Consider the following 72,089-nt stretch of genomic DNA (forward strand, 5'->3'; position numbering starts at 1 on the left):
TGTTTGGATTGTGTATTTTGTTGAATTATTGCATGGCTTGTATGCTGATATATATTTCCCTGGATGCTTAGTTGGTTTTGATGAATGGATGCTGACTGATGTGTGTTGTATATAAATAAATTCCCTTAAAGGTGTAAGTTGGTTGGTGAATCATATATATGTATATGTCTAGGTTGGTTGGTATGTAGATATACTCTATGGGGATTAGTTGCATTAACATAACAGTGGGAGAGCTTCGGCTCTGGAATGCTTAGTCGTTCAAAGTGGTGGAGTACTAGTTACTCAAAGTGGTGTAGTGGTGAGGACTTATGTCCTGTTGAGAATGCTTTAACCATTCGACAGCGGTGTGGGTCACGGCCCTGATTTATGGTACCACATGCATGGGAGTTTAGAGGAGTCTTAGTGGAGTGGTGATAAGTTGCATATGTTGTTGAGAGGTGTATGAATTAATATTATTAATAATATGCGAAAATGATGTTATGAAATTATAAATAATGTGGATGAATTATGATAGGGTGTTAGATTCAATCGATGTATTCTTTATCTATATTTTGTTGTGAATCTCACCCCTTCTGCTTGAAAATGTTGCCCTTCCTATGGGTAACTTGCAGGTGATCCTGAGTAGTTGGTGGTGGCTCAATGTGTCTAGGACTCTGATGCGTGGGATGGGATTTATAGTTTAAATTTCTATCTATGTATCAAATTTTGGAACAAGTTAACGTAGTCCATGTTTATCGTTGATTTTTATGTTGCGGCTTAATGCCAAGATTATTTTGGATATGGAGTTTAATTTAAAGAATTTTCCGCTGCAGTTTAATGAAGGATGTTGTTAAATAGTTTTAATCTATTTAAGAGTTTATATTTTGTAGTGTGACATGCCGTTTAATGTGGAACTCTGATTTTATAATTATAATTAAATTGATTTTGGGAAACGGGGTGTTACAATTGGTATCAGAGCAGGTTGGTCCGTCCGGCCAAGTAGTAGAGTCGTGTTGAGCCACCTAGGATAGAGTGTCAACTCTAACATTGTTGTGTTGTTGTGTTGTTGTTATTGTTGTTCTGAACTGTTGTTCATTATGTAGAATCTTAAGATGGCTGGTAGGAACGATGCTGCTATTGCTGCTGCACTTGAGGCCGTAGCTCAAGCTGTTCAACAGCAACCGCAAGCTGGTAATGGAGAAGTGAGGATGCTGGAGACCTTTTTGAGAAATCATCCCCCAGCATTCAAAGGAAGGTATGATCCAGATGGTGCCCAGTCATGGTTGAAGGAAGTGGAAAGGATTTTCAGAGTCATGCAATGCTCTGAAGTGCAAAAGGTGCGGTTCGGGACGCACATGTTGGCTGAGGAGGCAGATGACTGGTGGGTAAGTTTGCTACCGGTGTTGGAACAGAATGGAGCTGTAGTGACCTGGGCAGTGTTCAGAAGGGAATTTCTGAATAGGTATTTCCCGGAAGATGTTCGAGGTAGGAAGGAGATTGAATTCCTGGAGTTGAAGCAGGGTGATATGTCTGTTGTTGAGTATGCTGCAAAATTTGTGGAGCTTGCAAAGTTCTACCCCCATTATGCTCCGGAGACAGCTGAATTCTCCAAGTGCATAAAGTTTGAGAATGGCTTGAGGGCTGACATCAAGAGAGCCATAGGTTACCAGCAGATTAGAATTTTCTCTGATTTGGTGAGTCGCTGTAGGATCTACGAGGAGGACACCAAAGCTCATTATAAAGTGATGAGTGAGCGAAGAGGTAAGGGACATCAGAATCGTCCTAAACCGTATAGCGCCCCGACTGATAAGGGTAAGCAGAGACTTAATGATGAGAGGAGGCCGAGTAAGAGGGATGCTCCTGCTGAGATAGTGTGCTTTAAGTGTGGCGAGAAAGGTCACAAGAGTAACGTTTGTACCAAGGATGAGAAGAAGTGTTTCAGATGTGGACAGAAGGGTCACATGCTAGCCGATTGCAAGCGCGGTGATGTTGTATGCTATAATTGTAATGAAGAGGGCCACATCAGTACTCAGTGCACACAGCCGAAGAAGGTTAGAGTTGGTGGAAAAGTTTTTGCTTTGACTGGTACACAGACTGCTAATGAGGACCGTCTCATCAGAGGTACTTGTTTCTTTAATAGTACTCCTTTAATTGCTATTATAGACACTGGTGCTACTCATTGTTTCATTGCTTTAGAATGTGCTTATAAACTGGGTTTGATTGTGTCTGATATGAAAGGAGAAATGGTTGTTGAAACTCCAGCTAAGGGTTCAGTGACTACTTCTCTTGTTTGCTTGAGGTGTCCAATTTCTATGTTTGGTAGAGATTTTGAAGTAGACTTAGTTTGTTTGCCGCTGACGGGAATGGATGTTATTTTTGGGATGAATTGGTTAGAGTATAACCGAGTTCATATCAATTGCTTTAACAAGACTGTGCATTTTTCTTCTGCTGAAGAAGAGAGTGGAGTTGAAATTTTATCTACAAAGCAGATGAAGCAGTTAGAACGTGATGGAATTCTGATGTTTTCTCTAATGGCATATCTGTCGTTAGAAAACCAAGCTGTGATTGACAAGCTAGCAGTGGTGAATGAGTTTCCGGAGGTGTTCCCTGATGAGATTCCTGATGTGCCGCCAGAAAGGGAAGTGGAGTTTTCAATTGACCTTGTTCCCGGAACAAAGCCGGTGTCGATGGCACCGTACCGTATGTCAGCTTCTGAGTTAGCTGAAATTGAAGAAACAGTTGGAAGATTTACTTGATAAGAAGTTTGTAAGACCCAGTGTTTCGCCGTGGGGAGCACCTGTGTTGTTGGTGAAGAAAAAGGATGGTAGTATGAGGTTGTGCATTGACTATCGTCAATTGAACAAAGTTACAATTAAGAATAGATATCCGCTTCCGAGGATTGATGACTTGATGGACCAGCTAGTGGGTGCAAAGGTGTTCAGTAAGATTGACTTGAGGTCAGGTTACCATCAAATTAAGGTGAAGGATGAGGATATGCAGAAGACGGCCTTTAGGACACGATACGGTCATTACGAGTACAAAGTGATGCCTTTCGGTGTTACTAACGCACCCGGTGTGTTCATGGAGTATATGAATCGAATTTTTCATGCTTTTCTGGATAAATTCGTGGTGGTATTTATTGATGATATTCTGATATATTCGAAGACTGAAGAAGAGCATGCAGAACATCTGAGAATTGTGCTGCAAGTTTTGAAAGAGAAGAAGTTGTATGCCAAATTGTCGAAATGTGAGTTTTGGCTAAGTGAAGTGAGTTTCCTTGGTCATATTATTTCTGGTGATGGTATAGCGGTTGATCCATCAAAAGTTGATGCAGTATCACAATGGGAGACTCCGAAGTCGGTGACTGAAATCAGAAGCTTCTTGGGTTTGGCTGGTTATTACCGCAGATTTATAGAAGGATTTTCAAAGTTAGCATTGCCGTTGACTCAGTTAACCTGTAAGGGTAAGTCCTTTGTGTGGGATGCTCGGTGTGAGAGTAGTTTCAATGAATTAAAGAAAAGATTGACAACTGCTCCTATTTTGATCTTACCTAAGCCGGAAGAGCCATTCGTTGTTTACTGTGATACGTCTAAGCTGGGTTTAGGAGGTGTTTTGATGCAAGATGGCAAGGTGGTAGCATATGCTTCTAGGCAACTGAGGGTGCACGAAAAGAATTATCCCACTCATGATTTGGAGTTAGCTGCGGTGGTTTTTGTTTTGAAAATTTGGAGACACTACTTGTATGGTTCCAGATTTGAAGTGTTCAGTGACCACAAGAGCTTGAAATATTTGTTTGACCAGAAGGAATTGAATATGAGGCAGAGGAGATGGCTTGAGCTGTTAAAAGATTATGATTTTGGTTTGAATTACCATCCGGGAAAAGCTAATGTAGTCGCGGATGCGTTGAGTAGGAAGACACTCCATATGTCTGCTATGATGATGAAAGAATTTGATTTATTGGAACAGTTTAGAGACATGAGTTTGGTTTGTGAGTTGTCGCCTCAAAGCATACAGTTGGGGATGCTAAAGATTAACAGCGATTTCCTGAATAGTATTCGAGAAGCACAGCAAGTGGATGTCAAGTTGGTTGATCTAATGGTTACTGGTAATAGTATTGAAGATAGTGACTTCAAGGTTGATGAACAGGGTGTGTTGAGATTCAGAGGTAGAATTTGTATTCCTGATAATGAAGAAATGAAAAAGTTAATCCTAGAGGAAAGTCATAAGAGTAGCTTAAGCATTCATCCGGGAGCTACGAAGATGTATCATGATTTGAAAAAGCTGTTTTGGTGGTCTGGGTTGAAGCGAGATGTTGCTCATTTTGTGTATGCATGTTTAACTTGTCAGAAGTCTAAGGTTGAACACCAGAAACCTGCAGGATTGTTGACACCATTGGATGTACCGGAGTGGAAATGGGATAGCATTTCTATGGATTTTGTGACGAGTTTACCAAACACTCCGAGGGGACATGATTCGATTTGGGTTGTGGTTGATAGGTTGACGAAGTCGGCACATTTTATTCCTATCAACATTAGCTATCCGGTAGCTCAGTTGGCTGAGATTTATATACAAAGTGTTGTGAAGCTACATGGAGTTCCTTCGAGTATTGTGTCGGATAGGGATCCGAGGTTCACTTCTAGGTTCTGGAAGAGTTTACAGGACGCTTTGGGTTCGAAGTTGAGGCTGAGTTCGGCTTATCATCCTCAGACAGATGGTCAGTCGGAGAGGACAATCCAATCATTGGAGGACTTGTTGAGAGTGTGTGTGCTTGAACAGGGTGGAGCTTGGGATAGTCACCTACCATTGATAGAGTTCACCTACAACAACAGTTATCATTCGAGTATAGGAATGGCACCATTCGAAGCTTTGTATGGTCGAAGGTGCAGGACTCCGTTGTGTTGGTTTGAGTCAGGAGAAAGTGTTGTGCTGGGACCGGATTTGGTTCAGGAGACTACAGAAAAAGTCAAGATGATCAGAGAGAAGATGAAAGCGTCACAGAGTCGACAGAAGAGTTACCATGACAAGCGGAGAAAGGCCCTTGAGTTTCAAGAGGGTGATCATGTATTTCTAAGAGTGACTCCGATGACGGGTGTAGGACGTGCTTTAAAATCGAGAAAGTTGACTCCGAAGTTCATTGGTCCGTATCAGATTTCAGAGAGAATCGGAACGGTGGCATATAGAGTTGGCTTGCCACCACATCTATCGAACTTGCATGATGTGTTTCACGTGTCACAACTTCGGAAGTATGTAGCAGATCCTTCACATGTTATTCCGAGAGATGATGTGCAGGTTCGGGACAATCTCACAGTTGAGACTTTGCCGTTGAGGATCGATGATTGGAAAGTAAAGGCATTGAGGGGCAAGGAAATACCCTTGGTGAGAGTCGTTTGGGGCGGAGCAACTGGTGAAAGTTTGACTTGGGAGCTGGAAAGTAAGATGAGGGACTCTTATCCTGAGTTGTTTGTTTGAGGTAAGATTTCGAGGACGAAATTCAGTAATTTGGGGAGAGTTGTAACACTCTAATTTTTATTTAATTATTTTTAATTGTGTGGTGTCATTTATGTGATTTTTGGTGATTTATGTAGTGTATATTTATTTATTATATGATTATTTTATTAAATAATTAAAATAATATAAGAATAGGATTAATTATTATTTTGGGGGTTATGAAATAATTAACATAATTAGTAGGGAGTTAATTTCTAATTAGGGAGTGGGAGGTTACATTTTGGGAGTTGAGAAAAGGAAAGAAAAATAGAGAAAACAGTTTTACGTGAAAACAGTCTAGTTTTGGGAGAAAAGCTAGTGCAAGGGAGAGAAGCTTAGGAACCATTTGCTGCTGTATTTTTTCTGCAAATCTAAGGTAAGGGTGAGGTTTACCGCAATTTTATAGATTCTGAATGTTGATTGTGTTCTAACAGGTTTATGTGAGGATTTGGGAGAAATTGGGTTTTTGTTGATTAAGGAGTTTTGGGTGTAGGAATCATAGAATTGAGGGTAGAAATGGGTTCTGGGTGCATAAAACCTTTCATTTCATATCTGTAAACTAATTTGGGGAGTGATTTGAGGAAAAATGGGATTTTTGGGAAAAACCTGCATTCTGCCCGTACAGAAGTTCATCGCTCGCCTCGCGAGTAGCCATTACTCGCCATAGCGAGTGAACAACTTCATCGCTCGCCTCGCGAGTGATACAGCTCGCCATGGCGAGTAGCCTTGTGAAAATCTGGATTTTGAAAAAGTTGTTATAAGCCGTATTTTGGGTAGTTTCGTGTACCTAGATGATTCTTAAGAGGACTAGAGCAAGTTTTAAGTGTAAAAGATGATTAGGGAGCTTAGAATTGAGGTTTGAGTGAGAAAAATGTCATTTTTCCCGAGAGCACCATATTTCTGTTCGCCTCGAGTTCGCCTCCAACTCGCCATGGCGAGTACCTGTTTTTCTGAGCTCGCCATAGCGAGTAGATGAGCTCGCGAGGCGAGCTGCCCAGTATTTGGTTGGTTAATTTCTGTTGTTGTTTGGATTGTGTATTTTGTTGAATTATTGCATGGCTTGTATGCTGATATATATTTCCCTGGATGCTTAGTTGGTTTTGATGAATGGATGCTGACTGATGTGTGTTGTATATAAATAAATTCCCTTAAAGGTGTAAGTTGGTTGGTGAATCATATATATGTATATGTCTAGGTTGGTTGGTATGTAGATATACTCTATGGGGATTAGTTGCATTAACATAACAGTGGGAGAGCTTCGGCTCTGGAATGCTTAGTCGTTCAAAGTGGTGGAGTACTAGTTACTCAAAGTGGTGTAGTGGTGAGGACTTATGTCCTGTTGAGAATGCTTTAACCATTCGACAGCGGTGTGGGTCACGGCCCTGATTTATGGTACCACATGCATGGGAGTTTAGAGGAGTCTTAGTGGAGTGGTGATAAGTTGCATATGTTGTTGAGAGGTGTATGAATTAATATTATTAATAATATGCGAAAATGATGTTATGAAATTATAAATAATGTGGATGAATTATGATAGGGTGTTAGATTCAATCGATGTATTCTTTATCTATATTTTGTTGTGAATCTCACCCCTTCTGCTTGAAAATGTTGCCCTTCCTATGGGTAACTTGCAGGTGATCCTGAGTAGTTGGTGGTGGCTCAATGTGTCTAGGACTCTGATGCGTGGGATGGGATTTATAGTTTAAATTTCTATCTATGTATCAAATTTTGGAACAAGTTAACGTAGTCCATGTTTATCGTTGATTTTTATGTTGCGGCTTAATGCCAAGATTATTTTGGATAATGGAGTTTAATTTAAAGAATTTTCCGCTGCAGTTTAATGAAGGATGTTGTTAAATAGTTTTAATCTATTTAAGAGTTTATATTTTGTAGTGTGACATGCCGTTTAATGTGGAACTCTGATTTTATAATTATAATTAAATTGATTTTGGGAAACGGGGTGTTACACTGCCCGTGCTTCTGTTCATCGCTCGCCACGGCGAGTGATGATCCTCGCCTCGCGAGTGATGAACTTCATCGCTCGCCACGCGAGCCCCTTTCCTTCGCCTCGCGAGTTGTTTGGTTCAACTCGCCATGGCGAGCAACCCTTTCTCGCCTCGCGAGCTCAGGCAGAGAGCATGTCATGTTTCGTGTTTCGACCTTTTTAGTTGAACCTTGTATGCCTATGAGTGCCTGAACATACCTAGTATTGATTAGGAATGAATGTAGGATCAGAGGGAACCCAGAACAAGCTTAGTTTGGGAGTTGAGTGGTACTCGCCACGGCGAGCAAGAACTCTCGCCTCGCGAGTACAACCAGAATGTAGTTTCCTGAGTGTTTGTGCGATCTGTGTCGCACTTGTCGATCAAGAGTGAACCCCTAACTGGTAATGAGACCTAGTGATGTCGTTTAATGCAGACTGTAGAGTTGTTTAAGTCATATTAATAATAATTGAATATGAACTATTGTATTGTATATTCATGCAAAATAAGAAGATGTGATAATGATACAAATTATGTGCTTTGATATAATGATATCATCTTGTTACGTGACCTGTTTATGCTGCTTCCGTTATTTAACTAAGTGCATAATTATATGATGAAGTTTAGCTCCAAATTATTGGATGCATATTGATAAGTGATTACGATGTTTTGTTCATATGTGTCCATGCATAGCATATCATTGAGCTTAGTCCTCACCACGAAAATTAGGAGCTTTGTCCTCCGCACGTTTTATAGGAGCTTTGTCCTCCGCACGATTAAAGTATATTAATACTTATGATGACGATTAGTACCACATGCATATAAGGAGTCTAGGAGCATTGTCACATTGTCATGATTAAGATGCCTTGTTGATGATGAATGGATATGTGATTACGTGATAAGTGTTCATTGATTATGTTATGTTGTTTATAATGATTGGATATATGATTACGTGATAACTGTTTAGCATTTATGCAAAGTTAATAATGGAATGATTATGATGTTAATTTATGATTCGCAATTACATTGATTAATGTTATTTTATTATGAAATCTCACCCCTTCTGCTTGAAAATGTTGCCCTTCGTATGGGTAACTTGCAGGTGATCGTGCTTAGTGTGCAGTTGCTTCGTGAGTTGGCCTTGCCTTCACTGTGTCGTCTAGGTCGCTCTGATACGTAACGGGATGGGGTTATATGCTATAACATGCTTCATTCTTTTACGTGAACTGCTTATGTTTTGATAAACTCTTTTGAGATACTTATTGGGCCTGCGTGCCAAAATCGTTTTACGAATTATGATTATGATTTTCCGCTGCTATGTTAAAGATAATTTGTGAAGGTTAAATCATTATTTAACTGTTTTTGGATTACGTTTCTATGTGATATCCCGTTTATGGTTTTTACTCTGATAATTGTTTATGAAATTAGTATATTGGGAAAACGGGGTGTTACAACAAATCACAAACAGAAACATACCTCAAAGGTTTATGATGGTCCAACACTAACTCCACTCACTTTTTCAACTGATACACGAGATTATCACACTGTAACAACACCATAACATAATCCTCAAAGGATTATGTTGATCTAGCACAATAACCACTTCCAATTCCACCCGATACGCGACTACTCGACACCAATAACACACCAAAATCTGATCCTAGAAGCAGAACAATATAGAAACGAACTGCTATGAAGCTACAGGTCACCAAAAAAACTCGCATACACGCCCTCATATCTATGCACCATTGATCGATGCGAGATGCAAAGTTCTTTGATTTAAAACACCACCAATTCCATGAAAATAACTTTGTGTCGTCCACCATTTTATCGATGCTCACTCCTTTATTATGAAAACATTTATCATTTCTTGCCTTCCAAATACTCCAAATGCCAGCAAACCAAACCACTCTTACACATGATGAAATCACATTTTTGTTACACGACAAGCCTCCAAACTGCTCAAGATGTAAATGTCCTTCCTTTGTAAAGTTGATGATATCCCAAGCCATTTACATATTGATAATTATTTGGCAAGTGTACCAAAAGCTATCGAAGTAATAATAAAGTTCGTATCCACGAGGACCGTCGTTAATTTCTACTTAGCAAGTTCGTTAATATAAAGGATGTAGTAAATTTATGGGTTGCCCTAGGCAGTTGGATTTGGTTGCAATAAAAAGTAAATAACAGAAAATAAAATGGTTTGATAATTGGATTAAAACAGATGATCAAGCCTTTCGAATCCTCTATTGCTCACTGTGAGTAATTTACCTCTCTTCTTTCTCAAAGAAATTAACCTAGTTTTACGACGGGTTAACTAAGTGGTTTTGATCAATCTCTTAACTCAAAACCCTTTCCTAAGTTATAACCTTTTAATCTCTTAAACTGATTGAATAACTGCGGAAGCATGGTGAAAACGTTAATTCATAAGTCATAATCCTCAATTTCCTATCTCTAGGTTCCTATGTTGAATTAAACAGAATTACTATTTCAAGATTAAAAGCTAGGGTTAGTAGTCATTCAATTCCTAAGATCAATTTATGTGATTGAAAGAAGTTAGGGTTAGTAGTCATACAAACAATCATAAGAAAAGCAATGAAAATAAGTCTAAATAAAGACTAGGTTTCATTGAAATCAAAGAGAGTTCTTAACAAATTACATGGTTCACAGATCACAAAGATTCATCTCATGGCTTAATCAATCTAAGAGTTTAGCTACTCATAACTAAACAATCAAATACATAGAAAATAACGAACATACATAAACCAGAACCAACTATGAGTTTGGTTAGATCCAATGCGTGTTCTTCGGCTTCCTGGTGTCGTCTATGCTCTGTTTAGGTCTCCAAAAATCGCCCCCTAAGCTTCTGATCGCATCTGGCTTTTATAGACAAAGAATTAGGATTTCAGAAAAGCCCACCATTGTGCCACGTTTCGAGACCATCGTGGCACAATTTTCTCATTAATCCTACGTGGCAGCAAATTTACTCAACCATCGTGGCACGTTACACGTCCATCGTGCCACGATTTTTCCAGCATCTTCAGGTAAATTCCACGCTTCAAACGTGCCACGATTCAGGTCCATCGTGCACGATTTCTCCAGTAGCTAAATCTTGCATTCTTCTCCCATTTGTGCAAAACTTCTCTTTTATGAATCTTGAGATGATTTAACCATGTATACAAGCAATTGACTCTCTAAATGCCATAAAAATATCATAAAAAGACCATAAAAATAACGTAATGACGACTGTCATCACATATACCGAACCAAACACTAGAAAACGCAGGACACTTGAAAAACAAATGAGTTATCGATTCTTCACACTCGCACCCTCCCATGCATTGCAATGAGTTTTGGTCCATAATACCTCTTCTATGTAGGTTATCCCTTATTGCTAATCTATTATGAAATAGTCTCCAAACAAGACAATAAAATTTTAACGGGATCGATTTATGCTAAACTTTCGACCATATAGAATTTGAATAGCTTGACACATTAGACATCAATCCTTTATAAGTCTCTTTAACAGAATACAAATTACGATGCTCCACACCCCCTATGTTACGAATGTCTTTCCACCAAACTTAACTCAGTTGTTAGGACATTGCATTATATATGCAAGGATCGGAACCCCGAACACCCTATTTTTTGACATTTAATATGTGTGAGCTCCAACAATTAGGTTACTTGACACAAAAAAAAAAAAAACAAAACATTTTTTTTTATAAATAGTCTTATAATGAAATCCGGAGAGAGTATTTATCAGACTTTGACACAATCAAATTTCAAAAAATAATTATTCAAAGTTACAATTTTGAGGTGATTCATCATTGGCTTAAATATGCAAATAGTCCCTTCAAATATAACCTGTTTTGGTCCTTGTAAAAATAAATTAAAAACACCATTACAAAATATTATCTTTTAAAAAAATCCCTGACCCCACTTAACAGCTGATTTGACATGATTTTGGTCAAATGACGATTAAGTGGCATGGCACATAACTAAAAACTTAAAAATTATTTTTTAAAATAACAAAAATCATAAAATAAATTTTCAAATTTTTTTTATTATATAATTTTTATTTTATTTTAAATTTGAAAATTAGTTTTTTTAAAATCTGGAAATAAAGTTTGAAAATTAAAATACAAAAAGAAATTTTTAAAAATTATATAATCTCAAAATTTATAATTGTTGGTATTTTCGAAAAAAAAAATATAATCTTAAACAATTTTTTTTTGAAATTTTTTTTTTCAGATTTTTTTTTTATGATTTTAAATTTTATTTTCAGATTTTATTTAATTTCAAAAAATAATTTTCTTATTTTTTAATTACATGGACTGACACGTGGCAAAAGTTGCACATTCAACAACTGTCACATATGCATAAACATGCAAACTCAACGAAAAAATGGCGTCAAAGACTTTTTTAAATGACATAATATTTTGCAAGGAAGTTTTTTTTAAAAAAAAAAATACAAGACGCATAACTAAAATTGACTACATTTGCAATGACAAATTTCATATTTAAACCTTTACCATGTACTTAAGAAAAAGATAAATGTTAACGAGTACCTCCATAACACTCTTTAAAGATTTAAATAATAAATTTTTATTAAAATTTGTGTAATAATACATTAGAAATTAAAATATTTGACTTCCTTAATAAATAATTTCTTGTTTTGAAATGTTAATCGTTAAGAAAAAATACAATCCGCATGCATCATTGACCGAGTGACGACTAACAGTTTCCATTCCTTTCGGAATTTATGACACTCACTGTCAATTCCTGTTTTTTCGTTTCCACTCATTCTTGATTCTCTCACCCAATCAAACACGAAACTTCAGTGGCAAACCCGTAATTAAATTCCAAATCCAAGGTCAATCTTCTCCGCCACTTCACTTTTTTATCACTCTTTCTTTCCTTTTCTCATTTCACTTCTCAGCCATTCAGACACAACACTCAACAACACTTTCTCTCTCTAAAACAGATTTTCTCTCTCTACTGTAACAACTTCAGAATCAGATCAGATTTTGTTTCCTCGTAGATTTTCTCGTTCCATTTTCCCGCAATCGCTAACTTTTTCTTCTCCGCTGCAAAATCCCGAGCTCACCGATCCATCAATCGCCGGAATCTGTTGAGCATTTTCCTTCGTTCATTGATTGTGTTTTTCCTCACTGAATCGTGACCTAGAAGCTTTTTCTGTTGTTGAACAGTGCCGGAACTCACTTCGGATCTCGCCGGAGGTGTAATTGTGCGGATTGGAGTTTGATTATGATAGTGGAGGCTTTGAATTTGAGGAATTTGAGTTTGTGTGAAGAATTTAGCGCAGTGATTTGGGTTTTGGAAGGGTTTTCGGGGGGTGAATGGAAGGGTTTGGGTATGAGAATGGGTGAATGAGTTGAAGATATTGGTGTTTGAATTTTTCGTAATAGTTGAGAAGTGATTTCTTGTTCTTAGATTGAGGGATGTCACGGTCTGATACGGTTATGATGACGACAACTACTTCAACTACTTCGGATCTGAATAGAATTGGTACCGTTGAAAGAGACATTGAACAGGTATATTCGTTAATTTATATGGTTAATTGTATATTCTTCATAAATTCAAGTTCATGTTGTTTATATTTTTTAGGATTTTAATTTAGTTTATTGTTTTAATATTGTCGATAAATGTTTGATAAATAATCTAGCTAGAGGGGTTAAGGAGTATGATATCTTGAGTTCATAGCCTGGTGTAGGAAAAAATATTAAACCAACAACTAATGTCCAACGAGTAAACCACCAAATTAGTCTCTGAGTTTGTAGCATGCTCTTAAATAGATCGCTGATTTTATGAATATTTCAAAGAAAATCTTTAATTCTGTCAAATTTTATTCATAATAGTCCTTGCAAGAATATGTTAGGCACTAAATTGACAGTTAGCGGATAAATTTAGGGACCACATTGATAGAGAGTTGTTATATTTTAGGGACTTAATTGATAGAAGTAGTTAAATATAGGGATCAACTTGATATTTTAAGAGTCAGAGACCATTTTGAAATACTCATAATCTCAACAACCTATTTGAAAGTGTCCTACAAAGTCAGGGAGTAATTTGATGGTTTGCTCAATTACTAACTTTGGCTGTTAAAATAAAATTAGTCTAGGTAGTAGCTACTACAAAAAATATACAGCATACCAATTTCTTTACTAGCATGGTCTAAATTGTGTGTGTAGTGGTTATGCTGCGGTAAAATTTGGTCAAATGCGGCTGCAGTTGTGATTGTCGTGCCGTTGCGGAGACATCCACTAAAACTGTTATATTGTGGCCAAAATTGCAGTTGCGGGCTGCAATTTAAAACCATGCTTACTATCATTGTAATTTGTTTTTTATTCTTAGTGTACATTTCAGTACAGAATATTGCTTGGATTTGGATTGTGTACATTAAATGAATGAAGTTTGATTGAAATTTGAATTGTTTCTAAAAACGTTTCTTTTCTAAATTAAGCAAACTATGAAATGTTTCTTTTCTAAATTAAGAAAACTATAAAATGTTTCTAAAAATGAATGAAGTGTAATTGAATTTTTATATGATCATATATCATGATATTCTTTCGATTTTGTTTAAAATCTCAAGTATATATTAATTTAGAACTGTGGATTTTGTAGTAAGGAGAGTAAATCATATGGGGAGTAAATTCATTAGATGTAGAGGAAGACCTAGAAAACTATAAGAGAAACTATTAAGATGTAGAGATTAATGAGTTGGATATAAATATGGTATATGATTGAACATTATTGCATCGTTTGATCCATGTAGCCAACCCCGCTTAGTGAGATAAGGCTTGCTTGTTGTTGTAGACCTCCAAAATTTCCCTTCCAAACATACCCTTAATATTAATAGTATATGGCTTAGATATGAGAATACATGAAAATTGTAATACCTAAGGTATATAGCAGACTAGATATGTTAACGGGAATATATGGGTGCACATGTGTGTGTAAAATACATAATGTGTTATGTTTGTGAAGAGTTCATTGACGTGGTTCATTAATATATACCATACCAGCAGCTGATGATCACACTTTTATGAAATGATACTTGTGATTGTAATAAAAAAGCATAGACACCATATGTTTCCTTTGTTATAAATTGATACTTGTGATTATAATAAAAAAGCATAGACACCATATGTTTCCTTTGTCCATATCAAAATACATTCTTTCACCTCTATTAACTTGTTTTAGTTAAATAGCTCCCATAAATTAGAAGTTAATTCAGATTGGGGCCATATGTAATTCCAGTAATACCCCACAACCTTGCCGCTCTTGTAGGTGTGATTATATCCTTTTTGGATAGCACATAAACCCACTCCTCTGCATTCATTTTGTCTCTCTTAAAAGAATTACCAAAGGAGTATGTACTTCAATTCCTCTCCTGGTATGATGAACACAGTTGTACAAAAAGCTTCAAGCCATGTTCTTTGAGCAGTGTTCCAAATGTATCAAAGTCATATCCCAAACAGATCTAGGCATATCATATGCATATTGGTATCGGATACTTGTACACACCAATGGTTGCATTATACAATTTTGGAGTAACTTGGTTTCATCATTCACAAGGTGAAGTGAAGCACTGTGCTATTAAATTAATCACTAACTTTTTAGTATTATTACTGGTTACTTATGGCAGGATTAATTTTATCGTGGACAAAGTTGAAGTGCCATCTATTTAGGAATGTTGGTTGGTACAATTATATCAAAGATGATTTTTGCACATGTGAGAATAGACTGATAGGGTGAAAATTAAAGGAGTTAATTTAGTTGGAGAGCCTAACAATTAGAGGTTGAGGTAGACCAATATGTTTGTAATAAACACAAGTATTATATTAACATAAAAACACAAATCTTAAATTGAAATCAATATTTTTAAGTTAAAACATGTCACTGTAGACAGTAAATTACTTATCATTCATCTAATCACTGTGGTATTCCCATCTGCATCTGCATTGGTATACAAGGTAGAAATTAAAAGTAAAAATTGTGAAACAGAACTAATAAAATCTGAAGTGTGCAAGAAATTGTGTACTGCATGGGCAAGGCATGGACATGACTAGTATAGGCGTATGTGCAACCTTGGTTAAATGCCCGGTTCAAGAATTATTTTTTGACTAATACAGTGACATCATTTGTTTGGTTCATGTAGTGAACACCATCTAGTTGTGTCTTAGTTGTTTATGCCTTTGATTAACTCAATACTGTAGTGGATAAACTTGACCATTAAAATTAGTGGAGGATCTCTTACTCTTCAATTGGAGGCAGTGTTATTTAGGCTGTAGACAAGGCTGCTGACTAGAAAAATAGGATAAGAAGGAGCACTTTCCTGTGCCCAGCTGCATCTTCTTGAATTTCATGTCTCTTCGAGTCCTTGCTTGTTGTAGAGCTTCTTCTGAGTAGAGAAAATGATAAATTTCGGTAGAAAACTAACGGCTCCATGGCTATCAGAAATATTTTCAAGATTCTAGCTGCGATTTTGCTTCTATAAGTTTAGGGGACTAGATATATTAAGAGATTTTCAAAATAGGAAAAAGGTGTTGAACTGTGATCTTATTGTAGTAAACGACACCCTCTGGAATGAAATATAAACAAAAAGGGTAGTTGAAAAGTTGATGTATGTGGACTAAATTTTTAACCACGTACACGGACTTTTCAACTACCATTTTTGCTTATATTTCATTCCAGAGGGAGTATGTTGCAAATATTTTTAATTCATCTATGTTGATGTGCACATAGTTTATTGCTGTAGTGTGATGTGGAATTTGGGGCTTCAAGCAGGATTTCCTTGGAGCTTGTCTATTGTGCGGACTATACTCTGACTGAGGTTCTTTAAATATCTGAACTGCAGGCAATTACTGCTTTAAAGAAAGGGGCTTATTTGCTTAAGTATGGAAGAAGGGGGAAGCCCAAGTTTTGCCCCTTTCGGCTTTCCAATGTAAGTTTTTACTGTTTTTATGTAATATATATTATTCATTAAGAAAATCTATCTAGCTAATTTTTTCCCGAGAGATGGAAATAGGCTAGGCCACCAGAAGAGGCCTATGACTTGGCATTCATCAAGCCTAGGCCAGGCTAAGCTCTTTTTCAAATTGACAATCTTTTCTATTGTGATGTGGAATGTGAATGTATTTAATTTTTCTATTGTTTCAGGACGAATCTGTTTTGATATGGTTCTCAGGGAAAGAAGAAAAGCGCCTTAAACTAACTAATGTTTCTAGAATTATATCTGGACAACGCACGGTAAGTCTTTCAAAATGACAATGAAATCATTGATATTAATTTTTTGCTTCCGATTTTGTAAATGCCACCGATGTCATATCTCATACAGACAAATAGTTGCTGATAGCTATAATTTGTATACCTGTAAAATAAAATTTGCATTTTATTTATGCACTCTTCTGGCCTCAATTTACTCCTAGTTAAGATATATAAATTTGAGCTGTCAATCTTTATCCATGATTGACTGAGAAGTCCACCCCTCTCCCACCCCATTTTGAATGTTTCCCAATGTATACCTGTTTATGGAAATTGTTGAATCATGTTTCCTTGTAGGAAAGATTTCAGATTTATATTGATTTGGTTGCTATCCATGATTAATTTGTGGCGGTCATGGATTATTGCTCTTTCTTTCTCTCGCTATCACTGATGTAGTCTTCTAATATCAATTACTATACTGCTAAAGTCCGGGAATTTATATACATACTGATGTACTTCTGTGCTGGCTTTTCCATTAAGTTCTCATTTATCTAAAAAAATGCACCTCCAATTTGTGATGTTCTGGTGAGCATGGGCATGAGTGTATTTTACAATTTGAGTTTGACCTTGTGCAGTGAAAGCATCTCAAGTTATTATGACTGAATTAAACTTCAATTTTTTTTTTCAGCCTATCTTTCAAAGATATCCACGACCTGCAAAGGAATACCAGTCATTTTCACTTATCTACAACGAACGATCACTGGACCTGGTACAAATTTCTTCACATCCTGTTTTTGTTTGTTTTTTTAAAGAAAATAGCCATAGATGTAGCTTAGAAAAAAGTGTCTTTAGTTTCTGGGTAAGTGATGCTTGAGTTACAACTATCAGTTGAATTTAATGAATAATAATCGTACCCACAATCAACCACATCATCTTTGAAATTAAATTGATACTTTGCTAGTCAAAATATAATCACAAATATTATAGACATCATGAGCATTACTGTGGTATTCTTTGTGATTCACCTTAATAGAATATTGTGATCTGATTCTCTTATTATAGATTTGCAAAGACAAAGATGAAGCTGAGGTATGGTTTAGTGGATTGAAAGCATTGATTTCACGGAGCCATCAACGGAAGTGGAGAACTGAGTCAAGAAGTGATGGTTTTCCATCTGAAATTAACAGTCCTCGAACGTACACTAGAAGAAGTTCTCCCTTACATTCTCCATTTAGTAGTAACGAAAGCTTGCAAAAGGTATTAAACATCATCTGTATCCTTCCATTTTTTTTTCATGCTTGTCTATATTTCAGTTGGAGAGGTTTATTTGGAAGATTTTTGTTTTCCCTTTTCAGGATAGTGGGGATCATCTTCGCCTTCATAGCCCATATGAGAGCCCACCTGAGAATGGTTTAGATAAAGCATTTTCTGATGCGACTTATTATCCTATTCCTCCAAAGGGATTCTTCCCACCAGATTCAGCCAGTGGTTCAGTCCACTCCGTGTCATCAGGAGGATCAGATAGTGTGCATGGTCACATGAAGACAATGCCTATGGATGCATTTAGAGTTAGTCTATCAAGTGCTGTTAGCTCTTCTAGCCAAGGTTCTGCCCGTGATGATGGTGATGCCTTAGGGGATGTTTTCATTTGGGGGGAAGGCACAGGTGATGGTGTTCTGGGCGGTGGGATTCACCGAGTTGGGAGTCGTTTGGATGTCAAAATGGATTCTCTGTTGCCGAAAGCCTTGGAATCAGCAGTAGTTCTTGATGTACAGAATATTGCTTGTGGTGGGCAACATGCGGCATTAGTGACGAAACAAGGTGAAATTTTCTCTTGGGGAGAAGAATCCGGAGGCAGGCTTGGGCATGGAGTTGATTCTGATGTTCCCCATCCAAAGCTCATTGAATCTTTAAGTAATACCAATATTGAACTTGTTGCTTGTGGGGAGTATCATACTTGTGCTGTGACACTTTCTGGTGATCTTTATACATGGGGTGATGCCACTTACAATTATGGTCTTTTGGGGCATGGAAATCAGGTGAGCCACTGGGTCCCAAAAAGAGTAAATGGCCCCTTGGAAGGTATACATGTTTCATCTATTTCTTGTGGTCCTTGGCACACTGCTGTTGTAACCTCGTCTGGGAAATTATTTACATTTGGTGATGGTACATTTGGTGTTCTGGGTCATGGGGACCGAAGAAGTGTTTCCTTGCCAAGGGAAATAGAATCCTTGAAGGGTCTTCGTACTGTGCAGGCTGCCTGTGGTGTTTGGCATACTGCTGCAATTGTGGAAGTAATGGTTGGAAATTCTAGTTCCAGCAACTGCTCTTCAGGGAAGCTGTTTACTTGGGGGGATGGAGACAAAGGTAGACTTGGTCATGGTGACAAGGAATCAAAACTTGTTCCAACCTGTGTTGTCGCCCTTGTTGAACCTAACTTTTGTCAAGTTGCTTGTGGGCATAGTATGACTGTTGCACTTTCTAGAGCAGGCCATGTCTATACCATGGGCAGCTGTGTCTATGGCCAGTTAGGAAATCCTCAAGCTGATGGGAAGCTACCAACTCGAATTGAAGGGAAGCTTTCAAAGAGTTTTGTGGAAGAGATAGCTTGTGGTGCTTATCATGTTGCTGTTTTAACCTCAAGGACTGAAGTTTACACTTGGGGGAAAGGTTCAAATGGTCGTCTAGGTCATGGGGATACTGATGATAGAAACTCCCCAACCTTAGTGGAAGCTCTAAAAGATAAACAAGTCAAAAGTATTGCTTGTGGCACGAATTTCACTGCTGCCATATGCTTGCATAAGTGGGTATCTGGTGTTGACCAATCCATGTGTTCTGGCTGCCGTGTGCCATTCAATTTCAAAAGGAAGCGCCATAATTGTTATAATTGTGGACTCGTTTTTTGTCATTCATGTAGCAGTAAGAAGTCTATTAAGGCTTCAATGTCACCAAATCCCAACAAACCTTATCGTGTCTGTGATAACTGTTTCAACAAAATAAGGAAAACTGCTGAAACTGATGCTTCATCTCAGTCGTCTATTAGCAGAAGAGGAAGTATTAATCAAGGGTCACTTGAGTCTATTGGTAAGGATGATAAATTGGATTCCAGATCTCAAAATCAATTTTCCAGGTTCTCTTCAATGGAATCATTGAAACAAGTGGATAGAAGATCTTCGAAGAAAAATAAGAAATTGGAATTCAACAGTAGTCGTGTCTCGCCTGTTCCAAATGGTGGTTCACAATGGGGAGCAATGCATATTTCTAAATCTTCTAATCCTGTTTTTGGATCATCAAAGAAGTTTTTTTCAGCTTCTGTTCCTGGATCTAGAATTGTTTCCCGGGCAACATCCCCAATATCTAGGCGGCCTAGTCCACCACGGTCAACTACTCCAACCCCAACGCTGGGAGGACTGACAACCCCAAAGATAGTTGTGGATGATACAAAGAGGACCAACGAAAGCCTTAATCAGGAGGTTGTTAAATTAAGATCACAGGTATACTGCTTTATGCTTTCATTGATGGATAATATTGCCTTGATGAATAGGTTATTTTAATAGAATTTAATGACCTATCCATCATGTGGCACAAAAATAAATAATGGAGTTTCATTTCATACAACTTTTACTATTATGCTTGGACTGTTGCTAGCTAGATTGGAGATGATTTAATTACTTGTTCATTGTCTAATAATGGTTGTCATGTAAATTTTTATTTTTTAATTATTGTTATGTCAGAATATGTGCCACACGTGACTGTTTCAGGTAGGGCTGCTGATGGGCATAGCTGACTCAGTAACTATTTAATTCTCAGTTTGTAACAGCTCAAGAAGCTAGCTCATGAACTTGTGAGCTGATCTTGAGTCATAAACTCTGACTTGTTTAGTGAATGAGCTGAGCTTGAGATTTTATAGGTTTAACTCTGTCTAGTTCATAGCAGGCCCTAGTTTCAGATTGTCAGTTTCTGTACATAAGGCTTTTATCACCAAAAGAAAGAAGATTTTTATTCATGTTTGAGTCGACACCACTTAACAGTGAATTTCTTTCTTCACCTTTTTTACGAGGTTCAATTAATAAATTTTTAAGAGCTTCTTGTGGTCACTTGTCAAAACAATTTTTTTCATTAACAGTTGGACATCTGACATCCATATTCTACTATCATAGGCCGGAAATATGATTCGTTCTTTTGCTCCCTGTATTTTCGAAACTACAACAAGATGATATACCAATAGGCTGGAAATTATTTATTTCTTCTCCTTTCCTTTTTGTTTTCTTTCTAAACCATAACAAGATGTTTTACTCATTTGATTATTGTAGTATGTTGTTTTATCCACGTAACCAAATGCACCCTGTGGGATAAAGCCTGATTGTCATTATTTTTATTATTATTTTTTAAAAATAAATCTATTTGTACTGAGCTCATTGAATATTTTGGCCCCTTTTAGGTGGAAAACTTGACTCGGAAATCCCAGCTTCAAGAAGATGAGTTGGCAAAAACAACTAAACAGCTAAAAGAAGCAATAGCAATTGCCAGCGAAGAAACTGCCAAATGCAAAGCAGCAAAGGAAGTGATCAAGTCACTTACTGCCCAGGTAGAAATTCCAATCCCTCAAACCACTTTTAACAAACTAGATTCATGTTACATGGCCAAAAGCTTTCTACTCATGAAAAAATAAGTGGTTGGTAAAAAATTTCCTTTCAAATAAGCCAACTAATATCTCCTAGAAAACCTTATCCAAGCATTTGAACCTTGTCTAACTGAACTAGTAGTAAAGCTACACTGATAGCAGAAAATCTTTAGATAAAGATAAATAGATGTGGTTGCGAGACCAAGCATAATACCACTGGTGGCTAGTGCCTAGTGTCTTCTAAAAAAAAAAAAATTTCATTCACTTTCTTCTTTTTCTGCGTTTATCATTTATATTCACAGCATAAGGTTCAAGTAAATAGCCAGCCTCTGGGAAATAAAAATAAAAGCCTAAATGTACGGAAAATCTCACAAATCTGGAAGTCTATTCATTGATTTCACACACACACACACACACACACACACACACACATATATATATATATATATATATATATATATATATATATATAATATTGTAATAAATTTGCTTAGACACTAGGACTAAAAAGAGTAATATTAACTGAATTATTTATAGCTAATTTCTAAGTACAAGCACTGACAGTTAGCAATCAATAACTAAACCAACGGGTTGTTAATTTATATATTCTTTAAGCCTATGTCTTATACATTTATATTAGATGTAAGATTTATGTAGTCTCTCGTTGGTCATATCTCTCCTTGTTTCTTTGCACTGAATAGCTGAAGGACATGGCTGAGAGGCTTCCCATAGGAGCAGCTAGGAATGTCAGATCACCCTCTTACTCCACTCCCGGTTCCAATGACTTAAGCATTGCTTCCGTTGATCGACTGAATATTCAAGCAACAAGCCCAGAAACGGATGTAACTGGATCATATAACCAGTTATTTTCAAATGGATCAAGCACTGTCACTGACCGTTCTGCTGGCCACTGTAAACATAGTCAATCAGATGCAGCTAACAAAAATGGGAGCAAACCAAAGGATAATGAGTCCCGTAATGAGAGCGAATGGGTTGAGCAAGATGAGCCTGGTGTATATATTACTCTTACTTCCCTCGCAGGCGGTGCAATAGATCTTAAGAGGGTTCGATTCAGGTATGAAATGCTTTATTGTATTGACATTATTTTTTTCTTGTCAACTTAATAACTCTTCTCCAAAATTTGGTATTCATGGACATGGTGTTTAACAGAAACAAACAATTTCCTTCGTAAATGCTTTACCTCTAATTTGATATCTAATGGGAAAGCAAAAGCTTTACTAGAAATTATTTCATACGTTAACTGTGTTATAACCTGGAAAATTTTGAATTGGTGAATGCAGTCGCAAGCGGTTTAGTGAAAAACAAGCAGAACATTGGTGGGCTGAGAATCGGATAAGAGTATATGAACAGTACAATGTGCGTATGGTTGACAAGTCGACCATTGGTATTGGGAGTGTGGACCTAGCTCATTGATGTGATCACCTCTAAATGATTGAGATGCTTCGGCTGGAGTTAAGCTAGAACGTTTCATCATTTGGCTTCCATCTAATATTAAGCTTTGAGGGAAGCTGGAATTGGCATAATAGGACAGAATAGGGATTTGATTGTGATATTTTAATTTCACTTTTTTTTTTTTTTTTTTTTTAATTTGATTCCACTTTCCATTTTTTCCCCTACATCTACCTTGTGTAGGGATTGTAAGGTGAGAAATGTAAATTTTTAGTAGGTTACTATCTCTTACTGAAAGTAGCTGCTATGTAAATTTCATAAGCGAATGTATTTACAAGGGTTTTTTTTTCTACACTGGTATAATATACCTTCACCCATGTGAGAGGTGGTTCTAATTCTAAGTAGTTAATATAAATCCTTCTATAAAATGCATTTTTTTTTCCTTCCTATTTTTCCCTTGCTATATATAATTATTTGCAGCATTTTCATTATTGTCCCTATCTATGTATATTCTCATTGATCAATGTGCAAAAAATGCAATGGGGGTGATGTTCCTGTATATTGCTTATTTAGTTTTGTTGTCGTTGCTTCATGAAATGCCAGCCTAAACCCATGAAACCAAATCTGATTTTGGTAGTTTTTAGATTTGATTAATGTTCTACTTAAACCTGATTTGACTTAGGAGCTGTCTATAGTTTTCTCTAAAATAACTAAAAACCCATTAAAAGAGGGTGTTTGTCGTATTTGTCAAAGGAGAAAATAATATAATAACTACTATTAATATAATTTTTTATTTTATTTTTACTTCTGTTATCTGTAACTGTTATTATTGTAGCGCATTAGAACAGTGGAAGCTATGAAATTTTGTATTATTCAATTGGACAGGAAAATTTTTAAAAATAAAATAGTTAAATCAAGAGTTCTGCCAAAGAACATTATTTACAAGGATCTTATCAAAAAAATATTATTTACAGGATTACTTTGTATCCATCTTTCTTGTGCAGGACATCTATACAGTGTGGGTGTTGGACAATTGCACCACCTACATTTATTCTAGGCTTAATCCCTAAAAAATCTGCATTCAGTATTAGTCCTTATTCAATTCAAATCTGTTTAATCTATGCTTAAACTCTTGAATTTTTGAACAATTTTTTGCAGACGACGTGTTAAGAACATTCCTATGCAAAAAATTGTTGCAAAATTTTATTTCTAAGTCCAGATTTTGTTTATTTTATCTTTTAACTTTTACCATTTTAAAAAATTCATATTTAATTCGTTTCATCTTAAAAAATTCTAAATTTTAGTAAATGAACTTTTCATAGTGTTCTAAACTTGTGTAAAAGAAGTCGTTCAAAAATTTAAGAGTTTAAGGATAATTAAACAAACTTTGTTGTACTAGGGACTAAAATTAGAAATAATTTTTTTTTAGGGAGTAAAAAACCTATTAAAATTAAGTAAAGATTAAACTTAGAAGTTCTCAATTTTATAGAGACCAAAAACAAATTTAGCCTTAGAAAAAATGATGGCTAATGATTAACATGATTTCTCTCAACTGATTGGTGGAGGGAGTAGTACATATTTTTGGCTAGACAACTGGGTTGGGGGCGCTCTTTTAAGAGTGCGTTTCCCTTGCTTATTTGATTTGGATGAAAATAAAGGGGTGACGGTGAGGGAGATGGCTAGAAAAGGGTGGGCGGATATCGATGATGCTTGGTAGTGGCGGAGGCGTCTAATGGTATGGGAAGAGGAGTTGGTTAAGGAAGACTCTATCTTGCTGTGTTCTACTGTTTTGCAGGATCATGTTCTTGACAGATGGCGATGAGTGCTGGATCCTATTAACGGTTACTCCGTTAAGGGGACTTATCAGTTTCTAACACTTCCTGACACATCAATGGAGCGTGGTCTTTATGATGCATCATGGCTGAAGCAGGTTTCGCTAAAGGTTGCTATATTTGTTTGGCGGTTTCATCACGACGACATTTATTGCATAGGTGGATGTGCTTCCATGGAGTCGATATGTCACCTTCTACTTCGATGTGACATCTTTGGCAATGTTTGGAACAAGATTTATAGGTGGCTAGGTATTTATTTCATCTCTCCAGACTCTGCCAGTGATCATCTTCAACAGCTTACTCAAATGGCGGGGTTACCGCGATTTACTCATTCTTTTCTCAAGGTGATCTGGCACGCTTGTGTTTGGATCCTTTGGAAGGAAAGAAACTACATGATCTTCAATGACAAAGCACAAGACTTGGAACAAATTGTTGACAATGTAAAGTTTGTGTCTTTCTTTTGGTTAAAGGCTAATAGCCTTACTTCAGCTTTCAGTTATAGTGATTGGTGGCGGCATCCTTTAATTTGTATGGATGTTATGGAGTAATGTTTCTTTTCTTATTTTTATTGTGTACGTTGTTTGGCAACAGATAACTGAACTTTGTATTCTATTGAGGGATGTTTATCTTTGCACGTCTTGTGCAAGATGAACTGCTATTGATGTTTATAATATTTCATTTTAGTTTGTTAAAAAAAAAAAAAACATAATTTCTCTAATAACAAAAATGATACACATAATTAAATGGGATGTGCTTATACACATAATTATAAGGAATGAATGAATTTGTCCGAAATGGTATAAGCAATTTATTGGTTTTGGAATATTGTATACTCTTGGCCTGAATCTGATTAATATGAAAGCAAAATTGATATCAATTCCGTTGTCGTCCAGCGATTAGGATATCTGGCTTTCACCCAGGAGACCCGGGTTCGATTCCCGGCAACTTCATGCTCTTACATTGCTTCACAAGATCGGTATAATATGATTGGTCTCTCACAACCTCAATAAAGAAAAAAAACTCAATATATATATATATATCAGCCTTTTCTCTTAAAGAATCTAGCCACAACTGGATGATAGTGTAGACTCAGGTGGAATGAATCACTATCATAAATTATCAGGAAATTTCTTTATAAGCAGTCTTGTGATTGGAACTTGAAGTGTAATATGACAGGTCCGTAAGTGCACGGAAATATCGGTTTTAGTATAAAAAATGTTAAATTTCATTAAGTACCATTATCTATTGTCACGTTGTTTATCTAAGGCGATGTAAATTAATTTGGTTGCAAAATTGGGAAAATAATTTGTTTTTAATTACTTTAAATGACGAGAGCCCGGAATATAATTTATGTCGACCGTTGATGCTTGCTAAATTGCATTTTATTGTTGTAACTGGACAACATTTTCGCGCGTAAAAAGAATTAAATTAAAGGGATCGTCAGCTTTCGTGTGTACGACACCGAATTTTGACTTTGTAATCTATTCGACCACTTTCTCGGGTACGCCTTACAACTTCAAAACTCCGTTTGAAAACTGATCAATTTACGCCCGAAAAGTTACTTTTAGTAAAAAATTTAATTTAAAGGTACCGTCGGCTTTCGCGCGCCCGGTACCGTATTTTAAACTCACAAGCTTTCGCATGTACGACCACAAGTTTAAAATAGCCTTTTTGAAAATTAGAAATTTCTAAATTAATTAAAGAAAACGCTTTCACTGTATTTCAAAATCAATTCCTAAAAATTCTATGGACAGAGACAAGTTTCACTCTTTCAATGTGAAACCGGTATCGCGTTATTTCAGTTTTCATTGTACATATTCATCGTTAAAAATCAAAATTTTCAGACTTAAAAATAATTCATGTTACAATTAGCAATGATACAAATTAACAGAGCATCATTGGTACGGCATTCATCATATTCCGGACTCTATAAAAATCTACTAAGACATAATTAAATTATAAAACTTAACATTGATGAACTCATTGAAAATTAAAAAGAATGTAACCTGCAATTTTCTGGAATCTTTAACTCTAGATGATATCCACGTACCCACTGCTACAATTGCACAAACGTGGAATTGGAATAGAAAAGAACAGCAAGCAACACAATGGAATGGACCGCAGCAACAATAAAGAAATAAGTCAGCAACGCGTGAAGCAAAACAAAAGTATTGGAATTTAAAGGTTACGTATCACCATAGAACAACTAACTTAAGTTGGATGATAATAATAACTATAAAAAGGCAATTGAAATATGATAAAGTGAATAAAAGGGATAATCTATATCTATATTATATAAATTTAGGGTATGTCCGTTAATGGAAATAATTTTCTTCTCTTCTTTTCTTGACATGTGTCACCACATTTCAATGTTTTAGGATTTCATTCAAGTCACGACATGTGGCATTCTAATATTGTTTTATTCTGAAGCATTTGCATTATTGTAACTTTGTGTACTAATTTTTTTAATTACCGAGACCACGAGCGATGGTGAGACTGAGAGAACAGAGAGAACAGCGCGACGATCGTCGCGATCGCTGGCATCTCATGTGATCCAGAGTGATGATGTGCAAGTTAGAGACAAGCTTACGGTAGAGACTTTACCCGTGAGGATTGATGATCGGAAAGTGAAGATGTTGAGAGGCAAGGAGATACCCCTTGTGAGAATCGTTTAGGACGGAGCGACTGATGAAAGCTTGACGTGGGAGCTTGAGAGTAAGATGCTGGAGTCTTATCCAGAGTTGTTTGCTTGAGGTAAATTTTCGAGGACGAAAATCTTTTAAGTTGGGGAGAGTTGTAACGCCCACTTTTATTTAATTAATTATTTAATCGAGTTTAGACGAGTTATATTATATTTATATAATATATGTGTGAATTTTGATGATTTATGACGATTTAGATGATTTGGAAGATTTTTAGATGAGTTATGAGTTTTGATGATTTTATGAGATATGAGACTTATTTTATTGTTTAATAAAATAAGATTTGAAAATAAAATAAAATATTTAGTTAAGGGTTGTTTTGAGATTTTAGAGAGTTTTGGGGGAGAAAGTGAGATAAGATAAGATTTAGGAGGAGATATAAAAAGGAAAGACCTAGGTTTGTAGAAAATTAGTACATACGATCAAACTTTGGAAAAAGGAGGAAAAAGCCATAGAAGGGAGAAGACCAAGAGGAGAGCTGCGATTTTCTTCATACAAGGTAAGGGTGAGACTAATGATTCAATAGTGTTAATCTATACAATTCTGATGATCAAATTAACAAATTAGGATTGAATTAGAAAGTTTATGAAATTAGGGTTAATAGGTGAAATTGATGATCCAATGATAATAAGCTGTTAGATTGATGCATAAAACGTCCTTTGACCTTAGATTATGTTTAGAATGAATTCTGGAATTGAAATTAGGCTTAGAACCATGTGAGATCATGAATTTTTCGTAAAAACTGCATTCTGCCCGAGCCTATATTCATCGCTCGCCCCCGCGAACGATGATCCTTGCCTCGCGAGGGATGAAGTTCATCGCTCGCCACGCGAGCCATTTCCCCTCGCCTCGCGAGTTACAAGTCGTAGCTCGCCACAGTGAACAACCTTACTCGCCATAGCGAGCATGACCAGAGAGCATGTCGAATTCTGTATTTTTGACTTTTGAGTTGAACCTTAGATGCTTTTGAGTGCCTTTAGATGTTTATTAAAGATTAGATGCTGATTTAGAACAAGATTGAACCTGGTTTAGCTTAGAACAACTTGAGTTGGAAATCTGGCTTGTACTCGCCATGGCGAGCAGATGCTCTCGCCTCGCGAGCACTTCCAGAACTGAATGCAAATTAGGATGTTGCGATCTGTGTCGCACAAATTGATTAGGGTTGGACCCTTAGGTAGTAATGTGACCTATTTAAGATATTAACTGAAATTTGTGAGGCTGTTTGAACTGCTAAGTTGTTTGTAATGTGATTTAATGATTAAATGCATTACTTGAAATATTATTGAATGATCAAGATGTTGTTGAAATGAATTGATATTATGAAATTATGTTGTTGTTGTGATCTGCCTATGCTGCTATTGTTATTTAACTAAGTTGCATGAGTCATTATAAGATGATGTTGAACATCCAAATTATTGGATATGTATATGAGATGATGATTAAGATGTTTTAGATGATTGAGTCCATGCATTAGCATACATCTGTTGGGGGTTCATGCCCTGGAGCTTTGTACTCACCATGATGGAGCATTTGCTCAAAATAATTGTTGGGGGCTTATGCCCTGAAAGTATAATAATACTATAATGTTGGGGGCTCATGTCCTGAATTGGTACCACATGCATATAAGAGGTTTAGGTCGCATTGTTGCATTGTCGCATTGTCGAGTTAAATGATGAAAGATGTTATGTTATTTATTATGATTGAAAGAAATGAGTACTTGATATTTGATTATCAAAGATGTATGATGTTTAAGATGATTATATTGAAGATGTTTATGTTGTTAATTGCGATTGTTGAATTATATTGATTAATATTATTGTTTTGTGAAATCTCACCCCTTCTGCTTGGAAATGTTGCTCTTCGTATGAGTAACTTGCAGGTGATCGAGCTTAGTGTGTAGTGTTGCTGTCGTGAGTGGCCTTTGTAACGCCCTCTCTAATTATTTGATTATTTTAATGAGTTTAGAATATACTTATATGATTTGTGTGATTTATATGATTTATTTTGATGAGTGATATTTTGTTATGTTATATGTTGATATTTATTTGTATAATATAAATGTTATTTGATTTAGAAATATATATGTTATTTGATTTAGAAAATGAATATATGTTATTTGGTTTAGAAATATCAATGTTATTTGATTTAGAAATATATATGTTATTTGATTTAGAAATATAAATGTTATTTGTTATAGAAAAATATATGATCTGTTATAGAAATATGTATGATTTGTTGAAGAAATATATGTCATTTGCTATGGAAATATAAATGATTTGTTATGGAAATATATATATATATATATATTGGAATAGAATATTAAGATTTGGATTTAAGAGAAAAATAAGTAGGTTAAGGATTTATATAAATAGGAGAGACCTAGTTTAGAAAAACATAATGTACGTACGATCAGTTTTGGAAAAAGGGAGAAAAAGCCAAGAGAAGGGAGAAGACCTAGGAAAGCTGCGATTTTCACATTCTAAGGTAAGGGTGAGACTAACTTTGCAATTCTATTAAGTATGTGAATCAACGGTTACATTTAACATGATGTAGGATGAGTTTAAGAGGAATCGGAAATTAGGTCAAATTGATAGAATTGATGATTAAACGGTGGAAACTTGTTAAAAAGATTAGAAACTGTCCTTAGACCTTAGATAATGATTATGATGAATTCTGGAATTGAAATTAGGCTTAGAACCATGTTAATTGATGAAATTGTGTGAAAAGTGCATCATGTCCGAACCTAAATTCATCCCTCGCCATGGCGATCTATGAATCTCGCCTCGCGAGTGATGAACTTCATCGCTCGCCACGCGAGCCTTTCCCCTTCGCCTCGCGAGTCCTTTTGGTACAGCTTGCCACGGCGAACAGCCTTACTCGCCATAGCGAGTGTGACCAGTGAGCATGTCATTTCTGAGTTTTTGACTTTTGAATTGAACCTTAGATGCCTTTGAGTACCTTTAGGTGCCTACTATTGATTAGAGAATGATTTAGAATGAGATTGAACCTGGAACAACCTTAGTTGGGAATCTGGCTTGTACTCGCCATGGCGAGCAGATGCTCTCGCCTCGCGAGCACATCCAGAATTGAGTGCTTTTGAGGAGTTTGAGACTTGAGTTGCTTGGATTGTTTAGGAATGGAACTTTAGGTACTAATGAGACCTATCTAAGATGTTAACTGTTAATTGTAAAGCTATATTGAAATGCTAAGTGTTTATAATGTGATTTATTGATTGATTGCATTACTTGAATTATTATTGAATGATCAAGAAGTTATTGAAAATGAATTGATATTGTTATATCTTGAGATGTTTACGTGTCGCCTATGTTGCTGTTGTTGGTTATGTGAAATATTTATATGCCTTATGTGGAAGATGTATGATGTTTAAGTTGTTGATACTTCATATTAATATTGTTATGTTGTGAATTGCTTGTGTTGTTTCTGTTGCTGTTATGAACTGCTAAGTTGTTTGTAATTTGATTTAATGATTAAATGCATTACTCGAAATATTATTGAATGATCAAGATGTTGTTGAAATGAATTGTTATTAAACGTTATGTGATTTGATTATGCTACAATTGTTATTTAACTAAGTTGCATGAGTCTGAAATAAGTTGATGATGAACTCCAAATTATTGGATGTATAAGTGATAAGTTGATTAAGGTGTCTTGTTGATAAGAGTCCATGCATTAGCATTCACTGAGCTTAGTCCTCACCACGATTATTAGGAGTTTTGTCCTCCGCACGATTAGGAGCTTTGTCCTCCGCACGATTAGGAGCTTTATGATGTGAATTATATGATGTTGACTAAGATGTTGCTATGCTGTTTAAAGGTATTGATTATGATATTGTTATGTTGTTATGATGTTGTATATGATAATGATTATAATGTTATGATGTTGTTTACGATGATTATGTTGTGATTGATTATTATCATAAAGTGATGATTATATTGTGTTGTTTAAGTTACTAAGTGAATATTATGTTATGTTGTTGTAAGATGATGTTTATGTTGTGTGTCCTCCGCACGATTAGGAGCTTTGTCCTCCGCACGTTTAGGAGCTTTATGATGTGAATTATATGATGTTGACTAAGATGTTGCTATGCTGTTTAAAGGTATTGATTATGATATTGTTATGTTGTTATGATGTTGTATATGATAATGATTATAATGTTATGATGTTGTTTACGATGATTATGTTGTGATTGATTATTATCATAAAGTGATGATTATATTGTGTTGTTTAAGTTACTAAGTGAATATTATGTTATGTTGTTGTAAGATGATGTTTATGTTGTGACGTATATAATTGTTATTATTAAGTGGCGAATATGTTGTACTATATATGATTAATTATTATTAAGTGAATATTATGTTATGTTGTTGTAAGATGATGCTTATGTTGTGATGTATATACTTGTTATTTTTATAAGATGATGAATACGTTGTTGTTATATTAATATAAGAAGATGAATATGTTGTTATTATATTATTATATTATGACGAGATGATGTATATGTTGTTGTTATATTATTATAAGATGATTAATATGTGTTGTTCATATCATTATAAGATGATGATTTATGTTGTGTCATATATGATTATTATTATAGTGAGATGTTGATTACATTGTGTTGTTTTAAAGTTATTAGTGATGATGATTGCATGATGATATCTATGAGTTGTTAAGTGTACTTGATGATGTTTATGTTAAGTTGATAAGTTGTCTTTTATTCATGAATTGATAATGAGATGTTTGATGAATAAGTATTATTATGAATTGATGATGTTACGTATAGTTGCTAAGTTGTCTTCTATTATGAGTTGCTAGTGTGATGCTTGGTGGAGAAATGTTATTACGAATTAATGATGTTGTTATGTTGTATATGAACTATGATGTGATGATCTATGTTGGTTATGATGTGTTATATGATGATGTTTATAATGTGATGAATATGAAGTAAATGATAATTAAAAGTTGGTTGAGTTATTAAGAATTATTACATGAAGGATTATTATTACTAATAGATGAAGTTATTTATGTTGTTAAATATAATTATTGAATTATATGCTTGATATTATTGTTTTGTGAAATCTCACCCCTTCTGCTTGAAAATGTTGCTCTTCGTATGAGTAACTTGCAGGTGATCGAGTTTAAGTTGCTGTTAGATTGCTGTTGTGAGTGGATTAGCTCTCATGTGTGTCTTTAGGTGCTCTGATACGTAACGGGATGAGAATTTTATTGTTGTCTTTCTACTCCTTACGTATTGTTCTTAAGAAGAATTATGACTACGATTTTAGATTGGATTATATGAGAAATTTATGAAGAGGCCTTAGTGCCAAAGACTGTTTTTAGTTATTGAAGAAATTCCGCTGCGAAGTATTAAAGATTTTGTTATTGAATTTTAAAGGATAAATAGTTATTTATTCAGTTTATGATTTTAAGAAAAGAATGTGACATTCCGTTCACGTGGAAAACTCTGATTAAATAAATGAAATTTTTAAGCTGGGAAAACGGGGTGTTACAGCCTTGCCTCACTGAGTCCTTGGTTGCTCTGATACATAACAGGATGGGGTTTATGATATGCATGCTTCATTCTTTTAGGTGTTCATTTATGATATTTGACTGAATTATTATGAGATGTTTTAATAAGGCTTGCGTGCCAAAACTTTATGATGATTTGAATTTAATTCCGCTGCTATTTGGTTGATGAAGGATAAATTATTATTTATCTATGTTTTTAAGATTTTTAAGAATGTGATATCCCGTTAATTGATGATTACTCTGATTTATGTTAAGAAATTTTTATATTGGGAAAACGGGGTGTTACAGATGCGTTGAGCAGCAAGACATTGCATATCTCTGCTTTGATGGTGAAAGAATTTGATCTGCTAGAGCAGTTTAGAGATTTGAGTCTTGTCTGTGAATTGACACCTCAGAGTGTACAGTTGGGGATGCTGAAGATTAACAGTGATTTCTTGAATAGTATCCGAGAAGCACAGCAAGTAGATGTTAAGTTTGTTGATTTGATGGTTAATGGTAATGGCACTGAGGATAGTGACTTTAAGGTTGATGATCAGGGTGTGTTAAGGTTCAGAGGAAGAATTTGCATTCCTGATAATGATGATTTCAAAAGGTTGAGTTTAGAGGAAAGGCACAAGAGTAGCTTGAGTATTCATCTGGGAGCTACGAAAATGTATCATGATTTGAAGAAGCTATTTTGGTGGTCCGGGTTGAAATGTGATGTTGCTCAGTTTGTGTATGCGTGTTTGACTTGTCAGAAGTCTAAGGTTGAGCATCAGAAGCTTGTAGGGTTGTTGACACCGTTGGATGTGCCGGAGTGGAAGTGGGACAACATTTCTATGGATTTTGTAACGAGTTTACCGAACACTCCGAGAGGGCATGATGCCATTTGGGTCGTCGTCGACAGGTTGACGAAGTCGGCACACTTTATTCCGATCAATATTAGTTATCTGGTAGCTCAGTTGGCGGAGATTTATATTCATAACATTGTGAAGCTACATGGTGTACCGTCGAGTATTGTGTCGGATAGGGATCCGAGGTTCACTTCTAGATTTTGGAAGAGTTTGCAGGACGCCTTGGGATCGAAGTTGAGGTTGAGTTCGGCTTATCATCCACAGACAGATGGTCAGTCGGAGAGGACGATCCAATCATTGGAGGATTTGTTAAGAGTGTGTGTACTTGAGCAAGTTGGAGCTTGGGATAGTCACCTACCGTTGATATAGTTCACATACAATAACAGTTACCATTCGAGTATTGGTAAGGCACCGTTCGAAGCTTTGTATGGTCGGAGGTGCAGGACTCCTTTATGCTGGTTTGAGTCAGGAGAGAGTGTTGTGTTGGGACCGAATTTGATTCATCAGGCTACGGAGAAGGTAAAGATGATAAGAGAAAAGATGAAAGCGTCGCAAAGTCGACAGAAGAGTTACCATGACAAGCGTATGAAGGCTCTTGAGTTTCAAGAGGGTGATCATGTATTTCTGAGAGTTTTCCCTATGACAGGTGTAGGACGTGCATTGAAGTCGAGGAAGTTGACTCCAAAGTTCATTGGTCCGTATCAGATATCAGAGAGGGTTGGAATAGTGGCATATAGAGTTGGTTTGCCACCACATCTTTCGAACTTGCATGATGTGTTTCTTGTGTCGCAACTTCAGAAGTATGTAGCGGATCCTTCGCATGTTATTCCAAGAGATGATGTGCAGGTTAGAGACAACCTTACAGTTGAGACCTTACCATTGAGAATTGAAGACCGTGAGGTGAAGAAGTTGAGAGGCAAGGATATACCTCTAGTTAAGGTTGTTTGGGGTGGAGTAACTAGTGAGAGTTTGACTTGGGAGCTGGAGAGTAAGATGCGGGAGTCTTATCCAGAGCTGTTTGATTGAGGTAATATTTCGAGGACGAAATTCTCTAAGTTGGGGAGAGTTGTAACGCCCTAGTCGTTGTTTTATTTATTTTTGATTTATTTAGAGTCTTTTATATGATTTTAAATAATATTTGTGATTTATGTGGTGTGTATTATTTTATTATATAATTTATTTTGATAATAATTAGAATAAGTGGGAAATTAATATTATTTTGGAGTTTGGGGAGTTAATTAGGAATTAATAGAATTAAGGGGAGTTTAATGAATTAAAGGGAAGTTACATTTTTGGGGAGTTAAGAAAAGAGAAGTCAGAGAAACGTTTTTACGTACAACAGAGCTTTTGGGAGAAAAGGTAGAGAAGAGCAAGTAGAGCCAAGAGAATCAAACTATTGAGCATTTGTCTTTCTGAATTAAGGTAAGGGTGAGGTTTACTTCAATAGTGTAGATGGTTAAATCCTGATTTTGATTTTAACAGGTTTATGAGAAAATTGGGAATTTTAGGTTTATGGTGAATTATTGGGTTTTGGGTGTAGAGATTGTGGTTCTGATGTTAGAATTAGGTTTTGAGTGCATAAAGCAAGTTATTTCACATTTGTAAACCAATTTGGGGAGTGAAAGTGATAAAATTGGATTTTTGGGGAAAAACATGCATTCTGGTCGTGCTGACATTCATCGCTCGCCTATGTGAGTGGACTTCCCCGCCTCGCGAGTGAGCAATGTTCATAGCTCATCCCGCGAGCAAGCCAACTCGCCATGGCGAGTACCTGTGAGAAAAACTTGATTTTTGAATTGTTGTTATAAGTTGTATTATGGATAGTTTTAAGTGCCTAGATGATTTTAGAGAGGCCTGGGACAATTTTTAGATTAAAAAGATGAATAGGGAACTTAAAAATGAAGATTTAGTGAGAAAAATGTCAAAACTCCCGAGAGCACCTGTTTTTCGTTCGCTTTGAGTTCGCCACGGCGAGCAACCCGTTTTCTTGTGCTCGCCATAGCGAGATGAGGTACTCGCGAGGCGAGTTGCCCAGTTCTGAAACTGTTTGTTATTTAATTGAATAGAAGGGAAGGAACTTGAATGTATGAGCATAGTTATGATTAATTATGTATTTTTATGGACTGTTGGATTGATTATGATGATCTGTTGTTGACTGTGATGTATGCTTTATTTAATTAATTCATACATGTTGTTGAATGGTGGTTGTGAGTCTTATATACATATATGCATTTGTTGAGGTTGTATATAGATATACACAAGTGGAGTTACTTGCATAAGCATAAAAGCGGGAGGGCTCTGGCCCTGGAACGCCTTGTCGTTCAAAGCGGGAGGACTCATGTCCTGGAACACCTTGTTGTTCAAGCGGTGAGGGCTTAGGCCCTGATGAATGCTTTAACCATTCAATATTCGGTGAGGGCTACTGCCCTGTAAATTGGTACTACATGTATGTGCATTGTTGAGGAGTCTTAGTGGAGTCGTTGACTAGTTGCATGAGTCGATGTTGTTGGTTTTAATTACCATTTGTTGTTGATGTTGTTAATGATGATATATTTATATATTGATGAATTATTATTATGTTAGGGTGTTAGATTCAATTGATGAATTTATTATCTATATTTATTGTTGTGAATCTCACCCCCTTCTGCTTGAAAATGTTGCCCTTCCTATGGGTAACTTGCAGGTGATCCTGAGTAGTAGGTGGTGGCTCAAGTGTCTAGGGCTCTAATACGTACGGGATGGAATTTCTTATTGTTTTCATTCCTATGTATCAATTTTTGGAACTTGTGGATGTAGCCCTTTATTTGGTTGTTGAATTTATCTTGATGACGCTTTTATGCCAAGATTATTTTATGGAGAATTAAATAGTTGTTGTTGTTGCTTTTAATGCAAATATTCCGCTGCAAATTGTTGAAGTTTATGAAAGATGTTTAATTAAATAGTTTTTATAATCTATTTAAGAAAATTTGAAAAAGTAGTGTGACATGCCCGTTTGGGATTTACTCTGATGTATGTTTAATTATTATTTAATTGCTTTTGGGTAAAGGGGTGTTACAATTGGTATCGATTGCGGAGAAGTCGCCAAACAAAGATAGAGACCTTAAGCGGAGCTTCCTTCACCCATACATCATCAAACCGCCCACGTTCGGAAGGCACACCTGGCGTCGTGAGATAAGCATAAGTACCCTTCACGGAGTAGCCATGTAAAGGATCCAGCAGCCACCGCCACCTGTCAACAGTATTGTCCTGCAAAACAACATTATGCAATAGAGATGCACACTCAGACACCAACTCCTCCTCCCACGCCAAGAGACGTCTCCTCCACTCCCAAGCACCTCCACCATCCGCCCATCCCCTACTCTCCATTGCTCCACCGTTACCCATTTATCAATCGCCAAATCAAAAAGGCGAGGGAATTTAACCCGTAAAGGTACGTCCCCCACCCAATTATCTGACCAAAAGAAAGTGCTACCACCTCCACCTACAATCCAACAAACATTATCTTCAAACCAACTCCTCTCCCACAGACCCACTCCACGGCGGATACTAGTAATCATCCGCCACCATTAAAGAATGAAATTTCAACGAGACTGTTTTATATAATATAATATTTCAATTATAACATATTTAAATATGCAAAATAAATTGCATATATTTTTAACCTATTACAAAATTATCAGATTTATAATTTATCACAAAGTATAAAATGCAAATCACATTTTTATTTCATTAAACTGATTTTTTATTTTTATTTTAATAAATTTCGTTGAATTGTTCAATCTTTATTTTAGGAAAGAAAAAAAAATTGGAATTGGTGTATGTGTGATCGTAGCATACTATATTTTAGAACAGAAGAAAAAATCGAAATTGGAGCTATTTAATCGGAATTAAAAATGTATCATTAGTTGATTAGTCAAAGAATATCATAAATGGATGATTGGCAAAGAATATCAAAAATATGATTTCAGTTGATTGTATTTAAGGACTTGCTAAAATAAACGTTAAACCTTCCGTCAAAAAAATAACATAAACCTTAAATCATGGGCTGATTGAAAAGTTTATTATGCTCCTTAATAAAAAAAAATTAACAAAGAAAGTATGGAAATATTTTTCTAAATTAACATGAGGCGGCGTCAAACAATACTAGCCTTCTCATGTAATTGACAATTAATGTGTTGATGGACTAATGAAATTAGTGAATCAACAAATTAATGAAATGTAATTAACACATTTATTTTATGAAAATAAAACTGAAGGATGTCTTTGTTCAAAAAAAAAAAACGTGATGATGCATAATTTTAGGGAAATAAAAACCGTTTAATGAAAGAATCATATTTTTAGGAAACAAAAACGGATGCCCAACAAAAATGCAAAAATGAATAGCAACTGTAAAAAAAAAAAAAAAAAAACGCAAATTACTGGACCGCATGTAATTAATTTGATACCAACTTTAATTTGGTTATTTTACCAAATTATCCTGTAAAAAATACTATAAGTTAGATCTCTGGCTTCACAATTTTTTCACATCACAATCTCGACTTTCTTTGAATGATTCGGATGAACATTGCAAATCACAGTGCTTCAAACGTTAATTTTGATTTATATTTTTGTTATTTTCTATTGTTTATGTTTACTTATTTGTTATACCGCAAAACTTCTCTTTCTAAAGAAACATGTAATATTTTGGTTGGAGTTATTGTGATTCAAAATAGGGTCCTGCTAATCGGTGCCCCTGGGGCATTGGTTAAGCATACCATAAAAGGAATTATTACCATAAAAGGAAACTATTTTTGATTTTATTATCAATTAATTACATTATTTCAATGCATTAACTATTATATAATTTCCTTTTTCACATCCTTAATCAGTGTCCCGGAAACACCGGTTAGCATTTCCCTTCAAAATAATAAGAAATGTCTATCAATCTTACTTTACAAATCGGTTTTACCATGCAAATGAAATATTTACCATCATTAGTCATTACCACATGGTCTTCCTCATATTATGATTTTGTTTTTTATAATCATAGTCTAGTTTTTCATGACTAAATTAAATACTCAAGTATTAAAGAATAATAATACTTGATTATAAAATAACTATATTTTAATGCGTATAAAAATCCTATATATTTAAAGAATTCCTAAATAAGAGGGATTTTTATTGAGATGCAAAGCTTTTACAAACATAAACATAAACATCTCTCTCTAATATTCATCATTGTCATTGTGTACTAATATTTATTGCCAAATAAATAATGACAATGTATTGATTGAGTCCTTAATAAGGATTGGTTGTCAAATATTTACAGTCAATTTTTAGCAAAAAAAAAATATTACAATTCATTCTTTTATCAACTGACTCAATACATTATGAATAGGAGGACCTCTTTGTTGAATTTTAAGATAAAAAAACTTTTGAAATTATTCTAGCAATAGAGGATCTCCATTGAATGTTAGTGTTTTCTTTCAAAAAAAAAAATTGAATGTTAGTGTTGTTAAACCTCTTTTGCTTCATAGCAAACCAAATAGCATTAATTGAATTAATAACAGTAGAATGACTTTGTACCAAAAAAAAAAACAGTAGAATGACTACTATCTTGCACCAAGGACCTCTTTGAATATCTAAAATTTGCCAAAGGTCTTGTGAATGAATGAACATTAGAACACGATAAAATGAAGGTAACTATTTTTTTTTCTTTGGTTAAATGAATGAACTTTTTCTAATATGTTAAATATAGAATACAATTTGTCTAATAAGCAAATATGAACATGCTTAGATCCTCGGTTATAGAATGATTTTTAAATTAAATTTAAAAAATTATATACTTTTAATTTATATAAAACTTAAAATAATAGTAGAATTTATCTGAATTGTATCTTCACATTCAGATTTACGTATAAACTTACCATTCGTTCAGATTAGTTTTCTTTTACTTGATCTATCTATTTTTATTTTATTTTTGAAAGATTGATCTATCGAAAATACTTAACTCCAAATTTGAAAAATGTACACGGGATACTTGTCCAAAAAAAATACACAACATCAAGAAAAAAGACAAATGAGAGGTTCAAAAACCATTTGTAATACAAACAAAGACACACTAATTTTCTAACAATAAGTCATCTTCAAGAGGTGACTTTGATAGCTTCTACAATCTCCTATGCCTCCCAAAGTTAAGAAGAAAAAATAATCCTATTCCAAACTTCCTAATTTTTTTAAATTGTTGCATGCCAAATGAGGTTAAGCCCCTTTCGACGTTTTTTAGCCAAAGAAGATGATGGAAAATAGTCAAGGAGTGAAACAATATTGCCGGGTAAAATCACCACTGTTCCTTTCCATTTAAAATTATTGTACCAAATCTTTCCAACAAAGCTACATCTCTAAAACAAGTGATCATCTATCTATAATATAAGAATGATTCATGTTAATTTTATAAATCAATTTCATCATATTAAGTTTTTAAGAGCAAAGTAAATAAATATTTTAGCATTCACGGCGATGTGCTTGAAATCTATATACTCCATCCGTCTCATATTATAAGCAACAAAAAAAAAAATCAAACTTATTAAGAAAATTAAAACATAGTAGTTTGTAATATTTTGAATGAAATTAATTTGGTACAAACTTTCTAAATAGGCTATCTATCTTTTTCTCTGTTTCACGACGATTACTTCCAAAGACTTGGGAGCAATAAAATAGTTCAAATGATTGTTATTAGTTGTTGTGTATGCTGCAAAACTACATAGAAGCGAAAATGATATGTGAAACAAGATGACATATGAGATTAGCAAAGCAGCAAAAGAGACACTAGGAGAATTAATTGATTTTGAACCTAGCTAGGAGTAAAGAATCTTGGTGGAACCAAAATGTTCAAATTTGTTTTTGAAGATGTGACTCATTTGTTTTTGTCTTGCCCAAATTTTGGCGCACTGTGGCCTATGGTGCAGGCTTGGCTTGGTGTCGAAGGGGTAGATTCTCTTGCTATTTCAGATCATTTTATGCAATTTATTGAATATGCAGGAGGCTTGAAATCCCGCCGATCCTTATTTCATTTGATTGATTTGGTTGCAGTGTGTTTGGGTTTTATGGAATGAACGAAATGACAAGTTATTAAGAAACCGTCAAAGTTCTATGCCACTTTTGTTAGATAAAGTAAAATCTCATACCTTGTGGTGGTTGAAAGCTAGCAATGTGGTCTTTAATTTTGGTACACATAATTGGTGGTCGAACCCGCTTTCATGTATGGGCATCGATTAACTATGTTGTAATTTGACAGGATGTTGCTCTTTCAGTGATTGTTATGACACACCTTATGCTTCGACAATTACGTTGTTCATGGTAATATAATTCATTTTGGTTTCTTAAAAAAAAAAAAAAAAAAAAAAGCCTTTTTGTTTGTAAGGAAGTAAGTAGTGAGTTTATCATAGAAGGTATGCATTCTCTCTTGTTAGAAAATCACCGAAGGCATATCAATGTTAATCCATACCATTCTTTCTTTTTTTGGCGACATTCATTTTTTTAATAACTCGACCTGCATTGTGTAAATAGAAAATGCTTGGATAAACTTCACACGACACAATTCTCACGGAAGACGATCTTTTCCCTAATTAACAAACTCTTAAATACGAATCATTTGAAAAACTAAGCGAGTTAGAGATAAAATTAAGTGACTGAGCATGGATCAGTTGACAAGATATGCACCATTATATGCATAAATCGAGATTCGATCTCGAAGACTCCACTTATTCATCTTAAAAACTTGAATTCCAATCATTAAACTATTTGATAAAAAATTAAATTACAAACTTTATTTACCTTTACGACCACCGAAATCTACATCACCTTTACCTAAGGACTTCTTTTAGGGACTTTCAGCTAAGGAATTAAAAAGTTAAAAATTAAAAATAAAATAAAATGGGTTTATTAATAAAAAGCTAAAATATGACGTTGGTCTCTGCAAATATATCCAGTTTTGGTTTTAGTCCCTGTAATTTTTTTTATAGTTTTTAGTCCCTGTAAAATTAATTTTTTTTGGAAATGGTCCCTATCCCCAATTATGTGATGATTTGTCACTTTTGTGCATATGTGTCACATGATGATTGTGCTTACTTGTCCAGCTGGGATCCACGTGGCAAGACACTCATTTAAAAATCATTTTAAATCATTTTTAATAAAAACAATGTTATTTTTTATAATTCAAAAACAATAATTATTTTTTAATTAAAAAAAAAAACAGATACAAAAGGGGGGAAAACGTTAGGGTTTCTCATTTTCTCCCTTTCTTTTGTCGATCTCCTCCAATTTCCTTCCTTCAATCTTCAATCTTCAATCCAACCGGTTCGGAAGCATAAATCGAATATAATATTTCGTTCTTCTTCAATCATCCTTCCATCTTTGTTCACTGTCATCTTCGCACATCCTTCCTTCCATCTTCTTCGCATTTCCAGACGGCCAACCAACAATGAGCAGTAGCAGAGGTTATTCGGGTAGTAGAGGAGGTTCACAGTCATATTCGATTTCAAGGAATGGGGAGAGTGTCGTAGGCCAGTTCGAACTCAACCAAACGGGTTGGAACATTTTCCAGTTATGTTACCTGCTTGTGGAATCCAGCTTTCGAACCAGTTGGATTCGATTTATGCTTCGAAATATTGTATTCGATTTATGCTTTCGAACTGGTTGGATTGAAGATTGAAGGAAGGAAATTGGAGGAGATCGGCATAAGAAAGGGGGAAAATGAAGAACCCTAACGTTTTTCCCCCTTTTGTATATGTTTTATTATTTTTTTTAATTAAAAAATAATTATTGTTTTTGAATTATAAAAAATAATATTGTTTTTATTAAAAATGATTTTTAAATGAGTGTCATGCCACGTGGATGCCAGCTGGACAAGTAAGCACAATCATCATGTGACACATATGCACAAAAGTGACAAATCATCACATAATTGGGGACAGGGACCATTTCGAAAAAAAATTAATTTTACAGTGACTAAAAACTATAAAAAAAAAAATTGCAGGGACTAAAACCAAAACTGAACATATTTGCATGGACCAATGCCATATTTTAGCCTTAATAAAAAGGCTTAAATAATCTAGAAGTCCTAGCTCAACTGGCAAAATGCCGAAATTGTTAGGCCGGATGCTATGACCGGGGTTCGAACCCCGGTACCTCCACTTGTGTGTGTGTCAGTTTATAATGGCATTGCCATTTCGTCTATCTACCAAAAAAAAAAAAAGGCTTAAATATGTCTTTCGTCCCTCTAAATATAGGTCATTTGAATTTTCGTCCCTGAAGTTACCAATCCTTGCAGTCTGCCCCTGCAAATATTAATCATTTGACTTTTGGTCCTAATTAGATTTTTTTGCTGAGGTGGGATGTCATTAGTGACGTGGTGCTCATGTGGCAAGTGATGATTGGGCGAGGTGGTTTGCTTAAATAAGTCTTTCATCCTTGCAAATATAGGTCATTTGAATTTTCGTCCCTGAAGTTACTAATCAGATGTAATTAGGACCAAAAGTCAAATGATTAGTATTTGCAGGGGCAGATTAGAAGGATTAGTAACTTCATGACGAAAATTCAAATGAAATATATCTGCAGGATGTAAGACCTATTTAAGCCTAATAAAAAAAAACCAAAAAACTTTGGTTTCAGTTTTTTCATTTCTCCGAACAAGACACAAAATCGCAATGGCCAGAGACAGTTGCCTCGCTCGTGTCACTGCCGGCGCTGCCGTGGGCGGCGCTGTCGGCGGTGCCGTCGGTCAGTTATCCACTTCTTCATATAACTTTATTTATGTAATTTTAACTGCGAATTGCAATATCAATTTTTTTTTCCATGTAGTTATGTTTTTTTATTGTCCCTTATATTTTAGTTGGTGATAACTGCTAAATCATGATGCTAATAGGGTTAAATTGAAAATTTAATCACTCTGCATAAAGATTTTATTACTGTAAATGCTTTAAGCTAGTTTCTTTTCCTCTTGGTTCTCAATTCCTGTGTGATTTCTTATTTATTTTTCAATATTTAAGACTTTGGAGATTCTGAAGTAATTCATTGATTTAAATGTATTCTTTTCCTCTTGGTTTTTTCATTTTATTTAATTTACTCGAATTTTTAAATGTTTCCCTGCACCATCTTACCTAATAAAGTTCATTGGATTCTTTCCAGGTGCTGTGTATGGAACGTACGAGGCTATTAGGTATAAGGTATGTTCATGATATTTTTCTACGAAGTACAGACACTCTTAGGATTAGGAGTGTCCCAGTGTCAAACACGTGACGTGTCTGACACTAACACGACACGACACTAACACATATAATTACACTAAATTATGTGATTTTCTCAAATTATTAGCAGTGTCGGTGTCTGTTTCGTCTCCCGTGTTCGTGTCCGTATCCGTGCTTCATAGATCTTTTTTTAACTTCAACAATGAGATTGTTTAGAACACCATTTTCATTTTCCTTATGGATGTTAGGTCCACCCTCTATATTTTATGGCTTTTGTAGAATGTTGTAAAATTTCGTAAGTATCTATACACTGAGTGCTTTGAAATAAAGCTATTAGTATGTTTTGTTGTTAGATTTGATTACATTGAACATATGGAAAATAAACAAATGATATAGTTTTCTCTGCAAGTTGCAAGTGAAGTGGTTTATTTAGACGGTACGAGATTCTAGTTGCAGTGCCACTTGCTAGACAAAGACTTTTTGAAACCGAATATGGGTTACTTAATTCATGAACCAAACGCAGATTTGTCCACTAGTTAGATGTTTGAATTTATGGTTGTTGTCAAATAGCGGCACTATAGCGTAGCAGAGTTTGAACAAACCGAATATGGTGTATTGTGATATGTTCTTTAGTACGAAGTTTTGTCAAAAAGCGGGGCTATAGCCTAGAGGAATTTGGGCAAATTGCTATTGTTCTACAATACGCTATTTAGTACAAAGTATTGTCATATAGCGGATACTGCTGCGCTATAGCATTGCAGCATGACAGGATTTGAACAAACCACAATTTTTCTTGATCCACAACTGGTAACACTGGCACTTTAGTGTAGCATAATTTGAACAAACTACTATTTTCCAATCTCCATGATCCCGCAGTTGACTACATTGGTTGGATTTCATTCTGTTGCTGGTGTCACAGTTTACTGGTCTTTTCTTTTCGTGAATCTGTCTTAACATAAAAGCAGATTCTTTAACATTTTAAGTTTAATGCATTAGAAGCAAACAAGGAATGTATTATGATGGAAATATTTAAGTCTGTCTAGAGCAACTAATTGTGTTATTTCTCTATTCAAAACTTTCTCATCTCTTATATATTGAAACGTTCTCCATAGATTGTTCTTGCAATCCATCCATAAACTGAGTTCCATTATCTGGTTTACTATGTCTTTGTAATGGATACATGTTTGTAAATAATATTTAATATTTATTAATTTTGTAAAGCAATCAATGTCCTGACTGAATGTGCTGTTATAAGCATGCATATAAATAACAATCTGTGGATTTGTGGCTGAGAACTCACTCTTGATTACCTCAGTTCTCATTTACCAGACACAGACACGACATGACACATTGACACACCAGTAAAAATTTGAGAAAATAGAAAATTGAATCAAACACATGTGCCAGTGTTGGACAATGACACATGTCGGACACCCGACATGCCTTCGATCCAAAGTGTTGGACAACTCACTCTTGATTACTTCAGGAGATATTGATTCCACCTCAACCTATTATTTGTCACATAACTTTTGATTGATATTGCACCATAGATATTTTATATTGATATTGAGTCACGTATTTTTTGATGTCAAAATGGTAAATTCTCTCAGTTTATATGTAGCAGCATTCCAATCAATTCATTGCGATGCAGGTACCTGGATTTTTGAAAATTAGGCATATTGGACAAACAACCCTTGGAAGTGCTGCTATTTTTGGTCTTTTCTTGGGTGCTGGAAGCTTGATACATTGTGGGAAATCATACTGAACCCATAAAGATTTTATCTACCTACCTGCAGAGGTTTTCTTTCTGCCCTTGTAAAGTATGAGTATAGCAGAAATTTTGTATTTATTATTGTGTTTCTGGGTCTTGGAAAAGTTTAATGACTATGTTGCTGCTATTTTTGTATGAATTTTCTCAATTATTTCTCCCTCAACAGTACTGTTGAAATATCTTTGCAAGGGTTTTTCTTTTATTTTTGATTCCTCACCTTTCATGCTGAGGCAATGAATTGCTTAAAAATAACGCATGAGTGTGTGTGTCTGTGTACGCGTGTTTGTCTTATGCATAAAAAATTGTTTGTCATTAATATTGTGGAGAAAGAGAAGAACAATTGAATTCATTCAATTAATTTGAAATTTACTTTTTCTTTTTTTAGAAAATCTCTGTTCATGAAGCTCAAAATAACCGTTCTTACATGTCCCAATACTTGCTAGATATTAGTTTCATGTCTAAATATAGGATTATGTTTTGACTAAATCATAAAAGCTAAGAAAGTTGATAAGTCATATGATGAGATATGAAGTAAAATTAGTTGCACTTCTGTAGCAGAAAGAATGACTATGAAACCACTGCATTAATAGAACAACAGATTAACATAAAACAACAGATAAATGAATGATAAAATCAAAAGAGTACAAACTTATTAAATAAGCGTACTACGGTATCTTTATCTTATTTATTTGCAAAATTTGGGGGTTATTTATCTGTTTTTTTTTTTTATTTCGATCCTTTATCTTTTAATCCTACATAAGCATAGCCTTGCAAAGCTTAGTTTGTCCCAAGCCCTGCTAAAAGGAGACGGTTGTGTTAGACCTTGACATCCAAAGTAAAGCTTTGTCAAATCTATACGAAATAGTGTAAATGTGAGATCGTTTCTCATAAGCAACGCGCCGTATAGCTTGAGTATAATGTCAAATGAGCTAGGGTCACTGCATTGTCGTGCATAAGCACGGGTTTAAGTACATTCACTTTTACCCAAATATACATATTTCTCAACTAGATGGTCAAAGCACGTGCAGACCCAATTCATTTGAAGAAGGCCACACACGATGGAGTAGAAGACTGTTGCTTAATGAAGTGTCCCACCCAAAGGTAATTCAACACCATCAACTCAAGGAACGCAGATCCGGCAGGATTAATTCTACAATGTCATGCGACACGTGCGATGCACATGCATTAATTAGATTTAATAATATTTTTAACTTTAAATGATTGTGACGGTTATTTGAAAGTCTCATTTGTATGAATTAGTGTGTATATTATTATTATTATTATTATTATTATTATTATTATTATTATTAAGATAATTACAATTAGTATTAAGATCAAAATTTAGATAAAATTATGATACTAGTGAAAATTAGCCAAAGATTTGATAAAAAGAAGAATTCGTCGAAGATTTATTAAAGTGTTATGCTAATAAGTATTCTTAGGGCACTTGTTAAGGAACCCAAAAAGAGTAATTTTGCATTAGATTCAATAATATTTTGACTTTTAAAAAGTTAAATTCATAACTTTTCACCATTTTCCAAAACAATATTTCCTATTTTTTTCTTCTTCTTAACTAATATCTTAAGGACACTCTTTAGCATTTCCCTTTATTAAAAGGTGACATAAATATTTGGAATTTCTTAAAATCTAAAAACACAACCCATGTTTTACAAATTTCTCTTCAGCGATGGTGTTTATCTGCTCAACCATTTCAGTTGTGAGATGATTTTTCCAATCTCCAATATTACCAAGACGGAAAAAAGCTTTATTTTCCATATTAAGAAAACCTTTCCCGATCTTATTGACCTCCAAATTGCTCAACTTCTCAAAACTACACAAATTTAATATATCATCAACCACACCTTTGAATTCTTCTTCTTTGGAGAATGGACACTCCAAAAACTCAGCAAGCTCTTTCAAATAAAAATTAGGTTTCATTTTCATTTCTTCATATTTCAAAAACATCACCTTCTCTGGCCTTTCCAAGCTTTTCTTCCAATATACCAATACATGCTCCCAAAAGGGTCCAAAAGAACTCACTCCTCTACAAAAATTCTCAAAAGCCTCTTGTAGTGGAAGTGTTCCTCTACTTTGTGCTCTAAGGTTGTTTGTGAAATGCCAAAGTGAAACAAAAGTGTCTTTAGGATCTCTACATAGATACACCACCTTGCAAGTTGACTCTTTCACAGATTTCGGCAATAATTCATAAGAAAGATGTGTAGAGAAGAGTCTCGAAGAAGATAATGTTTTGACGTCAAGAAACAAAATCTTTGTAGTAAAGATCAGACTCCAAAAAGGGAACAAGACCATGAGGATTGGTAGTGAGCAATGGATGGTTGTTCTTAGTATGATCAATAATTGAATATTTGTCGCGATTTAGCAAAGCAAAAAGTCAATGCTTTAAGCCAAGTGGTGCCTGCTTTTGGAGTGGTAACTATGAGGATATCAGTATCAAGGGCTTGAAATTGCTTATGACAAGATAAAGTACCTTGGAGAATCCTTGTGGTAAGCCAAAATCCTTGATATTGATGGAAGTGGGATGTAATCCAACCTTTTTCTAATGGCAAGGTGGGTATCAACTCCTTACATTCTTGGCCTAACTCAGCTGCTTGCATGTATTTTGGCACAGGAGAGTTTTCAGGATCACTTAATTTTGCCATTATATAGATGTATAGTCAAGGCTTAATATGGAAGGTTGGAGAATGGAGATAGAACGGTTTAGTCTTTTTTTGGTTGATTAAAATCCTAGAAGTTGATTCATTCCTATAGATATAGTGATAATTTATAAATAAAAATAATATAATTTTGGGATGATCTGTAGCTGTATGTCAGACTGCATGTGATATTTATTCAATGAAACCAAGTCCCACCCACTGCCGTCGGGCCGGCAGCCAATCAATATAATTTCTTTTCACATAATTGTATTCATAATTATAATTAAATATATAGCTGAATCAAATTAATCTGAATCTTTCATAATTATACTCATATTAATTTAATTCCATTCTGTTATGCCACTTGGATGAAAGAAGGAAATGGAAAGTTATTTACTTAGGTTAGTACTCCTCCCAGTACCCAATTTGACAGAAAACATAGAGCGAGAGATCCCCTCTTGACTTTCAAACTTGTTTAGCTGAAACACACACACACACACACACACACACATATATATATATATATATATATATATATAGAGGGTGTATCAAGTGAGAGGATATGTTATTTTGAGAGGATGAGAGGGTCTATTATCAACCATTAGATCAAGATCAAGGGCTAAGATTAAAACTCTTATTATAGTGATTAATGTGCCTTAGTTTTTCTCAATTTTAACATCGTCATCCTCATCCCCATGTTTCCAGATTTCAGTTTAATTCTTCTCCCTTCTTTAGTGTATTCCATCTCCACTTGGTTCATCCTAAAACAAATCTTTCACCATTTGGTCAAAACAAAAACATCACTATCATCCTCGTAAATAAAAAGACCCATTTTTTGGGTTTTTAGGTTAGGGGAAATTGAAACGTGAGTTTGTGGGTTTGCAAAATTCAATACAAAAAAGCTTAATTCTTAATTCGTTTTTCAAAAATTATTGAAAGAAGGTGTGTTCTTAATTCGTCCTACAAGATTGAAATTGCCTTCATAATTCTTTAAAAATTGTAATTTTTCTTGCATATTTCTTCTCATTGTTTGTTTCCTGCATAAATGAAACCAATGTTTATGGATTACAACTATTAAAATCATGACTAGATGGAGCTCTTTCTTTATCAAGAAGAATGGGTCTTTAAAGGAACTGAGAACGCAGTGGTTTACAAGAACTGGGGAGAAGAATTTGATAACACTGAATCTGAAACGGAAGAAGTTTAATGGGCGTGAAAAAGAAAAGGAAAAAGGAAGCACGTGCAGATTTTTGAAGGAAAAGAAAAGATTGGGTGTTAGAGATAAAATTGAAAATCCAAATCATGTAAATCAATTTGAGTAATCATGATAAAGTGTTGGCATAACACTCAGTCCAAATGCAGATTAAAAAAAATTGTATGCTTGGGACTTGGAGAGAGAAAGAAAACCATGAAAAATAACGAAGAGGGAGCAATGCATTTCAAGAGAAGAGGAAACGTAAAATATTTTTGTTCAAGTGTGCCGATCCTTTTTTGGTGGAGTTTAATCATGACCGTGTATTTTGATCCAACGGATGATATTAGCTCCTCTCATTTAAGTTACTCCTCTCACTTGATATGCCCTCATATATATATATATATATGAGAGCAAACTATTCATAGAGAAATACATAACAATAGCACTAGAAAGTGCAGCTGGTGTGCACACCTATTATTAAATACCTCTGTTTTTTCTTGGCAAAGTTGGATTTGCATATTAATTAAGGTACTATTCAGTATATCAAAGAAAAGGTTAAGAGGCAGTCAAATTTTATTGAAGATATGAACATTCTTTTCCAATGTAATGCCCAAATAAAATAGCCCAAGTACTCCACTCTATTGGTTCCAAAACATCACATAAGGATTTATTGAGGTATAACTGAGGGGGCAACACATGGTCAGTCATGGAGGTACTATATACCAATATATCTTCGAATACAATGATCACAAAACATCATAAAAATGGGTCAAAAATATTGTTGATCTAAGATGGGAAGGAAATTGGGCATTGCCAGATATAGTGCTATGCTGTACGATACCTTGTGATAACATTTTATCAACCAAATTATCTATCGCATCCTTCTGAATAATGGAATATGGAAGAAAAGGACACAAGTTGAAAGGTTGATTACCTTCCTTTAGAGGAATCCGGTGATCAAAGCAGAGACTTTTGGGAGGTAGGAAAATGAAGATTCAAAGAAATCAGAGAAATTATTCAGACGTTCTTCTATGTCTTGTGGCAAACTGCAAATTTGAACAGAGAGTATGTGGCCATTACACGAAGGCATTTCAAGGCAGTAATTGGGTTGCTCTGAAGCCAATTGTGATGGAATTTTGATTCAGAGAGAGAACTTTGAGAATTCAAGCTGCTAATAAAAGGAGAATTCACATTAGAGGAAAAATTTGATAATGAGTGATCAATTTTCATTTCTTCCATTTAGTGCTAAAATGCACCAGTTTTATACACAGGCAGAGACTAAAAAAAATTCCGCTACTCTGCCACATCAGTCGAATCTAGAGGCAACAAAAGAAAACCATTACTTAAAAGTAAAATTACCTTCTAACACAGGTAAAATATGTTGTGTTTAGTCATTGTCATTGGTTGCAATGGTTCCTATACCAATTAACAAGGCCATGCTACACTGAATCCTCTCATGAAAACATGTAATTTAAATCAACTTGACATTTGGCATTTCAGTTAACTAGAAGTACATAGCTCTATGTTGAAAAGATAAGTTAAATCTAATCTAAATTTGTTAGTAGAGTTCTGCATCAACTTACCAGTTAAGATACACGGGAGTGAAATTTAGAATTGGTACTTTCGTATTGATAAAATTATGTGAATAAAACAAAAACTATATTGGTCATATTTCCTATTGTTACATTAGCTTTAGCATCTTACTGGTATGTGGACTGATGTGGTGGTATGATTTATTTTCTCACCAAAGTAGCACATTTGACTATATTATCACCAATAATCCCTGCATGAACATTGCCCTTCCTTAAAGCAATGAAACCTGTGAGTATCTCTAACAGTGATTTCCCTACCAGAAATGGCTGATATAAGTTTGATAGCATTGTGGCAATCACCACAAATTCGTAAGTTCTTAACAACAAGTATTGGCGCCCCTTCTTCAGTGGAGATCAGAGCAAAAGCGATTGCTAGCTTCTCACTGTGATGCCATAACCTTCTTTCTTTCTCTTCTATTGCTATTACATCTTCATCTTTCACCAATGCCAATCTTATATCTGCTACATACCCTGCTTGCTTTAATTTCATTAACAATTCACTCATGTACGTATGAATCTCTTTTATCCTTGGATGCGAAGTGTCTTCAGCTACAAAGACATGCACCTTCTTATCTATCTCGATCCAACTACAACCCGGTTTCTTCTTCACTCCTCGTTCGCGCATCAGCCTTTTGACTGTTGCAGCCTCTTCCCATCTGTTGGCACTTGCATACACGTTTGAAAGCATTACATATGGAGCTGCATTATACGGTTCCAGCTGGAGAAACTTATTGGCTGCTTTTACTGCAAGCTCCACATTTCCATGCTTCTTACATGCACCGAGCAACGCAGCCCATTCGATAGAACCAGGATCAAATGGCATTGTTTCAATAATCCTCTCAGCTTTGTTGAGTTTCCCTGCCCTACCTAAAAGATCTATCATGCATGAATAATGTTCTGCTTCTGGTTCAATCCCAAACTTTTCTTTCATCATGTTGAAATACTTCTCACCCTCATCGACTTTTCCTGTGTGTGCACATGCAGAAAGAACAGATATGAAGGTTATGTTATTTGGTACAATTTTCTCTTGCAGCATCAGTTCAAAGAGCTGGAGCGATTCAATCTCAGCACCATGCTGTGCATAGCCTGCAATCATTGAATTCAGCGATACCGTGTTCTGTTCAGGCATTGTATCAAATATCCTTCTCGCATCATGAAGATTCCCACATTTGGAGTACATTGCCACAAAAGCATTATTAACGGAAACACGGTTACATGGGATATCAGATTTGATTGCCAATGCGTGAACCTGTTTCCCCACAGAGGGAGATGACAAATTGGAGCATGCACTAATCACACACACAAAACTACAATCATCCGGACAAAAACCAACACGCTGCATCTCCCGAAAACTAGAAAGAGCGTCCTCACACAAATCCTCGTGTTGGGAAAATCCGGAAATCATGGTGTTCCAAAGAACCAAATCCGGTTTAGGGATTTCCTCAAACACCTTCATACACTCCAACATTCCATGAGGAGCACACTTGGAGTACAAGTCAATCAACCCGCTCCCAACATGAGAGTTCCTATGAAATCCACTCTTGATCATTTTCCCATGAAACTGCATTCCCCCAGCCAAATCCTTAAGACAAGTGAACGCAGTCAAAACACTAGCCATCGTAAACATGTCAACCTCCAACCCCATCCTCTCCATCTCCCCAAACAACCTCAGAGCCTTCGCCCCCTCCCGATGTTGTCCACATGCCACAATCATCGCATTCCACGAAACCATGTCCCTACAACCCTCCCCCATTTCTCTAAAAACCCTCCACGCCTCGTTCAACCTTCCCAACCTACCGTAACAAGCAAGAACCGCATTACACACCGACGCATAACAATCATATCCACACAACAATGCAAAACAATGCAATTGCCTAACAAGCCCAACATCCTCAACACTGGCACTAATCACCCCAGACAACGTAAACCCATCAAGCACCAACCCAACCTCTCTAACTTCCTTAAACACACTCACCGCCTGCCCACACTCTCCCCTACGAGCGTGGACCGCGATCAGAGTATTATAAGAAACAACATCCGGTTCGGGAATTTCATCAAACAGCTGGTGGGCGAGGTTCGGTAAGTTATGTTTAGCACAAGCATGTATAATGGTATTATAGGAAAACACATTAGGGTATCCGGTGAAGTGAAAAGCCGTTAAAGCATTGGAAAATGTACCAAATTTTGAGTAAAGAAGTGTGAAATGGTTGGAGAGGTAAGTTGAGTGTGGAATGAAGGATTTGATGTAGAAAGCGTGGAGGGTTTTTCCAGTTAGAAAATCTTTTTGGGTTATGCATTGTTTGAGAAGGGTACGAAAGGTTTGAAGATGAAGTGTGCATTGGAATTGGTTCATCTAATGAAGAACAGAGATAACCAGTGCTGCCATGAAATCGTGTTTCACCTATGTGTCCCGTTTAGTTTGGTAACTCTTCTTTTTTTAATATTTCGGTTGTAATGGTTTTTGTATTTTTTAGAGTTAAATATGTTTTTGTTTCATATAAATATATCAATTTGTTATTTTAGTCTCTCTAAAAAATTTCTTTAACTTTTAGTTCCTATAAAAAATTTAATCACTACTTTTAATCCTTATTTTTAAGTAAATTTTTTATTTTTTAACGAGATTGTGCATATGTGTAGAATATTATAAAATTCTCTTCCAAAAAATTTTTTGGAAGAGATTCTAATAATATTATACATTTTTCTGCAAAGTTTTGATAAAAAAATATGAATTTTACATATGAGTTTACTTTAAATGAGGGATCAAAAGTGAAAATAATTTTTTTTTAGGACCAAAAGTTGAAGAAAAAATTTAAAGAGACTAAAACAAAAAGTTAACATATTTATTGGGACCAAAAATATATTTAATCATATTTTCTTTTATATTACAAGAATATATATTATAAGAATTTAATAAAAAAATCAGAATCCTTTATGACATTAATTGGTTATGAGAATATAAGTTTTTTTTTTTTTAAAATGATATTTGTACAACCACTTTTTAACAACTTTTGATACAACTCTCTCTCATACTTCCATGTGTTTTTATTCTCTCTCTTCTTCTTTCTCTCTCCATTGTTTTTGTCCAATCACAAGAAGAGAAAAAAGTTGTCTAATATTATTTGTACAAATATCACTCTTCTTTATGACACTAATTGGTTATGAGAATATAGGTTTTTTTTTTTTAGAATATAAGGTTTTTTGTTTGGTTGATTATGCATGGTATAGGAGACAATTAGTGATGCCTCTTGTCCTAGATACTATAAGTATCTAGAATCTGATATTTGTTGCATTCTCCTAGTAAACACAACTTTCAAATGTCTGATTGTTACGAGTGGATTAAACATTTTGCTTATAACAATGATGGGTAACTCTTCTTGATATCTTGCTGGTTCATTTGAGAAACCTCATGGGGAAATTGAAAAGTTTTGAATTTTTTTTAACACACAACATGAAGCAACTCTTAGGTGCTTTGGTTTTGTCAACACACATAAGGAACCAAGTTTGGTAGCTTGGAAACCTCCATTAGGTGCAACTATTAAATTAAATGTTGATGGTAGTTATCTTGGTAATCCGGATCGCTCTGGGTTTAGATATTTAATTAAAGACACTAACGGTAATTGGTTATTCGGTTTCTCTAGCAGTTGTGGTATTACTAAAGCTACAGACTATTTTTCTCAGCTTTGAGATGGTATGGAATAATGGCTTTCGACATTTTAAATGTGAATTAGATTGTTATTCGGCTTTGACTTTGATTAAGGAAGGAGTTATGTAACGCCCTAGTTGTTATTTAATTATTTTTAGTTAATTTAGAGTTTTTTATATGATTTTAAAATGATTTATGTTGATTTTATGTTGTAGTGTATTTTATTAAATAGCTATTTTTATTATTTAATAGAATAAGTGGGAATTATAATTTATTGCAGTTTTGGGGGTTAATTATTAATTAAGTGAATTAAGTGGGAGTTAATTAAAATTAAAGGGGAGTTAAGTTAAGGAGTTAGAAATTGAGAAGTCAGAAAATAGTTTTACGTACAAACAAGTTTTGGGAGAAAAACCAAGAGAAAAGTCAAGAGGGAAGAATCTGATTTTGTAGAGCTTTGTTCATCAAATCAAGGTAAGGGTGAGACTAACTCTCAATGTTAATAGTTCTATACTTCTGATTTTGATTTAACAAAGGTTCTAGTTGAATTTGGAAAATGGGGGTTAGGTTTTGACTATGATTTTTTGAATTGAAGAGTGTAGAAACCATGGCAATAGTGTTAGATTGTGTTCAGGTCATAGGCAGAAACTTATAACACTTCTGTAATCAGTTTTGGGGATTGAATTGGGGAAAATTGGGACTTTTGGTGAAAAACTGCAAAATTCTCGTAGTCTGACCTGACGCAACTCGCCATGGCGAGTAAGCCATTTCATCGCTCGCCTCGCGAGCAAGACCACTCGCCATAACGAGTACCTGAGTGAGAATTATGATTTTTCAAAATGTTGTTATAGGACGTGAGTTGGATGGTTTTGAGTGCCTGGATGTTTTTAGAGAGGACTGAGCAAGTTTTTAGATCAAAAAGGGGATTAGGGAGCTTAAAAATGAAGATTTAGTGAAAAAAATGTCAAAACTCCCGAGAGCATCATTTTTCTGCTCTCCACGGCGAACAACTTACTCGCCATAGCGAGTAGCCCATTTTCTGAAATGCAGACTTTGGACCTATCTAAAATTGAATTAAAAGAAATATTGATTTTAAAATAAAAAATTAAAAAATAAATTAGGATTAATTTAAAAATAAAAGATGGAAATAAATGATTGAAGAATGAGAGAAGAGGGCCCGACTCGGAACCAAAATGAGGTATTCTAAAATACCTCCCTGCCGAATTTTTTACTGAAACGTCGGAGACTGATTAGGGTTAAACGACGTGTCGATATGGGACCTTAGGTCAAAAATTGGGGTATGACAAAATCCCAACGTCAAGATAGTTTACGACTACAGTCCAAAGCGATATGTCAAAATAATAGAAGTTCAAATAGTTCAACAACAAAGATCTACTTTCAAACAACTCGAATTTGCAAGTTCTTCTGTGACTTTTCGAGATCAAAGATAAGCTTATCACCTTCTTCCATCACTCGTTATCTGCTGAAATTGAACCACTTCCCACCCAAGTAATTTTGATAGCTTGCTCTATCGACGGTAATGAGGTGATAGTTATATTGTTTGTGTCTGGTCATCAATGAGAGTGATTGTTTTGCGTTTTCCTTTCAAAATTGTTCTTGACACCTCGTTTGGGAAACGCCAAACAGGAAAATAACTACAATATTACTCTAATGCATATTTACATGGATAAGATGTATTCGAATATAGTTACATATAATTTATAAAATAAAGGTAGCATAACTGATTTTAAGCTAAAGAAAATGTAGCATGACTTCTAATTTATCTTCCTATTATCTTCCTATAAAGTCTAGATAAATGCATGCATGTACATTATATGTACCCCGTTGACCAATTAACATTGTTGTAACAAATGAAAATTAAGCATCACTTCCGCATGTGCATATATAGCTAGCACCATTTGACATTGATGTCTTCGAACATTTGGTGCAACTCTCATAATACAATCCAAACGGGTTAGGATTGAATTTAGTTGGTTTTCCAAATAGTGATGCAGTATGTTTCCTAACACAAATTATGCACATGAAATAAAGAATAATGCAATATGTATTTTTAATTTGTGCGTAAAAAAACTCAAAGCATGTTTGTGCATAAAAAAAGCAGACATTGACTAAGTTTATAAATTCAGCAATTGACCTAACCTGAGATAGTTTGGAAAATTCGTTGTACGAAGTACGTTGAGAAGAATTCGAACTCTAACTTAAGTTCTAACTGAATCTTTGACTCTGAGCTTCAGAAGTGTTAAGGTCACGACAACAATTCAAGAAACATGGTCAAAAAACAATCAAATTGGATTGTGAAATGATAAGTTACTCTAACACTGTATTGTGAAATCATAATGCAAACTTACTAAGTCTTAAACTTATCAACAACCGGATGATGTAGGTTGATGAGCAGCCTCGAACCTGACCAATTGTTACATATATTTGGGTTGTCATTGACTACAAAATGGAAGCAAAGAACTCAAGGTAAATAAATGGTAAATGATAAAGCTACAGAGTATTTTTCACATGAGAAATGATATTTGTACAACCATTTTGTGACAACTTTTGTACAACTTTCTCTCTCATACTCACATGATGGTCTTATCCTCTCTCTTCCTTTTTCTCTCTCTATTGTTTTTGACCAATAAGAAGAGAGAGAAACAAGGTTGTCACTAAAGTTGTCATGAAATGGATGTACAAATATCATTGCTCTTTTCACAGTGTTACATCAACTATATTCCAACTACATAAGGAAATACATCTTTCGGGTCATTATAAAACTTATACAAAATCCTATCATCTGATGCTGACAAAATAGAAAATAATACATCTTCTATTTAGCAATGTTTAGTTCTTTTGAATAAGAAAAAGATATGCATAGTTTGTTACGATATAAAGGTGCAATATATATATATATAAAAGAAAAGCATAATTTTTTTAGGTATCTATAACTTTTTTGAAGAAAAGACATCTATAATTTTACTTTTAATTAAAATCAAAATTTTATAAAAATTATACGCATTAGCGTAACAAAAAAACAGACACACATAAAATATTACTCTAAACACTCATATGTGTGTTTGTATATTTGTGAGGTTGAAGAAAGAAAATAAAAATATTTTGTATCATTAAATGATAGTGTGAATAAAAATATTTGTGAGGTTGTTATGATTAAACGATATTTAAATTAAATATATAAGTGATAAAAAGATAAAAAAAATTCTTTGAAAAAAAGTTAATAAAATTAAATGGAACCTCCTTAAAAAAATTAAATGGAACGGCTAAAAAAAAATTAAATGGAAGAAAAAAACATATTGAAATATAATATTAGAAAATAAAAGAAAAGGTTCCCAACGTGAATTGAAGAGAGATGCTTGTGAAATAAATTGTCGAGAAGTAGTTTTTTGAAGTAGCATTCAACAACTTTTGGCCAAAGCTCATTCCATTTAATTTTATGCATTAAAAAAAGTACATTTTTAAGTAATTTCTTAATTGATATTGTACTTGGCCCAACTTCTTAATTGATATTGTACTCTAAACGTTAATGTGTGTGTGTGTAAATATTTGCGAGGTTGAAGAAAGGAAATAAAAGTATTTGGTATCATTAAATGACAGTGTGAATAAAAATATTTGTGAGGTTGTAATGATTAAACAATATTGAAATTAAAATAATTGATAGTGTGTTTTGTAACAACCCGATTTTCGCTAGATTTATTTTTAATTATTTTTATTGTGTGTTTATTTGTGCTTGTATGTGATTAGTCATCATTGGTTGCATTTTCATGGGTTTTCGTGTTAGAAGGGTAATTTAGTCATTTTGGACTCAGGGGTATTTTGGTCATTTTGGGTATAAGCGTAAATTAGTAATTTTTGGTGAGAATTACTTTTAGTGGTTAATGAGAACCGTTATTTTACTAAATTGCTATCGTAGTGATTAGTTATTAGAATTTACCGTTAAGTGACTGTTGTAGTGTTTTACCGTTGTTTGCGTAGAAACATTTTAGAATTGAGTTAGAGTGGGTTAAGTCCACTAAGCTTTAGGGTTAGGCCCATTAAGGGGACATCCTATATAAACCTTGTCGTAGAGGAAATTTCCTACACACTTTCATTTTACAAGATATTTTGCGAGAATTAGAGAGAGAAAGTGGGAGAAAGAGGAAGAAAGGGATTAGAGAGAAGAGGAGCTTGAAGATTCAAGAGTTGGAGAGGACCTAGGAGCTAAAGTGAAGCTTGATCTAGGAAATTGATCTAACTAAGGTAAGGGGGTTAGAATTCATCATAATCATTTTTAGTGTAAATTTTCAATTATTGTATGAATAAGTGCTTAATTGAGTAATTGATTAATTGTTCATAATTGTTAGAATTCGTGCTCCAATTATGATGACATGTTGCATAAAGTTGTTAATAATTGAATTGTTGTTAGTGAAATTTCATGTTCAAAGTATGAGAAAGTGGTATATGTTGAAATATGCTCAAATTGTTGAATTATGCTATGTTGTTGTTGAATTGTGATAAGATTCATGATCAATTGATGTTGTTGTTGCTAAGTGATGTTGTTGATGATAATTCATGGCTTGGGTATGCATGATTCATGATTTGTTGATGAGAAATGAGATGTTGTTGGTAGTTTGCTAAAAATTGGTTAATTGGTCCAAATATCAATTGTTTTCATGTTTGTTGAGTCTTTGTGAATCATTTTAGTCATATGACCTGTAAACAACATATGGAAACACATTTGGGCATTGAGGGATCAAAATTGGGGATTTTGGGTGAATAGGGGTCGAAACCCGTAACATTTTCTGCAGAACTATGAACGTTCGCTTAAGGGGTTGTTTAAGCGAACCGGTAAGCGAGCATTCATATAGTGTTCTGGGTTCAAGTCGCTTAAGCTCCCTGCAAGCGAACCGGTAAGCGTACTTTCTGGTAGCTACTGGAACTCGTTCGCTTAAGCGAACTGATGAGCGTCCTGCAAGCGACCACATCAGGTGGCTACTGGAACTCGTTCGCTTAAGGGAACCAGGTGGTCCCTTAAGCGAGTCAGCCCAGTTTCAGCCACTTTAATCTTTTGTTCCGGGTCTTAGGGGGCCAATCCGAGCTTTGTAAAATGATTCTTTCAACATGTTTAACTACTGTTTAAACCCCTAAACCTACTGGAACATGCTTAGCTTACCTAAACTTGAAATTTTCCATTTTGGTTTGAACTTGTACATTATTGGGGAAACTCGGATTTTGGTTGATTGAACTTTTATGAAATGAACGAGATTACAAGTTAAGCCTACAGCTCATATAGACTTAGGCAAGGCTTGTAATGTTAGACAAACATCTTAATCATGATAAACGTGAATTTCGGGTGGGAATGTGAAAAATGTTAATTTGGGTTTTATCATACGATCTTAAGCTATTCTTTGGACTAATGTTTAATAGTTTTTAAGTGGCTTAAGCTCTTGATTTCATGGTTGATTGAGATTGTTTGGTGAGTTTTCAAACTTTATATTATTACATTACTTGAGAGTTACCAAGGTTGGCCGTTTGCCACTTGATACGGTTTTATCGGAAATGATTTCTTTAAGTTAAATAATTAGGACCTTCGGAGACTAGTTTCATATAACTACATGGAGATGTGTGAATGATTTGTTATATGGAGATATGATATCTATCATGTGATATTGAACGATGTTAATGATTATTGATGATTGTTGATGATTATTGATGATTAAGAGATGATGTGATGTTAACTCATAATTGAATTATGACTTGAATGTTGTGTGGACGTAAATTCTTGATAATGCAAATGTGGTGGAGATGATCAATATAATTGGAAGTTGTCCTTTATATTGTTGTGATAATTGAGGTGATTGCATTGTTGAGTCCTTACTGTATGTCCATGCATCATAGTCATGTTGAGTCTTGTAGTTGTAAAAGGGTTGAGCTCTTTTACTTCGGAGATTATGTAAGACATGTGTGAAATCTTACATACGATGTTTTTGTTGCATCAAAGGTGACAACCTTGAGGTGACTCGGTACCACATGCATTTATGTGTCATGATTAGGGATATATCATTTGTTGCATGAGTCCTAATTGTGAAATGATTGACATACTTGTGGTTGTGAGTGATTGGTTGTGATATTTGACTTTATCCTTATGTATCATTGTTGAGATTAATTATTCATGTCAATTATCTGGGACTGGAATTACTTTATTCATGTATAACTGTTATGTGGATTATGATGATGTAATAGTTACCCCCAGTGGTTTTGACCGCCTACCTGTCTGTATGGATGGGTAGACGCTGTGCAGGATTAGTTGCTCTACTGAGTTGATTGTTGTTTGGTAGATATCTCCGGTATCGGTTTAGTTGAGTCTATGATGGCTCTGATCTAGGCGTCTGTTAGATTTCCTAGATTTATCTGTTTGGATTTTATTCATGTTGGAGATTTACCCGTTGTTGGGATTTGGAGATTCATCTATGTTGATGTATTATTTGATTCATGACATGTATGCCTCGAAGCATTCTGGTTTATATCTGCTGCGACTGTTGAGATTTATATGCATGCATGTTGAATTTGAATTTTGTATGATAACGTAACATCTATTTCTTGAATATTATTATTATTCGCATGTTTTATTGTTTTAATGGAAATAGGGTGTTACATGTTTAACCTAAGTTCTCCTTAAAAATGTAGTGAAGTTGGAAAAAAGCCGGGTCAAACGATACATTAATCTCCCACAACGGCAATGTAAAAACAACTGAATTTGGATGAAAAAATTGAAAAATAGTTAAAAAAAATAAAAATTGGAAAATAGTTAAAAGTTATTAAAAATATAAAAATTATAAAATAATTAAAAAAAATGGTGAGGGACAAAATGGGAAATGCACCCTAAAAATGATGAGGTGGCACTAACCACACCCCATCAATAGAAAATTACAAAAATGCCCCTCTTAGGAGCAAAATGGTAAAATCATAGGGATTTATATTTTATATATAGTAAGTAGATGATAGGTAAGATTTAACTAAATATAATAAGATGGTTTGAACTATTAACTCTCAACTTAATAAAGATTAGTCCATCATAACCTGCCTCTTCTAAATTTGTCAAAGCATTTCCACAACATTGAGAAGGTAGGAGTGACATTGACACCTTCATGTGTCAAAATTGCTTTGACCGAAATAGATCGGTGGCAAGTTTGCAAAATAAAGAATTGAACGCTATTTGCTCATGACATTTCCAAATCCAATGAAGATTTAAGAGGTTTTTACTTCATGGTGAGATAGTAGACACGAATAAACACTACACGTTAAATACTCTTCATCAATTTAAATCAACAACAAGTCATGTTAAATTCTATTTGTGATATACATTTTCAGCCCATCAACAAGAGATATTTCAAGATGCTCTCTTAAATCAACAATTGCGCTATTAAATACCTCACACATGTGTTTACTTGTAGATCACAACAAGTGTAAGTGTTGAACACATCCCTTGACCAAGTACCTGGTGCATGCTCACTCATCTCCTTCCAAGCAGCTTCATTCATTTTCTTCAAATTATCCATTGCCTTGTTAAATTCAATCATTGTAGTACACCTAAATGCTTTTCACATTGCCTCCTTCAAATGCTCCCCCTGCATGTCTCTTCTTAAAGTTCCCATATAAATACTTAACACACAATCTGTGCTCAACATCATCAGGATTGATGCAATTGTGTTCACAAGTCCCTTCAATTAAATAACAAATTATCAAAACTATTTGAATAACAAGACAATAATAATTAACTTAATTTTAAATATGTTAAATAAATAACGATTGCATACCTTTTGTAATTGGTAACATTTGATTGTTCCCATCTTTCCCAATTGCTGTTAATAAGTGTCTTCCATCTCTTCCTTTCTGAATACACCTATCTAGACCAACTAATGGTCTACAAGTAGTTGCAAATGCCATCTTGCATGCATAGAAGCACACATACATTCTTTAAAAAACTGGTCCTCCATCACCTAATGCACACTTAATCTTCACAGTGCTACCAGAATTGCTCCTCCTAAATTCCTTAGCATAATATCTCATATGCGCATATTGCTCATCTATGGCACCATGTATAAGCTCCAAATCCTTCTTCTTAGCCCTATATAACTGATAGCTACTTAACATCACTCCCCCTTATCTTTACAAGCCTTCTTCAATGCCTTTATCTTCATATGAGGTGTGTGTTTCATGAGTGGTTCCAACTTCTTAGCCAACAAAGAAGTTTTAATCAATTTAATTCTCCCAGTGTTGTGACAGTTATGATCAGGGTTATAACTAGCTAGAACAAAGTATGTTTTAGGCTCAACTTTGCAAAACCTCATGTGGAATGTACAATTTGAAATACACTTAACCACAATCCTCTTCCTCTCATTTTTCTTAATGTAAATGTTTTTCCTTTTTGCAAGGCACACTCTTTCACATATGTCCTAATTAGTTTAACACTTGTGCCTTCACATAAGTTATTTCATCAAACAATTTGAACTTATATAATCTTTGCTTACTAGGGCCAATATCCTCGTAAGAAGAGCAGATGCTCTCTAAATCTTCTGAATCTCCATTCTTATCATCAAAATCTTCAAGAGTTGTTGCATCAGGATTCTTTGAACTTTCAACAGCTACCAAAGCTTAAACATTTGAAGTAACCAGATGTTAAAGATTTATCACTTGGTCAGGCAACACATTTGTCTAGTCAAAGCCCTCGTCATAGTCACTATCATTCAGAGACACCCCATCAACACTATCACTTTCAGAGTCATCACCTTCAGCTGATACAAACTCAAGATCTGTTCCACTTTCAGTTTCATCACCTACCCATTTATGGACCTCAACCTCATATCTTTCATCAAGTTCTACTATATGAAGATGTTCCAAGTAAAAAGTTACACTCTCCCCAACCTTATAATCAGTTATGAACCTTACCACATCCCCATCAATTTTAATTGCTTTGAGACCATCTTTGAGTTGTCCTCTAGCCACATCATACCAGACAGTATAGTTTCCCTTTACACCTAACTCTCTCACCAGCTTGTCCAAGTCAATTAGGTTAACTTCATCTAAGTCCCACATGCCCCCACACTCATAAATATCACCCCTTTTGTAGTCAATGTAAGGATCCCCACTAAAGTAACCATTGTATCTAAACCTTATCTTTAGTGTGTGGTCCTCATTAGCCCTATAAGCAATATAATATTAGCTAAGTTAAAAAAAGCCCTTAAATGATATTATTATTGTATTCAATACCATCACCAATCATATGCTTGTTAGTAGTATATGTACAAGAGTATTTATACAAAGTATATGTACAAAGTATATGTCTTAGTATATGTACACGAGTATATGTGCAAGTTTAAGAATTTCAACAAAGTAAAACAATACAAATCAAGCATACCCTAGTTACAGTACTATATGCAACATAAATCACACAACAAACAAAAAAGACAACCCTAGATTCAAGCAAAGACAAAAAAGACAACCATACCCTAGTTACAATATCATCCCTTTTACATTATTATATACAAACAAAGACAAAAAAGAATCTTACTTTGAGGCATTCATGTTAGGAATCTCCTTATCTTGTCGAGCAGTAGATCTTTCATCGATATCCTTTCGATTCAAGCCTTCTTCCACCCACTTCATTTTCTCTGACAATAGTAACAAAAACCCTAGATTCGGAATACTCGTACAATCGAACAAACTTAATCGCAAATAGCAACTCAAACAATCGAACCCTAGTAATCTAATTATCACGTCAAACGTTTTATGGAAAAGAAAACAATGGAGAAGAAGAGCGATTTTCGAAAGTTAGAGAAGAATGGTGAGAATATGAAAGAAAATGGGCCAAAATGACTAACCCTAAGTTTCTAACTTTCATCTGAAAAGCTCACGTGACCTGACACTCTCCATTTTCCCCTCTTTTTTATTTTTTTATTTTTTTCAAATAAAAAAAGCCAACATGGAATTAAAACTAAAAAAAGTAACACGTGGGAACTCACTTAAGTGATGTGGGTGCCATGTTAGCATAGATCGAGTCAAAATTGGCCTAAAAAGCCAAAATTGCAAAAAGAGAAATATTTGAAGGACTGGTTTGTATTTTATTTTGTTATAGGGCTAAAATCGTAACTTCTTGATACTTTGGGGTCAAAACCATAGTTTTGAAAACCGGACCGGACCGGCCAGTTAACCGGTCCGACTGTGAACCAGTGGGGTGACCGGTTCAAGTTGATAAACGGATCGGTCATGCAATCAAACCGGCCTGAACCGGTGAGACTCGGCCAAACTCGGGGAAAATCGGTGAACCGGCGGGTTTGACAAGCCAGACCGGTTCTATGTGAAGCAGAAATTAAATCATATTAATTTTCCAAAAAATGGTAGCGCAGGGTGTTGAACCCACATCTCTTAGATTGCAATGCAATCCCTATACCCACTGTGCTGTGTAGATTTTTTATTTATACCTTGCTTCTTATCAATTATATATAATAACTGAACAATTTTTTTTAAAGGGAACCAAACACTCTTTTTTATTTTAAGGAACCAAGCACACTCTTATCATTTAAATATTGAGTAGTGATATATGTACAACTCTTTGGTACAACTTTTATTACAACTTTAGTTTTCTCTCATTTGATTGGTCAAAAATAATAGAGAGAGAAAAAGGAAAAGAGAGAATAAGAAGATATTGTGAATATGAGAGAGAAAGTTGTCAAAAAGTTGTTAGAAAATGGTTGTACAAATATCATTTCTCTTAAATATTATTGTCCGACATCTCAAATATTTTAATAAACATTTTTTTTACAATATTTTTTACTATATTTATTTGAATATGTATTACTCTCTTCGTCCATATATTTAAACACCCATTTGGTTTTATTTTTGTCCTTAAATGTAAACCTTTTTTAAATTACAACACTCATTAATTATTTTAGTTTCTAAAGTGACCGAGTCACCGATTCAATCCGAGTTAATCCGGTTAAATAAGAATATAAATTTAATCTAAGGACCGAGTTATCTAACCGAATCATCCGAGTGATTCTGATTCAGTCATGCGGTTCGTTCAATGACTCAGTGGTTCGACCGTTGATCCAGTACCCCGCTTAGTCAATAAACGAGCCGAGTTTTAAAACTATGGTCAAAACTGCTATTAAACAAAAATAAATAATTAGTTTGTATGAGATATTTATCACAAATATAAAAGAAAAAAAAGTTTTAAATATGTCCCTCGTTTTGGAACCTTTTCTCTATTCAGAAATCTTAAATCTCGCAAAACACATTCGAACCCCATCGATTTTCTCTTCATCACTCTCCGCCGCCGCACACAGTCGTGCTCAGCCTTTTCAACCGCCGTACGTAACAATAACCAACCCTAGAGATGGGTAGAGGCGAAGGAAGTGAATCGTCCGAGGAAGAAGGGCAGTTCGTCAGAAATCGTGAAGAGAAGCGAGACCGCCGTGGAGCTGACGTGGAGGATCTTCGCCGGAAACATCGTGGTAGTGAAGATTTAGAGGAAGAAGTTGATCGAAAAAAGAATAGGGATAGGGATAGGGATAACCGTCGAAGGTATAAGGGTTCTTCAGATGAAGAACGTGATGTGAAGAGAATTAGGGATAGGGAAAGAAGGCATAGGGCTGATAGGGTTAGGGATAATGATAATGATAAGGAGAGAGATCGGCGTCGTCGGTATAAGGATGATTCGGATGAGGAATATGATAAGAAGAGGAATTTGGATAGGGAAAGGAGGCATAGAGTTGATAGGGATGATGATAATGATAATGAGAAGGACAGGAAGAGAGAGAGGGATCGACGCGATGACGATGATAGGAGGAATGTGGAGAGAAGGGATAGAGTTGAAAAGAATGGTGGTGATAATGAGAGGGAAGAAAGTAAGAAGAAAGAGGAAGGAAGTGGGAGAGCGAGGACGGTGATACCGGCAAGTGTGATAAATGGAGATGCATCTAAATTAGGGAAAAGTGGAGGGGTTTACATTCCCCCGTTTAAGTTAGCGAGGATGATGAAGGAAGTTGACGATAAGAGTAGTCCGGAGTATCAGAGGTTGACTTGGGATGCTTTAAGGAAGAGTATTAATGGATTGGTGAATAAGGTGAATGCTACTAATATTACGAATATAATTCCGGAGTTGTTTGCGGAGAATTTGATTCGTGGAAGAGGGTTGTTTTGTAGATCGTGTATGAAGTCACAGATGGCGTCACCCGGGTTTACGGATGTATTTGCTGCGATGGTTGCTGTTGTTAACACAAAGTTTCCCCAAGTTGGTGATCTTTTACTTAGGAGGATCGTTTTGCAGCTGAAAAGAGCGTATAAGCGTAATGACAAGGTTTGTATCTAAGCACCCTTGCTAACTAAGCACCTTTGCGTGTTTTCCAATTTTACTTTTATTCGGTTTTTAATTTGGTTCTAATAGTTTTTTTTTTTTGTTGTCATTTGTAGCCTCAATTACTTGCTGCTGTGAAGTTTGTAGCACATTTGGTGAATCAGCAAGTGGCTCACGAGATTATCGCGCTAGAGCTGCTCACGGTTTTACTCGAGAAGCCTTCCGATGACAGTGTTGAAGTGGCTGTTGGTTTTGTGACAGAAGTTGGCTCAATGCTGCAGGATCTCTCACCTAGAGGACTTCATGGTGAGTTTTCCCTTTAACTATATGGTTATATTGTGCTCAGCTTTTTGTAGATATCATATGATTAGCACGACCCTTTCTCTTGTCTGCATTTTGATTATTTATGACACCTATGAATCACACTATTCTTTGGCTTATATTTATGAAAACATGGTAAAGAAAGATAGGTAAATGATTTTTGGTTGATCCTTACCTCCTCCTCTGCTAGTGATGGGGAGAGTGGAATCAAGAGTTGTAACTTCTAAGACCCCATGTGCATGAAATTATGTTATACTCCTTCCATTTCAAAATGAATGTCGTTTAAGGTTTTTACACACATATTATGAAATGCAATGATTAGAAGAAAGGGAATAGTAATTTTACCAAATTATCCCCATCAACTATTGGTTTCTTTACTACTATCATAAATGTGAAGTAAAAGTAATGTTTTGGGAGTAGTTTATATAAGGGTATAACTGGAAAGGTGTGATTAATATTTCGTTGGAAATCAAAAGTGACATTCATTTTGAAACAATTTTTTCCCCTAAATTGACACTCATTTTGAAAACAGAGGGAGTAGTTTGAAGGATGACTAAGGCATGATGATGTGTGGTTTGCTAGAAAATAGGATGTATTTAATTGATCAGTTCTGCTGCTCTGAGTGTTACTTTATAATAATAGGAGCCTGAATCCCTTCTTAACTGATTCTACTTCGGGGTCTGAGGCATGTTACTCTAATTTAAAATATCTAACTATTATCATTTGATACATGAAACTACATGTGAATTTCTGTACCTTTTTGGTAATTTGGTGATAGAAAGTAAGTTTTTCCAACAGGGGTTATAAGGCCCAAGCAAAACCATTTTTGCAGTTGTCATGATATGTTTAGAACTGGGTAGCTTTGCTTTGTTGATGTGTTAATTTATATAATCTCTTGTGCTGGTCTACCTTTGTACAAATTTATGCATACATGCAGAAGTATTCTAATGCAGGCCATCCGTGTATTTGTGAAAATGATGCTTAATATTGATTTGAGTCTTTCGTATATTTTTTAAGTTAGATTTATAATTTTGCAGGTATCTTTGAGCGTTTTCGTGGAATTCTGCATGAAGGAGAAATTGACAAACGTGTTCAATTTCTAATTGAAGGATTATTTGCCATAAGAAAGGCAAAGTTTCAGGTACACTATTTTATTGTTTGGGGGCAGGAACAGCACATTAACAGTGACACAGAATCAGTGTTGTTAAATGGCGCAACTATAAAGCAGCGGAATTTGGACAAGTCGCTGTTGTTCTGCGATATGCTATTTAATATACAAAATGTTGTCAAATAGCTGTGTGTTATATCACTATTGCATAGCGGAATTTTAAACAATCTTCTATTATCCACTATCTGTGATTTGACAACATTGCACACATTGTCAACTCTTTTGTATGGTATTTTAAAGGCACAGTTTGAAATTGAAGTGTTTGCTGATGATTGTGTTGCACTTACAGGGTTATCCAGCTGTTCGGCCTGAACTTGACCTCGTGGAGCAGGAAGATCAGTTAACCCACGAAGTCTCCTTGGATGAGGAAATAGATCCCGAGACTTCCCTTGGTACATTTTCTATTTTCAAGTTTATATTTATATATAATAATCATATTAACATGTGGTATATTTTGTTATGATTTGTTTATTTTTTTTATTTTGTTTTTCTCAGACATATTCAAACCTGACCCCAATTATCTGGAGAACGAGAAGCGTTATGAAGAGTTGAAGAAAACCTTGCTGGGTGAGGAAGAGGAATCAGAGGGAGAGGAAGGCTCGGATGCTGAATCGGATGAAGATGATGAATCCGATGAAGAGGACGAGGAAGCTATGCAGATAAAAGATGAAACAGAGACTAATCTTGTCAATCTGCGGAGGACTATCTATCTAACAATAATGTCCAGTGTAGATTTTGAGGAAGCAGGTCATAAGCTTCTAAAAATCCATCTTGAGCCAGGTCAAGAGGTAAGCAATGAATTGAATATACACTAGAATTTTATTTTTAAGTTGCTAAAACTGTCTACTTGCCAAAACAGAATTTTATTAAAGTTGTGTGTCATTGATGCAGATGGAATTGTGCACTATGCTTCTCGAATGTTGCAGCCAGGAGAGAACTTATCTCCGATATTACGGTCTTCTTGGGCAGCGTTTCTGCATGATTAACAAAGTTCATCAAGAAAATTTTGAGAAGTGCTTCGTGCAGCAGTATTCATTGATCCACAGGCTCGAAACAAATAAATTGAGAAACGTGGCTAAATTTTTTGCTCATTTGCTTGGGACTTTTGCTCTGCCTTGGCACGTCTTATCTTACATTCGCCTGACTGAGGACGACACAACTTCTTCTTCGCGTATATTTATTAAGATTCTCTTCCAGGTACTTGAATCGAACTCAAATATTAATCTTTTTTGTTTCTGTACTTGCATTATTACTTCTTCATAATTTTCAAGTTTTAAAAGCATATATTCTAGACTGCTTAAAATGTGATAAAAGGAATTAAGAATCTGAAAACAAAATTTAGGTGCACTCATCCAAACTGTTGTTTTTATTTGTTTTTTTGTATGCTAGGCATTTTTTTAACCCGAGAGAAATTTTATTATGATTTATGACGAAGGAAAAACAAAAATTCCAAAGAAAAGAGAGGACAAGGAACCCTTGCAAACAAAAGAACTAAACAGAAAACAAGTACGAAGTGCATAGCATTTTACCCCACCACTTAAGGTTGGCTACATAAATCAAAGATGCCATAATATCCTATGATGGATTGAAGATGCCATAATATCCTATGATGGAACATGGCTCTATTTAAGTTCCAATTCTTAACAACAGTAATAGCTTGGCCTATGCTTTTACCAAGTTCACTTATGCTTTTAACTACCGGGCTATATATTTTATACAGCCTTCCTGGGTTTTTATGGATTTTATCACTCATGCCCAAAACAACTGGGGCAAGAGTCTTCCATCTTTCCACAAAATCTCAACTTTCTATTTAACACTTCAATTCCTAAGTGTATCATGTCTTGTGTGCCCATTCATCCATCCTAATATTCTCTTCTTTACAACATTGAGCTGACATTCTTATTGGATCTATACAACCCAGCATTCAGTCCCAGAGGACATTGTAGACCGTATAGTTGTATACTAATGGAATTTATTATCACAGACTAGCCAATGGAACCTATGCTCATCATGGGATGCCATAAAAACATGAAAAATGTTTCCTGAATAAGTGACACGTGGAACTGCAAGGCTAAAATAGTTCATATACAAGTTGTTTTATTATGGTAGAATAGAATAGAATTGATTACATCCAAAGCCTTGCTCCATTTTGTCCATTTGATTTGAACCCAATGTTTTATATCTCCCACATTGTTGTTTATGGCAGATGGTGCCAGGTCAAAAATCTGCCCCAAGTGTACCTTTCATCCACCATTTCACCATTCCAGCTTCAGTTGGCAATGCCATTGATGCCACTGGAATGAGTCGAGATCCTCCATTACGATAGTTTTACAGTAGAGATGTGTAATTAATGTCATCGATTTTTGAAATGTATGCATTGATATCTTTTATTCACTCCAAAATTATATTAACACCTCCATATCCTTTGAGAAACGGAGAGGATCCTTATCTACTTCCACAACTGCTCTTTGAAAACAATAACAATGCCTCGGACACACCTAACTTCAACCAAAATGCTGAATAATGCAAGAAAATCCCATAGAAGGATAAAATGGTAACTTGGTGTTATAAAATATCACCATGATAGTGTCTATGGAAGGATTAAATCCTATATGGGTTGGGTCTATTATAGGCAACCTCTCCATCTCACAGTTTATTTCAAGACCCAAAATTTTGACATCCTATTCACATGGCAGCAATTCCAACTATCGCATCAACACTCCTTCATAAACATCCCAGACCAAATTCTTTGCATATATATGATTCACTTGTTATTATCATGCTATTTAAGATGAGTAAAATTATAGAATTAGCAATCTAGATGACAATATGTTATGATTGAGTTGAGCTGAATTTATTGAGAAGCAAACTTAATCTTGTTTGCTGTTGTTAGGATATAGAACATTGGATAGAGTAGTTTAAGAGTTGGTAGAAATTACTTAGTAAATTGATAAGTTTGTTACGTGGTTGTTAAGAGTTGCTATTTTGGTTATTCTAGTCACAGTTTAATTAATCACAGTTTAATTATTCAAAGTTAGTTTTCCCCTCTGCGAATGTCTTTTAAGATTTAGCATTTGTTTATTAAAATTTAAGAATTATTTGATTTGTTTCCTCTGTCATTGATCTAGCCACAATGCAATCTGCCACACTGCCGTAGCAGTTTGGAGATCGTTTTTATACACTAAGATGATGTTTTTTGCATGTTGCATGAGATATTGGTGGAGCAGTTTGGAGATTCTTTTTTATACACCCAAGATATTTCCATTTTATATCTTATATTTTAACCTACTTGTTCTCTTATATCATGTGTGGGATGTCCTGGTAATTTAGTCACGCCTCTCTTTGCATGGAAGATACTTATGTTATTTCATTTTTCAATGCTGCAGGAATTGTCAGAGCATCTAGGCATCCGGTTGCTAAATGAGAGGTTAAATGATCCAACCATGCAGGATTCTTTTGAATCCATTTTTCCCAAGGACAACCCTAAAAACACACGATTCTGCATCAATTTTTTCACATCCATTGGTCTTGGTGGTCTTA

At 35.0% G+C, this 72,089-nt stretch overlaps 5 protein-coding genes and 1 pseudogene across 5 annotated transcripts in view; 4 read left to right on the top strand and 2 right to left on the bottom strand.

The window, feature by feature from the left end:
• Positions 1–12,371: 12,371 nt before the first annotated feature.
• On the top strand, positions 12,372–23,145 carry LOC112419908 (PH, RCC1 and FYVE domains-containing protein 1). Its single transcript, XM_024778087.2, has 9 exons — positions 12,372–13,006; positions 16,333–16,419; positions 16,635–16,724; positions 17,368–17,448; positions 17,742–17,936; positions 18,035–20,173; positions 21,121–21,267; positions 22,005–22,378; positions 22,605–23,145. Exons 1-9 carry the CDS (start codon positions 12,914–12,916, stop codon positions 22,735–22,737), a joined length of 3,339 nt encoding a protein of 1,112 aa, XP_024633855.1. The 5' UTR covers positions 12,372–12,913; the 3' UTR covers positions 22,738–23,145.
• A 1,459-nt stretch (positions 23,146–24,604) lies between these two features.
• LOC112420080 (uncharacterized) lies at positions 24,605–25,093 on the top strand. The gene has a single exon (XM_024778702.1). It carries the CDS (start codon positions 24,605–24,607, stop codon positions 25,091–25,093), a length of 489 nt encoding a protein of 162 aa, XP_024634470.1.
• Positions 25,094–43,257: 18,164 nt separating this feature from the next.
• Positions 43,258–45,837, top strand: LOC25490370 (reactive oxygen species modulator 1). The gene is made up of 3 exons (XM_013603785.3): positions 43,258–43,386; positions 43,795–43,832; positions 45,505–45,837. Exons 1-3 carry the CDS (start codon positions 43,314–43,316, stop codon positions 45,616–45,618), a joined length of 225 nt encoding a protein of 74 aa, XP_013459239.1. The 5' UTR covers positions 43,258–43,313; the 3' UTR covers positions 45,619–45,837.
• A 1,222-nt stretch (positions 45,838–47,059) lies between these two features.
• Positions 47,060–48,470, bottom strand: LOC25490371 (cytosolic sulfotransferase 12-like; annotated as a pseudogene).
• Positions 48,471–50,850: 2,380 nt separating this feature from the next.
• On the bottom strand, positions 50,851–53,507 carry LOC25490372 (pentatricopeptide repeat-containing protein At3g49710). The gene has a single exon (XM_013603787.3). It carries the CDS (start codon positions 53,416–53,418, stop codon positions 51,244–51,246), a length of 2,175 nt encoding a protein of 724 aa, XP_013459241.1. The 5' UTR covers positions 53,419–53,507; the 3' UTR covers positions 50,851–51,243.
• Positions 53,508–65,947: 12,440 nt separating this feature from the next.
• Positions 65,948–72,089, top strand: part of LOC25490373 (pre-mRNA-splicing factor CWC22 homolog) — a 6,554-nt gene continuing 412 nt past the window's right edge. Inside the window, exons 1-7 of the mRNA XM_013603788.3 lie at positions 65,948–67,063; positions 67,177–67,366; positions 68,419–68,522; positions 68,839–68,941; positions 69,045–69,337; positions 69,441–69,746; positions 71,936–72,089. The exon at positions 71,936–72,089 is cut by the window's right edge and continues 412 nt beyond it. Of these exons, the coding sequence (XP_013459242.1) occupies positions 66,101–67,063; positions 67,177–67,366; positions 68,419–68,522; positions 68,839–68,941; positions 69,045–69,337; positions 69,441–69,746; positions 71,936–72,089 (2,113 nt within the window). The 5' untranslated portion in view covers positions 65,948–66,100. The remainder of the gene's footprint in view (positions 67,064–67,176; positions 67,367–68,418; positions 68,523–68,838; positions 68,942–69,044; positions 69,338–69,440; positions 69,747–71,935) is intronic.

The sequence above is a fragment of the Medicago truncatula genome, chromosome 3, assembly GCF_003473485.1.
Source record: "Medicago truncatula cultivar Jemalong A17 chromosome 3, MtrunA17r5.0-ANR, whole genome shotgun sequence".
NCBI lineage: Eukaryota > Viridiplantae > Streptophyta > Magnoliopsida > Fabales > Fabaceae > Medicago > Medicago truncatula.

Bases quoted from the DNA above. Each gene is read 5' to 3' on its own strand.
- LOC25490370 (XM_013603785.3), top strand. From the start codon at position 43,314: ATGGCCAGAGACAGTTGCCTCGCTCGTGTCACTGCCGGCGCTGCCGTG. The intron at 43,387-43,794 runs GTCAGTTATCCA...GATTCTTTCCAG, and splicing joins CGCTGTCGGCGGTGCCGTCG to GTGCTGTGTATGGAACGTAC. The intron at 43,833-45,504 runs GTATGTTCATGA...ATTGCGATGCAG, and splicing joins ACGAGGCTATTAGGTATAAG to GTACCTGGATTTTTGAAAAT.
- LOC112419908 (XM_024778087.2), top strand. From the start codon at position 12,914: ATGTCACGGTCTGATACGGTTATGATGACGACAACTACTTCAACTACT. The intron at 16,725-17,367 runs GTAAGTCTTTCA...TTTTTTTTTCAG, and splicing joins TTATATCTGGACAACGCACG to CCTATCTTTCAAAGATATCC. The intron at 22,379-22,604 runs GTATGAAATGCT...TGGTGAATGCAG, and splicing joins CTTAAGAGGGTTCGATTCAG to TCGCAAGCGGTTTAGTGAAA.
- LOC112420080 (XM_024778702.1), top strand. From the start codon at position 24,605: ATGGAGCGTGGTCTTTATGATGCATCATGGCTGAAGCAGGTTTCGCTA.
- LOC25490372 (XM_013603787.3), bottom strand. From the start codon at position 53,418: ATGAACCAATTCCAATGCACACTTCATCTTCAAACCTTTCGTACCCTT.